A 72,089-nucleotide genomic window follows, 5' to 3' on the forward strand; every position below is an offset into this window, starting at 1 on the left:
TTTTTATTGAAAAGAATTTTTTATGAGGAAGGGAAATTATATCTCATTTAGGTCAGGCTGCCCTGACCTCAACTTACTACTGGCTGGCCTTGAACTCTTTATCCTCCTGTATTGGTCTCCCAAGCTCTAGAATTACAAGATGTACTTGTAATCTTGCTTTTCAGGGTCAGGGTATCACCACGCAGCTTAGTAGCCTTGAGTTTGCAGGACTTCACGTCTCAGTCTGTCGAGTTCTGGAATGCAGGAGTGCTCAACTTTATCTTTTAAAAATACGCCTCTTGTGGGAAATGACTGGTAATTCATTCACGTGGAACTCTTTGCCCCTTTGTGAGGGTGTTCTGTTGGTTAAGAACTGCTTGTTTGATTGTCAGAGTCAGCCCCGCCCGAGTCTCTTACAGGAAGTTCCCTACAGCCTTCTTTGGAAGGAGGAGAAGGAGCTTCAGTGGCTCAACTTTATTTCAACCCCGTGTCTCAGGCTGAAATTCCCCATATTAGTCATCCCCCAGGGCTTTCTGGGAACTAGAGTTTTAACCGGATAAAGGGTGTTATTATCTCCTTGAGACTGGACAGTAGCCTATTCACACATTAACATTATGTTCCTTGATTAAATGGGATTGATTGTTTTCTTCAAAGCAGAGAGAGAACGTGGAGAGAATGGCACAACAGACTGGGCCACAGGACGCAGAACTCCGGGTCTGTGTCACTACGGAAATTTTATGGAGGTCCCTGTGCAGTGAGGAAGAAGTCTCAAGACAAAGTTTCTTTTCCAGGAAGAATGGAGAAAAGGAAATGGGAATATTACCAAACTAAATTTAAACCCCCCCCCCCAAGTCTAGAGTTTCCAGTCTGGCAGTATCTGCGCTACATGGTATCAATGCAGAAACATGGTTGCTCTTCAGACAATTAGCTATTACTTTGGCTGTTTCAAACATCACAATTTACACCTAAAAATGAAAGTGCTTATTTGTTCCCCTCTCCCTAGTTTTGAAGGGTTAAGAATGAGAACTAAGTTGGCTGGCTATAGAAATGCAATCCTGGCTATTCAGGAAGCAACTGCAGGAGGGTGTCACATCAAGGCTTGTCTGGGCAACACAGTGAGACCTTAGGTATCTTAGCTGAGGTTTCTACTGCTGTGAAGAAACACCATGATCACAGCGACTCTTATAAAGGCAAACATTTAATTGGGCGCGGCTGGCTTAAAGTTCAGAGCTTCAATCCATTATTATCGTGATGGGACATGGCTAAAAGTTGGAGTAGTTGAGAGTTCTACGTCTTGCAGATGACAGGAAGTGATCTGTCTCACTGGGTGTGGCTTGAGCATCTATGAACTCTCAGAGCCAATCTCCACAGTGACACACTTCCTCCAGCGAGACCACACCTACTCCAATAAGACCACACCTCTCAATAGTGCCACTCCCTTTGCAGGGCACTAGGTCAAAATTTTAAAAAAAGTATAAAAAGGCCAGGAGGGAAAATTTTGTAGCTTAGGGGTAACTCATCTATTTAGCATGCAGGAGTCCTTGGGTTCTGTCCAGTCCTGGGAGAAAAGAAAAGGGATAAAGCTGCAGACATGGCTTCAGTTAGCAGCATAACTGATCTCACAGAGTACCTGGGCTGGGTCCCCTGTATCCACGTGGAGGCTCACAAACACCTGCAACTCCAGTTTTAGGGGATTGTATGCCTTTTGACCTTCTCAGGCACAGGGATGAAGTTTCCCTACAACAAAGGACTGAAGTTGGATCTGACTTAGGCAGCTGTAAAACAAGGAAACTCCTGGAAAACCCGAGAGGAAAAACCGATACCGCATCTAAAAGCAGAGGAGGTGAGAATGGATGGGTCGGGAGCCGGAAGAGAATTGCAGGCAGAGAAACTACGTTCACAGTCCTGCAGGAGCCTGGAGGAAGGGCCCGAGTCTGCAATGAAGGTCCGATCATCATGTGGAGCGAGCAGGTGGTTCTTATTCACCTTCCTTGCTGCTGTCTCTTCCCTGGTAGCAGAGGGAAAATGCTGAACCAGGAGACCCAACACCCCTGTGAGTCCATGGCAGAGAATATGAACTCATGATCCCACCTGAGTTAGCTCTGCTTTGCTTTTTCCCTCACCTAACTTACCGAGTTATCATTAAGAGAATTTTTTTTTAAAGACAAGCCCAGAGCACTATTTTAGAAAATACTGAAAGCAAACCAAAAGGATGCGGTATGCAGATAGTTTTGTCTGAATGTCAAGGCTTGGCAGTTAGGAAGACACCTATAAACGATGATAATCTGTGCATTGTTATTTAATTGTGATGTTTAGTTTTTGTTGGGAGCACATTATGTTGTGATAGGGGAAGACAGTGCAGAGAGTCCTCTTTGCGTTCTTGCTGAGGCCATTTCAGGTTTAACTAGAATTTGATCTTTTTGATGGAGAATCCCATGGAAAATTACCCAACTCTATAGTCTAGGAACCCGAGGTCAAGGTGCCCTGCTAACTTACCTTCCTTTCTGTTAAAGTGCTTGCTTGTCCAGTCCTCCCCCTGAAGCTTTTGATTAAGACAACAGGATTTGACTGGGTGGTGGTAGCACACGCCTTTAATCCCAGCACTTGGTAGACAGAGGCAGGTGGATCTCTGTGAGTCTGAGACCAGCGTGGTCTACAAGAGCTAGATCCAGGACAGGCTCTAAAACTACAGGGAAACCCCATCTCACTGGGCAGAGGGGGGAGACAACAGGATGTGATTTTTGCCTTTGAAAGCCTGTTGTTCTAAATGCTCATGGCTACACTTAGGTCTCTGAAAACTTGAATGTAGTCCCAAATGACTGGAATAAAGACTTTCAGTTGGCTACAAACTGTGTCTGTGTAATTGGTCATCTTCCGTCGGGCTGCCCATAACAATATCAGATATCATTCTAAACATTTATACTCATTATGCAAATGAGAAAGCCAAGAGCCAAAATCGAGGATGCCCAGCTAGCAGAAGTGAAAGGGGAGAGCTGATGATGGCAATCTGGCTCCTGAGGCACAAGACATTGCTTGCTCAATAGCTAGCGGACTGGTAAATTTCTTCTTATCTCATTAATGCCCCTGATATTTCCTTATGGGGCACTGAAAAAGACCACCATAAAAATACACGACAGAGCCACTGAATCAGCAGGTGAGAGCGAAACTCACAGAACTGCGTAAAAGCAACACACGTGGAAACTCGTTTCTTTGACAAAAAGTGCTGACGAGAATATGGAATTTGAGGCTATGAATGTGGAACATGGAAGATACGTGACAATCTCCATGTAACTCTAGACTCTTGAAACAGGTAGTATGAAAATCGTGAAGGTGCCTTGGAGCAGGGATTAGAGTCAACCCTGGATCACTAAACTAGTTCCAGCAAGGAAAAAAAAAAAAAAAGAGCACTTTCAACTAAACCTCAGCTACTCATGTTTGCATTAAGTGATTGTCGTTTTCTTGGCATATGTCTCTCCTTTCATCGCTGAACTGCATGAGGGATTGTTTCAGATCTGCCTCCCAGTCGTTGAGGTTCAAAAAAAAATTCCAGCATTTCTTTGCATGAAGGACTTTGAGACATCAAAAGTTTTGTTCCTATATGCTAAGATCTAAAGAAGTGGAGTTCTAGGTCATTATTCATCATTCCAGTCTCTCCTTTACTTTTATTTATTATTACTTATTTTTTTTGTGAGAAAGGGTCTCACATGGCCTCTGTTGGCCTCAAACTTAACATGTAGCTGATGGCTTTGAACTTCTGACTCCCTACCAAACTGTTTTCATGGTGTTGGGGTCCAGCCCGAGCCTGGCGCCTGCCAGGCAAACATTCTGCCAACAGAGCTACATCTTCCGTCTTTCATATCTACCTCTAGCTTTCCTGATTAATCTTCCATTTCCCTCTACCAGCAGATTAAAAAGCTCTTATTTCAAGCTTTGCATGTGCCAATTTATATATATATATTCTGTATATATATATATACATATATATATATTCTGTATACTTTATACCTGTCAACACTGCGAGGCTATGACAGAATACGTGTGTCTAACTCCAGATTTGGAGACCATGCTGGAAATCTGTACACCTCGTCTACGCCTCTAACCTCTGCAAAGGGAAAACAAGGCTGCACTGTAGTCTACAGACAAGAGAAGATAATCAGCTCCTTTAAGATCACAAAGCTGTAGAGGCAGAACCAGAATTTGAAGCCAGTCTGACTCCAGAGTGTGTGTTCTAGCCTTCATCCTCCCTTAGGGAAGGTGCTGAGGTCCTCACAGACAAGCACTGGAGGAACCAGGGGTGTTAAACACAGTGTTGTTCCTTTGAAGGGAGGGCTATGTAACCTGTTTTCTGCCCAGAAGGCAGGGAGGGGATGTGGTTAACAGCCTAGTGACCTTTGGCTATCTTTGTGTCTGTGAGCACGTAGGATCCTCTCTTATCATGAGCTTGTCAGTCTCTAGGACCATCTGAACTAACACCGGCTATGTACATTGTGTTAAACCAAACTGCCTTCTTTCCTCCTGCAGATCATTACTGTGCTGGCCATGGCAGTCCACCACCCACCCACCCCCGCCCCAAACTGTAATTTTCCTGGCCAGGTCTGTTGGTGAACACCTTTAATTCCAGCGCTCAGGAGACAGAGGCTGGCAGAAGTCTGTGAGTTCAAGGCCAGCCTTGCCTATGTAGTGAGTTCCAGGTCAGCAAGGGGTACACAGAGAAACCCTGTCTATTTTCAAACAAAAGTACTTTTCTGCTCTGTGTACAAAATTTGTGCAAAAATTTGTGGAGTACGGCAAAAGTGGTGTTTTTTTTTTTTTTTTTTTTTTTTTTTTTTTTTTTTTTTTTTTTGAGACTGTCTCACTACATAGTCTCAGCTGATCTGGAACTCATGGTGTGGATTTCCCCGGCCTCAAACTGCATCTGCATCTGGAATGTCGAGCATGAAGTCCTGCTTTGTCTCAACTGGCTTGCGGTGAGCTTCTTGAGATGTTTAAAGGCCTAGTTCAAGCTTTGCCTAGTAATGGTAGCCTACCCTTGCACTTAATGTTTCTTATAGTATCTGGAAAATTATCCAAACAACTTGGAAATCAGTGTTCAAGCAAAGGGACGTACCTTACCTGGCCAGTGTGATGGCTCTCTGGGTAAAAGTGCTGGCCCCAAAGTTTGCTGATCAGAGAACTACTATAGCAGAGCAAATAATTCCCTGACCTCTGCATGCATGTTCTGGGTCTGTGCATGTGTGCATGAGAACACGCACAATAAATGTAATGCAAACTTAAAATACTAAAGCTGCTAGTACAATCATGACTTAGTAGTGTTGATGTTACATGTGGCAGATTTGTATGGTTGGTATTAGAAAGAATGTATTATTTGGGTAAATGGAAGACTCAGAGATGTGTGAGTTTTTTCCTTTGGAAACACGATGTGTAACAGGAATAGAAAGAAAAGGGGACAAAGCAAGCCAACTCGCATAGCTGGTGGCCTCGGTGCTTAGCATTTCATATACACTTCTCCAGAGCGCCACATCCTCAGGGCAGGCGAATCTCATCTGCTGCCCTTGACCATGGAGGGAGGCCAGAAGGTTAAGGTCCATCCTGCTACAAGGGGGGGGGGATGTCAAATTTGTGTGTAGGCTTCTGCTCTCTTGCCATTTCCACCATGCTGTGTTCAGACTGTAAAGCTTTCTACAATGTCTTGTTTATTGAGCCAGTGAGGAAAGCCAGGAACCAAGTGTGTGGGGGAACAAGAGATCTTTTAGCCTGCAAATGTCAAGGGTGATCATACAGAGCTGTGTTCTCATCTTCCATCCAGTCGGCTTTTATGAACAATGAAGGGAACACAGCACTTCTAGTGAATCAAAGAATGAGAAAATGTGTCTACATGCAGTCACAGAAGTTTACCTTTTCCTTGGAACCAATCCAGCATAGGATGACAAGAACATGAATCTACTAAAACATAGACTGTATTAGCTCATCTGTTCTTGCCAGACACAATGAGGTTTTATACCTAACGTGGTTTAAGGATCACCCTGAACTCTCTCATCAGAGGGCAAAGACTTGTGATAAAAGGCATTTCTAAGAAATAATTCACTTTTATGTGTGGTTCAAAGTATTCCAGAGACACTTTTTAAAAAATATACTTTCACAGTTGTCCCAGTAGTAATAAATCTGAAATGGTACAAAAAAAAAAAACCAAAACAAATAAAAAACTGACTTAGCTTATTGAAGGCAGCAGTATTTATGAAGTGTCTGTTTGAATGTAGAACTGCTGGGTACCACACACAGAGAGCAAAGTGAACTCAAACTGGTTCATAGCTTTTAGAAATCCTCGAGGGACTCCTTTTGTGAGCTCCCAGGCAATGCAAAGCTATTTGGGATGAGCTATATCCTGGACACAAAGAGATCATTTGAGCTGGCCAGCTTAATTTCTTCACAGAGCAAGGAGAACTGGAAAAAAAAGAGCAGATTTGTTTCTTAATTCTTTGCACAACCAACCTACATTTAATCCTTAGGCACCTTCCCAATCAACCTATCCTGCACATTTTCCAACCTATGCAGAAATAAATATCTAATACGCTCCAGAGTTGGCAACACTCGGAAATGGTTATAAACCTTATCCAAAAATTCTGATTAACATGTGTATTAAAACAAAATCAGTGTTTTGTCTTTTTGTTGAGACGGCTGCCTCACATGGTTTCTTGCTCATATTCTAATTCCTTCAGTTTGATATCCACTTCTTTTTATATTCATTTTGTTCAGTTCTTTTGTTGCTGAAAATGTTCTCGGCCTCGTCCAACGCCGTACTGTGCCAGGAATGTGTTTTGCTTTACGTACATCTTTTTGCATTTTCTCTGCTTTCCCAGGAATTTGCTGTAACAGTCAGCTTTCATTTGGAGCCCGACACACAGGAAGGCAAACGCTCATGGTGTTGGGTCAGACTGTTCCATGATGTGAAGAAAAGGCTCACTGCCACACCTTTCCACGCGCATGTCCAGCAGTGTCTGCACAAAGATGAGAAACTTATTTGGCGAACAAGGCTACAGCAGAGCCGGAGGAGAGAGAGGAATGACACACGGTCTGTGAGGCCCCTCTGCCTGCACAGTTACACTCATTTTTACTCTCTAGTCTACTTTGGGCTTTTGAAAGTTCAGATGCAAGAAACCCTTACTTATGTGGACTGCCATGTTTTGCCCTTGGAACTCCCGGAGTTTAGGTATAACTTCGATGTTTGTGCTCTACACGACCCACCCTGTTACCTCAACTCCCACTTTTTATCGTTCTCTAGAGGGTTGCAGACTTTAAAGTTCTTGCTGCTCCCAACACCTAGAAGACAGTTTGGATTTTCCTACCTTAGCGAACTTATTAAGGAAATCCCTCAATACCCTGAAGCTTTTCCTCCTTGGTTCTACAATCAATATATCCAAACCTTCCTCCAACAAAATAACCAAATGCCCCTCAGAGATATGTTCATAGAAGCAGAAAGGCACACAGGGAATTTGGGACCCTCTGTTTTGGTGACTCAAAAGCATGAATGTTCTCCATCTTTAGATTCTTAAGGTTATTCCTATTTGGAAATGTGGGGATTTCACAAATAGGAGCGTGCAGCCAAGACACAAAAACCACAATATACAGGCATAGCTACCTGTTGCCAAGGTGACTGTCACATTGCAGCTACCTTCTAGGTAGCTCCAGAGGTTACAAACACCCCACATCAGTCTCGCAACTGGAATAAGCATTGGAATCCCTATGTTCCTAACGGGGTAACTCAGGATTTAAACACACAGAACACTGAGTAATCAGAATAATGAAATAATAACAAAGATAGGGCCACCATGACCTTGAAGCCCATGCCTGTATCCCACTCTTCATGGCAGACATAGAGCCTCTGAGGAATTAGAGAGAGGAGAACGCATGACTTAACAGAGTTCTGTTGAAAGCTAAGTCTGGCAGGGCTTTCAGTCCTGGGAAAGAAATAGGCCATGATAAGTTTGGTGATTAGTATCTCAGGTTCAAAGGGGCAGTCCCAGGTATACCAGTTGTCTTAGTATTTCTATTAAAGGGACCTTCTTCACCACGCCCTCGCTCTAAGTGTCCCTTTTGAGATATAAACTATGTGTATCAAATTACGGACAAAGATAAGACCCCGAGAAAAGGCAGTGGCCACGTGACCAGAAAAGGGCATTGTTGTAGGAGAAATTCTGGTGTGGTACAATGACTGGTTGTTTTCAGTCCAAGTCTCTGGGTGACAAAATCCCAATAACGAAGGAAAAGAAAGGGGAAAAAATCTAGGAGATTTTGGGCTCTGGCATGTTGACAGGAAATGTTGTGAGCGGCTTATTGAAAATAAGGGGCTGGAGATGGAGTTGCTCATGTGGAAGTGATTACTGAAATCATGAAAGCAAGTGACACTGGCAAGGGACAGAACGCGAAGACGGCAGAGAAGCCCGGAGCACATGGGAAGGACCCACAGGAAAATGAAGTTAGAGGCGGTTCTGTCAACTGCTTCCCTGCCAGTCAGACGGCATTACCATCGGCCTAGGCGGGATGCTGAGTACCTATGCCAGCTTCACAGCCTATGTCCTGCTTAGTGTTTCCGTCACGTTTATTCTTGGTGGAAGTGAAAGGCTGAAGCACCCGTAGACTGAGTTCAGAGACAGCCGGGCCCACACAGTAAGACACAGACACAGCATACCTCAGCTATAGTTCTCTGAGAGTAGGTAAGGTGTTTGGTGCCTACTGAGAAAGGTATGTCTCCAGTTACGACTGCCACAATGAATTCAGGCAGCTATGGGAATCTGCAGGTGCAGCCTTTACTACTCTTCAAGACAAGTTTTTTTTTTTTTTTTTTGATTGACAGCATCTTTCAAATATATTGTGTTTGGCATGGTCACCAAGGAGAGCTTCTTCTGTGTGTGGATGCACATGTGTGGGGTTCACTGAGACCCCAGGTGACATTCCTTGGGAACCACCGTATTACTTTTCTACAGCTGTGATATGGCAAATTCCAGAGTATTTTGGGACATTCGATCCCAGAGGGGTAAGACTTGATCATTACTGCAGAGAAGCAGGAATGGCTGAGAGCTAACACATCTAATCCCAAGCAGAAAGTCAAAAGTTTGCATTAGACATGGCTCTGGTTTCTAAACTCAGTTTGTCTCTAGTGACATACTTCCTCAAAGCCGCAGCTCCGCAACCTCCCAAACAGTGCCTTCAACTGGGAACTAAGTGTTCAAATGCCTGAGACTATGGACGGCATCTTAATCCAAACTACCGGATCTGTGCACCCATGTGTGCGTGGGCCCGTGTACCGTGGCACACACGTGGAGGTCAGAGCACAACTTTCCAGAGTTGGTTTAGTGTCACATGGGTCCCTGGGATCCAGCTCAGATCATCGGTATCACCAGGCCAATGAGACAGGGTTTCCACTTAAACCTGTGGCTCTCTGATTAGGCTAGATTGGGAGGCCAGTGAGCTCCAGGAATTCACTTGTCTCTGCTTTTCAGCACTGGAACAAAACCCCCTACATTTACAAGGGTGCTTGTACAGTAAGTCTTTAACTGATGAGCTCCTTCCGAAGCCCCTGGAAAGCTTGTCCTTTGATGCTAAGCATACCCAGTAGCAAGCTATGGGGAGACACGATTGTTTTGAGATGGGACTGCAATATTCAGTGTGGTTAGAACGCATGAGCCTATGCAGATGCTGAACAGCTCTTTTCCAGAAAGGTTTTATAGCCAAATGATTCATCAGTGACGTGTTTAGCGGACATGGCAGAGTTATCCATACTGTATGCTCTCTGAATTTCTACAGCCTAATTTTAGAAGCTTGGGTCTTGAATAGCTGCCCTCATTTCAAGATCTTTCCTCACATATGGTGGTTCCATGACTGCAACGGACCTGAAAATTCCTGCAGTAGTGACATAGCTGTTGCAATGCTCAAACAAGACGTAACTTATGCTGGTGGTGGTGCTGGTGTAAATAAACTTACTGTGCTGTCAACGGCGGAAAAATAAAGCATATGAAGAGTCAGGGTATGGGGGTGTGCCTACAGTACCTGGGACGTGGTGATGACCTAGCCAACATACTTCTTCTTAAAACAAATGAACAAGCAAAACAAAAACTAACCAATACCCCATGTGCCCAATGGAATTATGCACAGTAACCATCTGATAATATACAACCAGAGTATTGGTTTATGACTTCATTATATTTTAATATTCAAAGTGGACTTCTAGCCAGGAGTTGTTGGTGCACGCCTTTAATCCAAGCACTCTGGCAGTTCAAGGCCAGGCTGGTCTACAGAGTTCCAGGACAGCCAGGGATACCAGAGAATCCCTGTCCCAAAAGACTTCTAAGGCAGGCACAGAGGCTGACAGATGACACAGGCCCACAAACACAAGCTCTCAGGAGGTGGGAGGAAGTAGGCTCAGATTTTCAGTCTTCTGCACACACCCAGTCTCAAGGTCAGTCTACAATGAAACAGCTGAGCGACACCAACAGCAGCCCTACACGTTTGCATCATTGTCCCTCCAGCTCTGCTGACCAATGGTTCTCGGAACGCTTCAACAGGAAACAGCACTGGATTTGCACCTTTACTGACGCTGCCACTCGAGCTCCTTTACAGCTCCACAAGGCCTTAAATACATTGTCACTGCTTTTTATATGAAAAGATCTCAGAAAGCAAAACAATTTATTGGGAGAGTCTCTATTTACAGAATTAAAGACTGAATAATGCATTCAAATGGTGAAATAAAGTATTTGCTGACCATGAAAGAAGCCCTGATCTAATTCCCAGCACCACAAAATGAGAGTAAACTACAAATTCACCTGCATGCTATTTTCATTTAATTAAACACAGCAGGCTGTGAAGATGACCCACTGGGTCAAATGGGGAAAAAAAAAAAAACCCTTTAGAATGTGGCTTGATGTCCTCCTCCCCTGAAAAAAGGGGCCCCAAACAAAAACCAGAACCAGTGTTTAACAATCTATAAAGGTGTACGGAGAGTTCAGTCTTTGCAACAGGTGGTCTTACATCAACTGGACTGTTCACTACATGCTTGAGAGCTGTGTTTTGATGGCTGGAGACGGCTCAGAGGCTGAACAGCTCTTGCAGAAGACCCAGATTCAAGTTTCCAGTGTCCACACGGCAGCTCACAACCTTCTGTAACTCAAGGTCCAGGGGATCTGATGCCCTCTTCAGTATGTGGTAAACTCACACCAGCACACATAGAGAAATAATGTTTAACAAAAACTCAGCCTGCCTCCTGTAAAACGGATCCCATCAAGGACAGGTGGAGTCCTTATAAACCACTGTTAGGAATAAAAGGGCACAATTTTAGAAAACACCATGAAATCCTCTTTAAATGTTTAAAGTGCGAACCACACGTTGCTGTGTTCATACAAAGATCTGTGCATGACTGTTCAGATGGTGACCTGTAAAGGCCTTAACCAGAAACAATCCCAGCCAACAGGTGCAATTTCCAGAAACATTCTATTACTACCTGCAATTTCTAATTATGACCAGTGAAAGCAAATAAATAAAAAACATGATTCCAATAAATTATAAAAATGTGAACTAACCTAAAGTGTTACTTTCCTGGGGGTATAGTATCAAGGTGCTAATTTAGGAAAGGGTTTCAAAAGCGCATGAACAATCTTGGGAAGATAGACATGTATCATATACAGACTGTACCCTTGTAAACACATCACTAGCTGTTACATAGCAGATGTTTACTGCCCCGATTTGACCTTGATAAAGCTGTTAAAGGTTGAGTAAAGATAGCTGAAAACTAACTTAGTTCCACTACAGCAATTTATAGGAATTCCCACAAATCACAGGACTCTTTGAGACTTGATTTACTTTATTTTTTTAAATATTTATTTATTTATTTATTTATTATGTATACAATATTCTGTCTGTGTGTATGCCAGCAGACCAGAAGAGGGCACCAGACCCCATTACAGATGGTTGTGAGCCACCATGTGGTTGCCGGGAATTGAACTCAGGACCTTTGGAATAGCAGGCAATGTTTTTAACCTCTGAGCCATCTCTCCAGCCCCTTGATTTACTTTATACTTAGGTGTTTACTTACACATTTTTTGTTTGTTTTTGAGACAATCTTACAATGTTGCTTTGGCTGGCCTTGTGCTGGGACTCTGCTTCCCAAGTGCTGGGATCAAAGATGTGCACTATCCAATCTGATCTAATAATTTACAATTTAAGCTTACAGTTTGAAAACAAAGTTTTACCTGAAATGGAGGCCCACATCTCTATGCAAACCCAATGTAAAACTACTACTTTCCAGAGAAGGATCTTTGAACTTCTGTAGGTAATGTGCAGACTGTCATTCACTTCCGCATTCAGATGAGACATAAAGACCGTGCAAGAATGGACCTGTCAGCTGCCTGCCTAGGTCTGCGGTCAACACCTGAACCACCACTGGCTCACTCTAGTTTGTTTCCAAGCCTTTACTGTTTGCCTCAGGACAAGTTCAGTCAGTTTTGCATTTTGTCTTTTCCTAAGTAAAAAAAAAAAAAAAGAAGGGGGGTAGGAGAGGAGGAAGAAGAAGAGGAGGAGGAACAGGAGGAGGACAGGGGAGGGGAGGGAAGGAAAGAAGGAAGAGGATCGACAACCTTTTAAAAATTGTTGATGCCATGCAGTTCTGTTCAGGGAACATGAGGGATGGTACTTCACATTGTGTATTTAAGAATCTTAGCCAGGCGGTGGTGATGCAGGTCTTTAATCCTAGCACTACAGAAGCAGTAGACAGATCTCTGAGTTCAAGTCCAGCCTGGTCCAGAGTGAGCTCCAGGACAACCAGAGATGCACAGAGAAACCCTGTCTTGAAGCCCAGCCCCTAAGCTATTTATGTGTATGAGTGTTGTCTGTCTGTCTGTCTGTGTACCGCAGATATATATGCATACCACAGGCACACCTAACACCCACAGAAGTCACAAGTTAGATCCCCTGGAGCTGGAGTTGTGAACCACCACATGGGTGCTGGGAATCAAACCTGGATCCTCCACAGACAATAAATGCTCTCAACAACAAAATCACTTCTCCAGCCCTAGGAAACATTTTTAATTAAATCTGACTTGCATTTTTCTCCGTACAGTAGCATGCTACATATGGACGCAGAGGCCTATGAAGATGAGCATTATTAAACTTCTGTCCCTGCGAATGCCCCTTGTGAGGCCCTGGCTTGCCTGTTGTCACCCTATGACTCAGCTGTGCTAATACCGCTATTATTTGACTTTTACAGATGCCTATAGTCAGAAACTACCCAGTAATAGAACTGTTAACCATTCCTTCCAGTTGTCACTAATTCTGAGGTAATTACATTTGTCAAAATATGGACTGAGAAGGCTGTATGTAGGAATATATATATAGACATAGGCATGCATTAACATTAATAAAAAAAAGAAGCCATGACTTTAAAGAGAGTGGGGAGGGTTGTATGGGGCGGTTCACAGGGCAGTGTAGTTGTCAGGAGCTGTCTATGGCCTCCTATGACATCCAAGTGGTCCCGAGGCTGCAATGATTTTTAAAACACCGTCCTCTCGCTCAGCCTCCCGGTGTCCTGGGTGTGAGCCACCATGCCCGGCTGCATCAGACACTGATGCTTTGTCCTTTCAGTCAGACAATTATTGGGGGGGGGGGAGCACACACGCACACACAAAACATTGGATCAGCTCAAATTAGACTACAGTTGTTTCAATTTTACATCATGAAACACGTCAAAGCCACCAAACGATTACTTTGCTTCCCAGTAGGTGGCTGGCGGTAGGTCTCTAGTACAAACAAGCTAATGAACCAAAAGCATACATAACTATTTGGTGTGGGAGGTCCTTCTGTGTATGTGTTGCCTTCACTGGCTAATGAATAAAGACTCTGCCTTGTCCTGAGATACAGCAGAGTAGACCTAGGCAGGGAAAACTAAACTGAATTCTGGGAGAAGAAAGGTGGAGTCAGTGAGACACCATGTGGCTGCCAGAGGGGAAAGAAGCAAGCTGATAGCTGGAACATTACAGGCAGGCCATGAACCTCATGGTAAAATATAAAAAACAGAAATGGGGTTAACCAAAGACGTAAGAGCTAGCTAGCAATACGCTTAAGTGACTAATCAAGCAGTGATTTAATTAATACAGTTTCTGAGAGATTATTTCGTGGTCTGGGTGGCTGAGAAGAAACAAGTGGCCTCCTGCTACAAGTATTACACTATTTTCCAGTAAAGTGAGTTAGGAAACCAACCAACCCCCAGCTTTCCCTCTATTGAGGGTAAGCAGTGCAAGACATGGAGGACCCACAGGTCTTGGCGCATCGGGCCAGCAGTGGTGCAGGGTGTGTAACTAACACGCCTGCCTCCACACATCCACCTGCTTTCTGGTTAGATGGTGAAATCGCAAAGCTACAGATATTCCCCTTTCCCTGGCTATCAGCAGTGTGAAGATTCGAAGGTGAACACTCCTAAAACCATCTAAAGCTACTGCATATGATTACATAATATGCTTGCAGCCTGGCAGGTCTCAGTTACTGAAATACCCTAACTATATATTCTGGCTACATTTCTGTACATGATGTAAGGCGGTTCTGAAAACACATTAGAAGTCAGAATGGTGACTACATAGTTTCCTATGACATAGAAGTACAATTTAGGATCCACACGGAATGAAACACAGCTGCACAGGTTTAGATACAGGTCATCAAGAAAGCCTCACACATAAAGTCAACAGAGGGCACCTGGGACAGAAGAGGGCAGATTATTATTGTGATTACTATATTATTAATATTGTGTCTTTAATATTTACAGGTACTTAGCTTAAATATGTTTCAATGAGTGAATTTGAAAAAATACAATTAAAAATTAAACCTGTGAATCTGTGGCTTTGTTACTATCATACTGAAAAACCACCCAGTGGATGTCTTAAAAGATATATTGACAATTATACAATTTTTAGTAGTTCATGTATGGTGGGCTTTGATTATGAGAAGCCATTAAAATTGAGACTATTCTGGATGACTCATGGGGTCACACTGTGGGCTCACTGAACACAGAATAAATAAGGTCTCATGAAATCACCTATGTGAGAACAGAGCTCACTTAACAGAGCGTATGGAAATAAGTACAAACTTTTTTTCTACTTTTTCTCGTAGAAAGCTTGTATTTACATGCCTGATTTTCTAAACCCCAGATTTCTTAAAACGAATAAAGTTACCCGCTGAATTAGAATACAAGAACGTGTTAATAGTAGGAATTATGTAAGAGAAACTTGGAATAACAACTATTTAAAATGAAGTCTGAAAAAACACACAAGTTCCAGATGAACCGAATTAATATAGAGTGACTGCACTGTGAACAATACAGAAAAGACACGAGGTTTTTAGACGATTTTGTCATTAAGTAACTCACGAAGTAAGCTGGGTGTGGTGGCACGCACCTTTAATCACAGCACTGCAGAGGCAGAAGATCTCTGAGTTCGAGGCCAGTCTGGTCTACAGAGTTAGTTCCAAGACAGCTAAAGACACACAGAGAAGCCCTGTCTAGAAAAACAAAAACAAAACAAAATTCACTAAGCAACTTTTCCACAAAAAGACTGGAAGAAATACTTTGTAGATATAAAGTATAAAACAATATTTTTATACAAAAAGTAGACAGGAAATAAACTTGGTTCATTATATTCTATATTAGAAGATGTTAATTATGATAAATAAGAGCTAGAAAACAAATTTTTTTTATAAACTTTGAGGTTATCATTTAACAATGTATACAGTCTTTCTTTTTCTTAAGTTAGATTTTGAAAGCATTTCTGGAAAACAGGTTTTTAAAAAACCATTTAGAACTGGGGTCTTCTGCACAGGATAAGAAAGTACTCTTACAGTGAGCTACATCCTAGTCCCACATTCAATATTAAAATTTACAGATAAATGAAAAACTGAAACCCAGAAACTTAAGGTATAATTTCTCTGAGGCCGGAAAGAGGTTAGGGCTTAGGTCACCTGATATTTTAACATTATTACCTTATATACTTAAAAAATCATTCTAAAAATCCACATTTGGAAATCACCCCACGAAACACAGTACCACGGCAATGAACTGTCGGTATCTAGTGCTAAATATGCGCAAAAAACATTTCAAATGTGCTATTACTCTAAATTTTCAATAGCCAAGACCCTCAGCCCCAAGTTTTCTGTTTGTTTACCTTCTTCTTTCTGTAATACTGATTTCAACGAAGTATTTGTTTAACTGTAATAACCGTTTAATTAGGTATGTGATCCAACAATTCCGGAATTAAAGTAACAGCATGTAAGTCTTTTTGGAAATGGACAATAGTAACAACTGCCAACACTGTCAGTAATCCATGGTAACATACCATGTGCCAAGAAAATCCATTAAGTCTTTGCCTCTGTGACACCTACAACCAATATCATCAATATTTAATAAAAATACCAAGCTAGGAATGTTAAATACTTCATAGAAAAGCTTACAAACAAAACAAAACGCCCAGTTGGATTTGGATGTACGATGGTTTTTATTTACAACTTTATTGGCAAAAAGGGGAGAACTTTAAACAGCTTTAGAACAGGGCATTGTGGCTGACCCTGTCAGGTTGAACAAGTCCCATCTCAGCGTCCATCTAACTGTCCAGATGTGCAACACTGACCCTGCACATGCAGCTTCCTTTATCAAGTATAGCGCTCACCTTTCAGGCAGTCTTTAAAACATATAAATACAAAGGAAAGGAAACCACTCATTAAAAACTGCATCAAACGGAAAGTATGTTAAGTATGACTTTGTTGTTCCTGGAAATAACACATGCCCAGTGAAACCAAAAGCTGGAGAAGCAGTTACACTTCCTACGGGAGAGGACAGTGACAACAACAACCATCTTCTGTAACGACCATTTTCAATTTATCATCAACTACTCTGAACTTACTAGGAGATGTAGTCAAAGTCAGAAGAGAAGACGCAGGGAGAGTATTCCTTTGTGGAGGGCAGTATCCCTCCAGAATCATCACGGGAAATAAACATCCTGTTGATTCTAGGTGGCAAAACAATTAACGTAGTCAATTTTGATTACGGCTGATCATGTTGAGCTGACCTAATTTTCTTCCTTGCCTTGTTTGGTGTCATTCTTCCAGATCAAGTGTGTTTAATTCTTCTTCTAGTTCGTCCAGATCTTCCCCAGTGAACAGATTCTCATCCACGGGAACAGCATCGATGGATCCATTCTCTTGTCCCCCCATTCCGCTGTCCTCGTCCAAGTCACTTCTCTCGCCATTTTCAGCCTGGCCTCCAGAAGCTTCACTTAATTTGTTCTCTGAAAACAAAACAAAACAAAATCGAAATCAGTATGACCTAGAAACAAGACAGCATTACAGCAGCAGCCAAGAGCACAGACCTTTCTTCCTTTCCCAGGAAATCCTTCCCTGAGATTCCTTCAGCAAGGAGAGGTCTTCCCTTTCTGAGCTCAATTACCTGTCCACTAGGAAATCCCATCTGTGTTCCTCATGTGACTCAGCGATTTGGTTCCGGAGCAGTCCATCCTCATCTATTTTGTTAGGACTAAAGGCCACAGAACAACTCCAGCAAAGTGCCTGTGGGGCTCTGAGACCGGGGCTGGCGTGGGTCTGGTCTCCAGCACCACATCTAAAGCTCCCAGTGCGTATGTAGCTCTAGCACACAGCTGTGTGCAATGAGACCACAAATGCCGACGCTGCCTCTTGTCCAATGACAACACTTATATAATGACAAGTTTTCCGAGCCTTGCTTAAACATTTCTGATCATAAGGTCATGGAGCCCTGAACTCCAGATAATGTTACCAAATCCCCACTCCACTCGATACCCACCTCAGAGCTTGCAAGGGTAAACCACTTGTTTTAAGTTACAACTTGTATACTTTCATAATAAAAATCAGGTGTATTGTCTTTCCTGTTCCAGCCTCTGCCTTCATTAACATTCCCGTGCTTCTCTCTCACAGCATTCCCAGTCTTCAAGCCCCTTCCTCATGGTACAAGGACATGCGCCCCAACCTTTCCGTCCACACGGGCCCCAGAAGGCCTCCCTCCACTCCCACACTGCATCATCACACACACTTCCAGGGTTTGTTTCTTTCTCCTCCTCCACTAGGGCCTTTCTGCTTGACACAATGTATGTTCCTATTTCTCACACCCTAAAAGCCCCTCCCTGTAACCACGCTGCTTCTGTCATCTTCCCTGTTTTCCACACTGCCTTGGTAAAACAGGTACCTTATTCCAGTATCCCTTTGCCTAGCTGCAACTAATAAAATACCTGTGATTCTAGTCACCCCGCCCCCAAACACAAGCCTCTTATTTTTTCACTCAAGTTGTGTGTTTTTGGTAAGCACTTCTGTCTTTGCCTGTCCCGTAACTCTGGCGTGTACAGTATGTTCTGATTGTTACTGTATACATCCTGACTAGCTGAGCTCAATCATCCTGACACTAGTGCACATTACTTTCAGCCTGTTTTTGTCTGCAAATAGTTACACAGAATTTTAGAAAATACCATTAAAAAGCTACATCTTCCAATTTGTTTTTGATTTTCTTTTAAGGGTTTAGCCCACGGTTTCAATACCCACTAAGCCATTCTTTTCTACAGCTCTCCCTACATTTTTATTTAGCCAAATGTTCCCATTTCCAGTTCAGAGCATGAACGCATCTGCATCTGCCCAGGCCGGTTTCCTGGCTTCTCTGGAGCCCTGAAAAGGCAGCATACTCACCATCTCTGTCTGAAGCGTACGTGCTGAATCTTTCCAGACTGGCTACAGTGATACCCGTCTCTTCCACATCCCTCGGGATGTACAGGCTCACGTCTATGTCATTCACACCCACTGAGTCATCAACCTTTAACAACACAGAGGAGGCAAAGTCACTACAAATGAGTTTCCTCAACTCAGTTTTACTCTTGACACATTATCTTCAGGAAACAAAATTACTAATACTAAGAAAAAGACAAAGGATACTGCTTGAAAACTCAATTTCTTCCCCCTTAAACTTTTAGAAGAAAAAAAAGTAGTCACTGTTTCTCAAGTTTTCTTCTCTGGAATCATGGTTTGAGAATGACGTTCTTCCAACCTGGGATTCCATAACAACAACACAGGACGGGCAGAACTGCTGAGAACTGCCAGTGCTGCCTGCTCTTTACCTTTATCTCCTGCCCTCGCCCCTTGACTATTTGGGCAGAACAAATTTTAAATAAAAAAAAATATTTTAAAGGGACAGAAATAGCTTTAAAAAAATCTATTGTAAACAGCACTTAACTGTAGGCACCAAGCATTGTACTAAGTTCTTTTTTATTTTGTTTTTTTCAAGACAGGGTTTTTCTGTGTAGCCCTGGCTGGCCTCAAACTCCAGAGATCTGCCTGCCTCTGAGGTCAAACGTGTTCGTCACCACCACTCAGCATGTACTAAGTTCTATAAAGAAGGCAACCCTAAAGATAAACACCGATGAACTCACTCATTCTCAGAAGCAGCCTGGGTTAGGAATTACTTACCTGTACTGAGGCTAAGAGTAGAGGTCTAGAGGAGTTTCTTATGGATGGGAATAGGACTGAACTCCAGAGTCTGACATGGGTGCCCTTAGCCATGCTTCCGTTTTCCCCACCACTTCCCCCAGAAAGATCAACACGCGAGGTCAAAGCCTGGTCTCACCTCATCGCCACCGGCTCCCTGGATGTAGCGGGTATCATCTGCCTCCTCGTCATCATCATTAACCAGCTCAGGACGAAACTCAAACACCTCACGACCACTGATCTACAAAGGCACACAAACGGATCACCTCATGGGAAATGCCACCATTAATATGAGACATACTACGTAGACTTAAGAAAGACAGAACCATGCATTTTAACAACTATGAGACAGAAGAATGAAGGACCATTGGTCTGAGTCTGGGACATACCACGAGCGCTTTCCCTGCTTTGAAGTCAGCTTTCCGTCTCTCCATATCTTGTTCAAGTTTATCAATCTTTTCTTGTCTTTTCCTTTTCTTCCACGCAAGGAAAGATTCTAGAGTGATTTTGGTAACATTTGGACCTAAGGCAGAACGCTGCAAAGCAAAGAGATTTAAAGTCACTTACAGTTGTTTTAACAGCATTTTTCTTTCAAGGCAGGTAATTCTTTCCCTATGAATGCTCTAAAACATAAAACAGACTAAGCGATGTTACTTTTTGCATGGTAATAGGCTAAACAAGTACCCAGAGACACACACACAAAGCTTAACACTTTGACGTAAACTTGAGCAGAAAAGTTTGCTGTGAAATAGGTTTTAAAAACATCATAATAAATTCAAGCTTCATTTGTGTTTTTTCAGATGAGAGATAAAACCAAAAGACAAAATCTGCACTTCTCACGGTAATAAGTTAATAAATGGGTATAAAAAAATAAGTTATCCGCTATACATTCAGTGCAGAAAACTCTATATACCACACACTGGTCTCCACAAAGAAGAGGCGGCAGGACACCCATCAGGCATGAAGAGCTAGGAAGTGGTGGAACGGGGGTAAACAGTCGTAATCCTGCTTTACCACGCGCACTCCAGTACTCTATCTATGTGACAGACGGCACAGCCACTTGAGCGCAGACAGTCTTGGTCACTTACACGCACACTGAAGCAAACAATGCTAAATCTAGTGTCCCCAACGCTCTCAATGCCCTCTAACTGCTGAGCTAGAACAACCAGGATGCTCTTCACACACTACCTGTCCTCTAACTGGAAAAACATACCCAGAACCCAGAGGGACGGTTTCACAAGTATGCTAAAAAAGAAAACAGAGCACCAAGAAGAGACCCTAAGCTACATCAATATGAGGCATAAATAAGCATTTAAAATAACCCCATGGTATGAAAACAGTAGTGACTCATACTTAAAAAACAAAGCACCCTACACATTCCTATAATTAAAGTATGTTTAGCTAATGTAAACGGTAAAATTTACATTTAAGATACTCAAGAGTAATTTAAGTACAGAAACTTTAGGAAAAGGGCATAATATTGTTTTTCCTTTCTTAACATGCTATTGCCCCCAAGTGGTAAATATTAGAACTTACAAAAATAATTAAAAGTAGCTTTTAAGAGAAAAGATACTTGTTACCTCTCTTTCAATTAGATCTTCTAATGAAATCTCATCTTCTTTCTCCTCTTTCTTTTTGTCTTTCTTCAACACAAACCCAGGAGGAAGTGCATGACGATACATGCAGTTGTCGCCACCTCCAGGACACACCCAGAACCAGCCATACTTGTTGTTTTCAATAGCTTCAAGGAAATGTCTGCACACCTAGAGAGACAGTATGATTCAGAAGTGGTGGTACAGTGTAAATCTACCTCACTTTGACTTGCTTAAGTATACAGAACAAGTAACAATATTTGTATCCTAAGACTAACTTATGTACAAAGCACACTTTTACATAAAAATATTTGAAAATGTTTCTAATAAAAAATCAGGCCTGGTGGTTTACTCCTTTAAAATTCCAACCCTCAGGAAGCCAAGGCAAGAACTGTTTAAGAGTACAAGGCCAGCCTCGGCTGCAGGGTGAGACCCTGTCCCCCAAAACAAGCCAGGAGCTAGAGAGATGCTCAGTAGTTAATGTCAGGCAGCTTAAAACTGCCTGTAAGTCTGGCTCCAGAGGATCTAACGCTTCTGGCTTCTATAGGCACTTGTAGTCAATGTGCACGTACCACACGCAGACACTACTGCTACACATATTGATTAAAACCAAACCATGTAGTATTAACGGCAAAATCTAGAGCCTCTACTCTGCTGTTTCCCAGTTAGCCTTTGTAATATAATCCTCCAAAGCCTAATTTTTAAATCAGCCCCAAAATCCAGCCCAAGGTCTAACTCCTAGCACTACAAGGCACAATAAGGAAAAAACAAAACAAAACCCAAACCCTATGCAATAATGACACAAACCCATCGGGATTAGGTAATTAAACAGGCAACTCTGTACGTGAGTCATAAGGGTACAAGGCTCAAAGGAACACAACAGTGACCCTCGATCGCAGAGGGCACAGAGTGCAACTGCGCTAAAGCATCAGGCAACAACCTCCACAAATAAAATCAGCAGTATCCGTCTTCCCAAGAAGGCAAGGAGTGCATATGAAGCAAACTCCTGCGTCCTCTAGCAGGGCAGATTCTTACTGGGCATGTACCCAGGATACAGACACATGCATGTGCGGAGAGAAGCTGAGGAGGTACCTGAATTTTTAAAGGCAGACTTCCCAGAACTAGAGTCACTACCTTATTTGGAATTCACAAGCAAAAGTATTTTTGACCTAGTAATTGAAATCAACCAATTAATTATAAGGGTTGGCTTAACAAGCCTACTTCTTCCACTACTCACAAGACACGATTCTTAGCTAAGTATGTATTGTATTACTCCTGTGTTTTGAGATAGTCTATTTATTTAGCCTGGTCCCATATGGAATGTACAATCTACCTATTGGGATTATAGGTATATGCTACCATGTTCAACTATGCTAACCCATAGTTAAGGAAGCAAAATCACGCCAGAAAATTGCATTTAGGAAACTTTATAAGTTATTCAGCTTTTAGATCAATTTTGCTAAAACAATTAATTTAATTAAAAAGTGAAATTTGTAAATTCCAAAAAATAAAGTTTATGTTGGTGAAATGTAATTTTCTAATACTCTACAATCCAGTAGAAAACATCAATACCTTGCCATAAAATTCTCCCTAATAATAAATGCCACAGCAACTCAATTCAAGAAAAGGACATACTATTTGAGTTTTTGGTTTTTTCTTTTCCGCCTCACCATGCTTCTTGTTTACTACTTCTTCCAGCTTTTTCTCATCCCAATTATCCATAGTATCTAAATAAAAAGACACAACAAGCAATTTTTATCTCCTGCTTTACTATATAGGTAGGCCTCTAAGCAGACAGTACACAACACTGAAATATTCATAATGTAACAATTTTCTCTGAAGCAGCAAAGACAGCATGCATACACAATATTGCAAATTATCCACCTACGCTCCCTAAGTAGTTTAGATAAATGAGACCTTAGCACAGGAAAGAAGACAGCCAAATCCAAATTAAACCACTATATTCTAAGCACCATTTACTTACTCTGTGCAAACCCCCAACTGTGCTTTACAAACATACTAGTCAATACTGTATTAATATGTTACTAAGTAGTAAAAAACAAAAAAGGGGACTTTTCAACTTTAAGAGAAAGTTAAATACCTTTTTCAAGTTCTTCATCTCTGGCATCAATGTAAACACTTCGTTTTTCACACTTTCTCTCCAAAGTGAGGTCATGAGAGAACTTACATTTATCTCCTTTAGTACACTGCCCTTGTTTGAAGAATGCACACACCACAGATTTGGGATCTGCACCTGTATCCAACAGGAAGGACATCTATTATTACAGGCAGGTAACCCATTTTCGGGATCCCGTTACTACTGCAGAGTGTTGGCCGTTCCTTCTTTGTGTCCCCCATCTCCCAATCATTCTTATAGGCTGCTCGATGGTAGCTCGTATCTGGGATTATTCCTGTCTAACTTACTAATTTCTATTTACTAATGTAAGAGAAAGTATCACTTAGAGGTCTTTGGTTAGATATTTCTTTAAAGTTCTTTACATAGCATTTTAGCTATTTGTTTTTCTTTTATAAACAAAATAAGTGGCAGAAGTGAAGACCAAACATAGAGGTTATTCTAGTTGCTTGGCTATGGAGTCAGTAAGACAGGAGTAAAGAAAAACACAAACGGAAGACTACTGCCCCAAATATGCATGCGACTTACAATTTATAAAACCACAGCTTTGTCTTGGCTCCCAAAGACCACCCCCACTGGGCTGGAGAGATGGCTCAGAGGTTAAGAGCATTGACTGCTCTTCCAGAAGTTCTGAGTTCAATCCCCAGCAACCACATGGTGGCTCACCACCATCTATAATGAGATCTGGTGCCGTCTTCTGGTGTTCAATACATGCAGGGTGCATACATTATATATAAAAATCATAAAACAAACATCACCTCCATTAAAACACAAAGAACAGAACTTCAGAAAACTAGCACATTGTTTTCATTTTCTTAAGACAAAGTCTTGCTGTTTAGCTTTGGCTGGCAGTGAACTCATAAAGATCTGCCTACCACTTCCTCCTATGCCCTAGGAGTAAAAGTATGTATTACCATGTCAGGCACAAATCACATAAAAAACAGAGAAATTGTGTGAGTGCTGGCCTGCATGCATGCGTGTGTACCTGAGGTGGCCAGGGTGCTGGGAACTGAGACCAGGTCCTTTCTAAGAGCAAGAAAAGTCACTCCAGTTCCGCACAAATCAAGTTTGCAACACGAACTGTATTTGGTAAAAACAGTACCTCTGACACCAAATTTTACCTTTGCTTATCTTCTGTGCGGCAACTACAGGCTTGAACAGCTCGTTCAGCTCCTGCAGCTCTTTCTTCTTGTCATCCTTCTTCAGCTTCTTCTCAGCTTCGCTTTGTGCCACCTGCATTCCCAGGTTAAAAATGTAAATCTGATTGCTTATACAACTCTTTCCACTATACAGTAATTACTGCCTAACAAAGACATTTGTATATTTATATTATTCACCCTTTACATTAAGTGGCTTACATATTAGATATTGTGGTTAAACTATTAAAATTGATAAGCTCTGTAACAAATTCCTTTTTGTACTATAATTAGGCACCACACATAATTAAAATGCCATTCAAAGCTAATGAGTTCATGGAAACAAACAAATATTAAACACTTAACCCTGGCATTTAACAAATACTTTTCAACTGAAATATATTTCTTTTCAGTGAAAACAACTTAAACTCTAGAAATACGAGCACATTTTGACATGAGATGAAAATAGCCCGACATGTTCAGTGGTGCAATAATGGTCAGTAACCACCACAAACTAGAGTGGTGGGGATAACAGAAGACACAATGCACTCATAGTTCTAGTACAAGCTTTACATACCTAATATGATCAGTGTATTCATTTAAAACATTTATACCTCAGCCCCTATATTAGAAGATACAAGATGCTTATTTAAGGAATACAGACATACAACTATAATGCAATATACACAGAACTCTGAAAACAAAGAATGTTGATATGCTTAGAAATTAGACTGAGCTGGTAACTTTTAGGAGTGCTGTCAACAAGAAAGGAATGTAAAAGAAACCTACCACTGAAAACACCACGGACAAGTTTGGATCTCATCAGTAGGCGAGAGACTGGAACTTGGTAGTTTAAAGTAACCAGATCAGGTTCCATTTTACAAAGACAGGGTAGAGACTTTGAGGACAGAGTAGCAAGGCACAAAGAAAGCAAAGAATCTCCTGCAATTGTAGACAGGAAGGCACTAGGGATTTGAATAGGCATAAGTAAAAGAGGAGAAGAAAAGCGTTTTAGGAAGCAGAACTAGGGACGAGGAGAAAGAGGAGCCTGGGATTAGCATGTGCACTAAGTGCTGCTGAAAAAGACAGGGAATACAGGAGGAACAGGTTTGAGGGCAGGAGGTGGAGATGAGCTCAGGTTTGGACACAGGAGCTGAAATGCTTACAGAGCATCTGGGCGGAGCTGTTTAAAGGCAGCTGCACTGGACACGGTACCAACTCCACTGCAACTAGACAGGGCCTAGTCTGAGATAACACATAACCTAGTCTGTTAAAGAGACTCAAGAAACAGCAGCAAGAAAAATAAATCAGTAAGAAGAAAATGTGTTCAAAAAGGAAAAACAAAACAAACCTTGAAGAGTGAACCAATGCTACAATTAGGTCATTCCAAGTTCTGACTTCAACTACATAGTAGAAGTGTTTAAACAACAACAACGAAATCATTCTGCTTTCCTTTATATCACAGTACACTGTGCTGGCTAGGCTCATCTCCTATGTAGCATCTAGAAAAATATACTGGAGGCCATAAACCACTGGGACAGAGTAGCAAAGGTCACTTAGTACTTATGAGGCTGAGGCAAGAGAGAGCAAGCAAATGTTACATCAATGTGGTTGTCTTTCTAGTCCACAAACACCTGGCCTATGAGGTTCAAATTTAAAATGCTTGGGCTCCCTTTTACAGAGCTGCCAAATGAAGCTCGGCAGTGGCAGTCAGTCAGTCCCTACTTACTGTCTTCTGCTCTCTCTGCAGGCTCACAGTCCCGTCTGTGCATGTACAGGAGAAGCTGTATCCCTAGCACCCCCTCAGGCTCCTGGGTAAACTGGCAGCATAGCAGCCCCCTGGACATGGAACGAGGAAGGGCCCTCACAGGCCCTGGCAGCTGTTTAGGGGAGTTGTGGTGCACACCCCCTGGGAGAGATGTCTGGGAAATAACTAAGAGCAGAGTCATCTTCCACAGCACACAACCCAGGGTAGGACCTCAGGTCTGGGTCTACAAATAGCATTGCTGCTCAGCTTCAAAGTAATATGTGGTAATTAGGTACTCTATATTCAATGCTAGACCAGTTAAAATATCATACTGAATGCAGTGACATACTTAAGAAGCTCATGAATTTTATAACATTGCTAGGTCTATTAAATCAGAAACAACACTCAAATGACTAGGAAGATGTCAAAGGAAGAGGAAATGTACTGGACGGGAGTTAAAGTTCTTTAACAAACAGGAGAACCCTACAAGGGACAAGTGCCCTTCCACTGCAAAATAAAAACTGATATATGTGAACAACTTAAAGTCATGTAATGAAAAAGATCCAGCCCAAGTCTACCTGTGTCCAAGGCTCAGCATACAGCTATCCTTTGGTAACTCTGGGCAGTGAGTCTAGGCCTCTTCCAAATGCCCCAAATCTGTGGTAGCTCAAGTCCCTTGAGTATTACTGATAAGATAATGATACTGATAATACAATGTAGGCTATCTAAATCATCTCACTGTATTGCTTAGGAACAATACCTGAGTACCTTCTCAGTACAAACATGACCCTCTTATTAGATCTAAAGACACGGCAATGATGTACCTTTTCTTTAAAAAAGAAAACAGACATATTTTGAACTTTAGCTGTTTCAGCCTGAAGACACTCTTACTGAACAAAGTAAAGCCAGCGCCTTGAAAGAACACTATCGTCTGACTCTAGAGTAAAACTGTGCTGTGAGGGGAAAGAGACAATGATTCGGAGACAGCATGGAGAGAAATGGGTTCTAGGCAAAGATTAGTAATCTAACAGATATTATGCTGATATTCTCAGACTAAAAAAAAAACTATAGTTAAAAACATAGTTGAGAATTTCTCTTCTATGTCCAAAGAGTGTTACCAAGAATTAAGGAAAAGATATTTAAAAAATAAAGACCATATTTATAAAACCTTAAAGGATGAAAGGTCTAAAGAATTCAAAGAAAAAGAGGCTAAAGTTTCTGAACAAGTTATCAATTCTTATATGAGAACAAATATCTCAGAAGCAGCAAGAACAAAAAGGAGACATCATAGCTAACATATACGTCTAGGTCACTCACCATAATAAAAACCAACGTGATAATGACCTAGCCAACAAATAGTAGAACAGAAGAGAGAATCCAGAAAGAGACCCTAATGTATCAGTAGTTACATTCCAGTTCAGTGGTGATATGATGCAGGATCAAGTAGCTATTCAACTTTAAAGACAATCTTACAAATACATAAAATATAGGACAAAGTATAGACTGCAAAAAGGAAGCAACCAGAAAACAAATAAATAAAACAAAATCTAAGAAACTAAGAAAATTGTGCAAAACAACCCAGCAGAAATTGAGATAAAATTACAGTACAGCAAGAGAGATGAGACAAATTATCTGCAATGTTAAAAGTATTTTACAAATTTGTACGAAAGGCAGGGTGGTGGCACACACCTTTAATCCCAGCACTCAGGAGGCAGAGGCAGGCAGATCTCTGTGACCTCGAGGCCAACCTGGTCTACAGAATGAATTTCAGGACAGAACTCACAGCTACAGAGAAACCCTGTCTGGAAAAATCAAAAAGAGAAAGGCAGACAGCATTTGAGTAGTTGGCCAGGACAGGGGAGTCACAGAGTAAAATGACAAGTACACGAGGAGACCCACTCTACCCAAGGAACACAATGAAATGTCACCTAAAGCTTATTATTGGGGAAACACTAAGAAACCTTAGCATCTAGTACACAGAGGAGATGAGAGAGGGAACTGTTACTCCACAGAATCTGCTCAGGGTCAGAGAGATGGCTCAGTGAGTAAAGGCATTTGCGGCCAATCCTGAAGAACTCACTTCAGTTACTGGAATCTACACCGTGAAGACAGAGAACCAACTCTCCTTGCAAACTGCGCTCTGACCCACAGACAAGCATCGTGGCATGTGCACTCACATACACAAAATAAAATAAATAAAATTCTGAGATAGATGGTATATTCTATTACGCCTATCAGAAAAACACAACAATTTAATTACTTACCTGACGTGGATTCTGCTGACCAAACTTCACCTGGTGAGTGACAGCCTTAATGAACTTCTGTTGCTTTGCTCCTTTCTTATTCTTCAGACCAAAAGTTTTGTCCTAAATGGGAAAGAACAGAAATATTTTGGTAAATTACTATCTTTTCAATGATAGATGCACTATTTATTGATAGGCAAAACAAATCTTTTTTAAAAATAAGATTTATTTTTTATTTTAGTACACATTGTTTTGCCTGCATGCAAGTCTATGTGCCTGCCACATGTGTACAGTACCTGTGGAAGCCAGAACAGGGTGCTGGGAAGTCAACCTGGGTCATCTGGAAGCACATCCAGTGCTCGTCACATGCTAAACCATCCCTCCAGCCCCAGGAAATAGATTCTTTATGCCACAAAAAATACATAAAATATCACAGCACCAGGCAAAGGCAATGCATCACTATGACCAAAAGCAACTGGGGGGTGGGGTGGGGTGGGGAGGAACTGATGTCCAGGCCACGGAGGACTGCTGCCTACTGGGCTATTCCACACTCAGGATCACCAGCTTACAGGGTGGCACTGCCCACAGAGAGTTAGGCCCTTCCACATCAATTACCAATCAAGGAAACGAGGTCAATCTTGGGAGTGCACTTCCTCATTGAGGTCTTCCCTAACAAGTAGCCAGCACAATGAATATGAGCGTGTGCCACTCACAACATCAGCTAGGACCATCGCAATTTAATGCCAACTGACAACTGTCACCGCCACCGTTCGGCTGACTGTGCTGTCTTCTTCCTCAAGATGTTTCAGATCATCAGGTCTTTGGGACCTGTGGAGGAGTTATACTGAAAAAAGTCATCCCACAAACAAGCTGAGGGAAATGCTGTGAAGAAAGTATTCTTAAGATTCTTTCGCAGTGCTGGTAGAACCCAAAGCAATGAGCATATAAATCACAAGGTATCTTAGCATCCCCTTTAGTTGAGGTGATATACACAGCACTTTCAAAACTCAACGTATCTCAGGATGCACGTTTGTACCCCTTGAAAACTGCTATCTGCCACACTTTAAATGTGACTTTATTTGGAAACAAGTCTTTGTGGATATAATCTCCCAATGAGGTTACACCGAGAGAAGGCAATGTGAAGACAGCAGAGATGAACACAAACACAAGTTAAGGAAAACCAAGGATTGCTAGATGACATCAGACACCAGGAAGAAGCCAAGGAGAACCCCCCCTCCGGTTGCCTTCAGAAAGGGGTCATGAACATGTTGATTGTGGATTTCAGACTTCTTTATCCAGAATGGTGGAAAGAAAAACAAGCAGTCTAGTAACAGTTTTGGGTAATTTGTTACAGCAGCCCAAAGAAACTAAAACAGTGGGATTGGCACCAACAGGGAAGGCTGGCACTACCATCTGAACTGTTTCACTTATGTAATGTCATTTTCCTGCAGGATCGGCTAGGAGAGAGACAAGCCTGACTACAGGGCAGAAGGGAACAGTGGGAGACAGTTATTGCACAGATCGTTCTCAGGACCATTCCTTTTGTTCTCTTGGGAGGTGGGGAAGACAGGGCTTACTGTGTAGCCCAGGATAGCCTTGACTAATCTTGCCTCACCTTGTACCACACACTACCACACCCGGCTTCAGCCTTACATTTTAACCGATTTCCCCAAAGCCTCTATGCACGTGCAGTGTTTGAGAAGAGTGCCTCCTATCCTCTAAGGAACACACACCTGTCTGTTGTGGTAGCCCCTCCTGAGTCAGGGTAGGCATTACCTGGTAGCTACTCTAACATCAGCCTCTCACTTTCCTATGTAGTGTCTCCTAGAGCCGAGCCTTCCAGAACCCTTCTTCACAACAGAGAGCGCCCAGTCCTGCCTGTGTTCTACAGAAGTCACCAACCCATCCATGAGCTGCCAACCTTCACATGTGGATGCTCAACATTATAGATGGCTCCAACCTCAAAACAGAATTCCTTCTCATTCTCTTACTTATGAGGGGTTTCACAGAATGCAAAAAAAGTATTCTGAATTATCTGAAAAGCTTTAAATCTGAAATAACAAACACTATTGAATGAACTATCTGAAACCCTATAACATAACACAATCTTTCTAGTACCTCAAACTCAATACAGTCTTTCAATATTTCAACAGTAAGAACTCAAAGGTGTTTTGATTCTAAAAGGTTACTTCTCACTGGTAAATACTGCTTTATTCATTACCATGTATTTAAACTTTGCTTTACCTTTACTTACCTAAATGTCTGCTTGTGTTTTAATATCCCAGCACAGTATTACAAAACTCTACACACATACTCCATAGCTTATGTATATGAAAAAGGAAAACATAAGCTGAAATTGCTCTTTATCAAGCTTTTAATAAATGGCATCCTCTGTTTTTGTAAAAAGCTTAATATTCTAGCCAATTCCAGGGTATGATGGTCAAGGGTCCTGTGACAGATGGGGGATTAATTTAGGTATGAACCAAGTATGAAACACCCTACCTTCTTTGTACAGTACGAGCTATCATGAGTGAAAGGAGAATATAGGACCAACAATATTTAAAATGCTTTGCTCTACATGCAAGTACAGAGAAGCAATAAACCATGAATAAATAAAATTGGATAGTAAACCATATACTGACATAGAAATATTTAAGCAAGAAAAAAAACCAGGCAGCTTGAGAACAGCAGACTTCCAATAGCAGTTCCTAGGAGAGGTATGTAATTCCAGACCTGAAAAGAAACACAAAAACAAAACACAGACAGACAAACCCCAGCAAGCTTCCAGGTTTAACTACACTGCTTTAGTACTTAATTAACCAGTTTAATGAATACTTAATTTATTTCCAGAGAAGAAAATTGTTTTCTATATATAATCTTCCTGAATACAGACAGAATCTCTCTCTCTCTCTCTCTCTCTCTCTCTCTCTCTCTCTCTCTCTCTCTCTCTCTCTCTCCTAAATCTTCTTCACAGTCCTACGATGTCTTCCTACAGCCATAGAAGCTCTGACATGTTCCCAAGCTGTTTAAGAATATAACCTAGAGTCAAACTGGGCTGGGTAACTGTGTCATAGGAAAGTGAGTCTAACCTTAGGTATGAATTAAAGATTTGCTAACACTGAGGCACTGCAGAAAGTACCTGACAGCAAGGACTTGGGGAGCCTGACCTTCTGGGTTTAAATCCTGGCTTCCTGCTTGCCAGTTCAGTATACCTTGGGCAAGTTATTTAACCTTTGTGCCTGTTATCTCAACTGTATGAGTGCTAACACTTATCTGAAACAAATAAAGGTGCTATGTATCACTTATCCCTCCTTCAAAATACTGAAAAAACTGTGTCTAGCTCAATACTTGTCAACTATAAAATGACATATTTAAATTAAAAAGTATCTGATCTAAGTTCTTGCTCCTCCCACCATCAAAACCTACATTTTCCAGAGTCCTGGTTAAGTCATAGATAAGATGGTTTACCAAAAGCACCCCCTACACACACACACACACACACACACACACACACACACAGCCTAGGCTGGCATAAAACTGGGTATGTAGCTGAGGATGACCTTGAACTTCCCATCTACTTGCTTCTATCTCCAGAGTGCTAGAATTACAGAAACACACCACAATGCCCAATGTGTGGTGACAGAGTAACCCAGGGCTTCACGTGTGCTAGGCAGGCACTCTACCTGAGCGACAGCCCCCATTACAAAAAGCCTTCTGAAGAGTATATTCTGAATAATACTGGTACACCTTAAAAGTAGGGTGGTTTACGACCCAAGCTATGTCAATAAAGCCTTTCCTTGGGCTCTGGACAAACTCTTACCCAAGAGTTGACATGGATTTGGGAGCGGGAAAGTACTAGGTAGGAAAAGGTTTCAGTGACTCCCATAAAGCTAGGAAAACACCGCAAGTTTAAGGTTTCAAACATCAGTTACAAGGAAAGAAGGAAGGGTATGTTTCCGTGGGTGAATAGAGAAGCAGAATGCAGAGGAGTCAGAAAAGAGGCGGCGTGGAGAGGACTGCTTCGGAGCCTCCACCCTCCTCATTCCAGATCTGACCGACAACGCTGACCTTTCCTCTTCTGAGCCTTAAGCAGGTCCTGCTCCCTTCACAGGCCAGCTCCTGCTCCTTAAAGGAAGCCAGAGAGTCAACGCTGACAGTGTGCCAAGGTAAGTGGGTTCTGGGATCTACTATCTGGGACCCTAGGGTAGACAGAGGCTGACATTGTATTAACTTGGTGGTTTTGTCTCCAAATACACAACCTAATGGATTTTGTTGTCTATTTATAAATGGACACTTTACAACAGATTAATTGCCAGCAATCAACAGCTTCTACACCCTCCTTTCAAACCTTGGTCCTCTCTGCAGAGATCTCCATGGTAAATATTCTGCAGTGCTCCCGTGCCCAGGGGAACATACATTCCTTATCTGTTTGCCCTAAACCCAAGGACACTGCCAACCCAAACCAATGATTATACTTAGTCTTTTGTTCTGTTCTTTTTTAAAGATGTATTTTCATGCGCCTATGTGTTGTCTATGTGAAGACACCAGATCCTTCACAACTGGAGTTACAGACAGTTGTGAGCTACCATGTGGGTGCTGGGAACCGAACCTGGATCCTCTGCAAGAGAGGCCAGAGCTCTTAATCGCTGAGCCATCTCTCCAGCCCCCCCTTTCTTTTATTTATTTATTTTTTTTAATATTTATTTATTATGTATACAATATTCTGTCTGTGTGTAAGCGTGAAGGCCAGAAGAGGGCACCAGACCTCTTTTCAGATGGTTGTGAGCCACCATGTGGTTGCTGGGAATTGAACTCAGGACCTTTGGAAGAGCAGGCAATGCTCTTAACCACTGAGCCATCTCTCCAGCCCCTCTTTTATTCTTTAAAACAGGGTTTTATATTATAGCCAACGCTGTCCTCAAACTTGAAATCCTTGTGCCTTAGTCAGGATTCTGGCTCTGCCTGGTTTATGATCAGACAGTTTGATGCTCAAAGTTGATCTCAAAGTATCATTTTGGCTCTAAGAAAACAAATGTTATATACTGCCTGGGGACCACATGTGAACGGAGAATAAACTTGAACCACAGTGTGATGCAGCCATTTCAAGACGACACATACTCACACAAGTGACCTCGTGATCCCCAGACAGTTTAAAGGAGGAAGAGGGGAAAATGCAGACAATTTTCTTTTCTTACAAAAATCAATAGAGAGCGGCTTTACATGAAATTTGACTAAGGAGCCAAAATATACGCGGCACTACCACTGAAGTCATCAAGACATGCTAGGGTCCTAGAGAAGTTCAAACAGATCAGATCAGGCTTAATTCCATTTCTCTATCAGCATACTTTCAATCAGGTAAACGGGGGAGTTTTTTTTGATGTCTTCACTAATGGAAACTAAGGTGGATTTCTCTTTACTTCAAAAACAAAAATATAACCACCAAACAGACAGACTCTTCTCTACTAGGACTGCAGACAGTGGCAACCCTGCAGTGTGTGATGTTTGGGCACAACACCCGGAAAAGCCGGTTACAAGACGAGGCCAAAATAGATGAATGAATTTTAGGGGAAATAGAACACTATAAATAACTTTGACTTTTTTGCTTTTTGTTTTTCAAACAGTGTTTCTCTGTATAGCCCTGGCTGTTCTGGAACTCACTCTGAGGACCGGGCTGTCTTCCCACTCAGAGAGCCCACTCAGAGATCGGCACCACCACTTTAAAGAAATAGCTTAGCCTTATTAATTAAAAGTGGTTAAAGCTCTATATTCTCTGAAGTGTATCTAACTTTTACTGTCTTGTGGTCTCTATTTTGTTGGTTCAACTGCAGAATGCTCTCTTGGAATGCCCTTTGTTGGCACAGCACTAAACTGCCATTGGATTTTTGGTTCCCAAATCCTGTGAAGATGAAAATTATTTTGCTTTCCTTTCTTTTCCATCTTTCTTTTCTCTTTTCACTGAGACAGGGTTTCTGTGCAGCCCCAGCTGTCTTGGAACTCCTCTGTAGATCAGGCTGGCCTTGAACTCACAGAGATCTGCCTGCCCCTGCCTCCAGAGTGATTCAAGGCCTGCCCCCCCACCGGGCAGCAATTATTCTGCTTTCAAATATTTTGGTTATGACAGTCTTACAACGGAGTTACCACAGCCAGGATTATTATTGTCTTCACAACAATTTTATTTAAAGTCAGCCAACTTTAACTATGTGCAATGGCAATTGTACAATTGGACTTGGAGAAGGGAACTCTGGGGAGTCTCACTGCTATCTTCCACGGCTGTAACAATCAAATGTTGAAAAACAAAAATAAGCAAACATCGCATTCCAAAGCATTCATTCTGGTATTCTAGTAAATACAAACCTATACAGGGCTACCTTTTATTCAGATGTTATGCTGTAAAACGGTCACTGCTTTTCCCAACTACACCCCGAACCTATGAGGTACCATTTGTTTTTAAGGACGAGGAGGATTAGTAGGAAAGATCTCACAAAGAGATGCACGTCGTTTTCCGAATGTCAGACATAGCTAATCATCTTAAGAAAACTCACGTATATAATCGCTGTAAACCTACTGAGGAACATATATGAACTTCAATCCCTTGCATCGCCCACTGAAGGCCTACACGTTTAATACACTCAAAGTCGCTGTGTGTGTGTAGATAAACTGGGAGCACCGTCATCAACACAGGCAGTGACACAGCCTACACAGGTAATTCGGAACCGGAATTAAATACTCTGGACAAGACTGCTGGGTTACCCTGTGCTTGACCCTAAAGTTTCCAGATGGACCAAAAGGGGGGGGGGGGAGTCAATTCTGTTGGCGCTTGAAAACGAACAGCGCTACGTCTCAGTGTGTGATAAAGGAAATACAAACGCCAGCGGCGTGAGGCCTGTGGGAAGGGGCCGTCCAGAAGGACGATCAGCCCTGCCCCTTCAGGCACAGCCCCGGGAACGGCTGCAACCCGGGAGCAAGGGAGGCCGGGCCGGGGTCAGCGGGCGGCCGAGGGGCGCGGGCGGGGACGCGGCGGGCGCGGGCGGGGACGGGGCCGGCGAGCGCCCCCCGGGGCCGGGGCCCACCGGGCTGGACGCCGACACGTGGCCCCGGGAGCGGCGCTCGGCAGCGGGGCTCGCCCCAGCCCCGCGCGAGGAGAGAGAGGGGGGAAGGGTACGCACCTCGATGATCTTCTCCTTCTTCTTCTGCTCCGCCTTCTTGCTGCCCCCGGCCTGAGCCTGTTTCTTGGGGGGCATCGCGGAGGAGGCGGGGGCGCCGAGCCGAATGCGGCGCGGATGGCGACCGTCGGGGCGTCCGGCAGCGCGGCGGGAGCAGGAAGACCCGGCCGCCGCCGCAGCGCACAGAAAGCGACGCGCTCATTCGCCGCCCGGATGCGGCCTTTGCGACAGGACAGCGCCGCGCGGCATTGTGGGGCGGGAGCAGAGGCGCCCCCCCTCCCCGGAAGTGCGGCTGCGCGTGCGCTCCGGCCGCGCGGGGCCTAGAGGGGGCGTGGACGGGACGTGGGAACGGGCAGGGGCGACCGCGCGGTCCGTGGGGCTGGAGTCGCCGTGCGTCCGTGCACCCCTGCTGGTCCTAGATATCCCTGTGGTCCTGGCCTGGGCGCTCAGGAAGCGGTTGCATCCATTCTGAACTGCAGGGGCAGGGCTGGAGTGCAGCACCTTCAGTATCAATCAACATGAAGGAAGAATTTCCTTTGCACGTCGCAGACGTGGTCTTCTACACCATGGAGCCTTCCACCTCCTTTGAAATCCTGTAGTAATTTTAGGTTCTAGGGGAAGGCCTTCACGATTCCCGAAAGCCCCCAGATATTTACGTTACAATTCATAACCATAGCAAAATTACAGTTCTGAAGTAGCAGTGAAGATGATTTTATAGTTGAGGTGAACAGAACGTAAGAATTGTCACAGCTTTGGGAAGGTTGAGAACCACTCTGCCTCAGAAGAAGCCAAACCCGGAGGTGGTGCTGTGCAATTCAGCTGGCAGAGTGTTGTCTAGCATGCCCAAGGCTTTGGGATTAATCTCCAGTACCACACAAACCAGGCGTGGTGGTACACACCTGTAATCCCAGCATTTGGGAGGTGGAGACAAAGGAATCAGAAATGGAGGTCATCTTTGACTCCAGTGTGTTCAGGGTCAGCCTGGGCTACGTGATACCTTACCCTTCTTCTATGGCTTCCATATTGTTTAAGTACCACATCTGTAGTACTCTGTTATGGAAACTCTAGCAAAGTAATAATCTGATAAGGGAGAGAACAATAGTATAGATACTGCTTAGATATTGTTGTTATGGTGAGCAGAGGCTATTTTACTCAATTGCTTTCTTTTTTTTTTTTTTTTTTTTTTGGTAAAAGTATGACTACTATAACCAACCTTTTAAATTGCTTACTCATGAGTTGAGATAGTACCTAGTAGGAAATGTTTTTATTTATTTAATGCTCCCAAATACTCTGCCATTCAGGCCGTCTCCTTTAAGACATTTTCTCTCCAAAATAAACTATGACAAAAAGCTTGCTTCAGCAGAGCGTGTAAAATCTCCTCTAACTTGTCAGCTTGAGTTTCCATACTGTAACCCTTCACTGCAACCTATACTGACACAAAATTTTCTTAAGTGGGTGACTTATCTGTTTCTATTTGAAATACTTCTTGCTACCATTATAATAGCTATTATGGCGTTTGCCAAGAAATCGAGCTGTACCGTTCCCAAAATACTTTTTTGCTTCACTGAAGCTTAAACCATTCTTCACGATCCCCATCAATCATGCCATTTCCCTAGTAATAGCTTTCTGATGGTTTCCCCTGGCCTCTTGAGTTCAATGCAAGGAGTCTGCAGTTTCCCTAGCACAGTCGTGAATGGTTTTTCGCTTCTGCCACTTCAGCTGATGTTCCCCACCTGAGGCCGACTTGTCCTATCCCCTCCTTCACATCCCCCCCCAGTACTGTCTCGTGCCTTAGAGCTTTTCGGGGTCTTACATATATGACGCCCCCCCAAAAGAAAGAAGTGTTTCTATTCCATCTAATACCATAACGAGAAGCTTATATTCTTCAGCCTCCACATCCAGCCAGTTCATAGCTGTCCCTGTCAGTTCTGGATGCAGTTGGCGGCCTTGCACAAGAGGTTTATTGGGACCCGCAGTCCCCTCCTCATCAGTGTGATTCAGATGTCTCCTTTCCAGTTCCTAATCTTATTCCAGGACTGCATCCTTTGCTTGGACTCTTAGGAGGGGCTCTTACTTTATCTTGTTATGGTTTCTCCCCAGGTCTTACTCTCACAGTAAGTGCTGTGATATGAGTTAGATGGTGCTACTCTATTCCTTAAATGTTTCTTCCTAACTATATAGGAATGGCCTCACCACCGATTTTTATTTTACCAATAAACTTCAGATTTTTATAATACATTGATGATCATTCTGTAGTTACAGTAGTGTCAATTTTTTTCTCTAACAGGCATCAACATTTTTCATAAAGTTACTGTCTTAGAAGCTAAATCTAAACCCTATAAGGATTTTCATCCTTTCCTGTGGTTTATGAATGGCTTAGGGTTAGTTGATTATGTCTTCTTATTTTTTCCACAAAACTGTGCATATTTTCTTAAATGAAATGGATTAATAGATGCGAGTCATTGGTAAGACAGAAAAGTTCATATGGAAGATCACATGAGGAAGACAGCAAGTTAGATCCTGGTAAATAAAATCTCTATGTCTTCATCTCTCACTAATAGTACCTACTGCACCTTGTCTATAAGAGCTCAATAACTGTGTGTGTGTGTGTGTGTGTGTGTGTGTGTGTGTGTGGTGTGCGTGGTGTATGTGTGTGGTATGTATGAGTGTGTGTCTGCCTGCAGTGACCGGCAGAGGACTATACACCCCCTGGCTAGAGCTTTAGGTGGCTGTGATACTCAGTGTATGACAAGTGTTGTGGGACACAGGAAGGGACGTGACTTTTCACCCAGGGACATTAGCTTTTCCAAAAAGGGCCTTTGCAAACCATGGAAATGAGCGTTTTCTAAGCAGAGTGGAGAGTATTGGGTCTTCAGGCAGAGGAAATAGCATGTGCACACGTATGTCTGTGTAAAAGTACGTGGGATTTTCAGGTAATGACTGTGGTTTGCTAAAGAAATCTTGAGGCAGTGATAGGAGATGCAGCTGAAACCCATTAGGATAGATGTTTTATTTAAAGCCTTATATATGACCTTAAAGAGCTTGGGCTTTAAAATGAAGTTATTAGTGAGCCACTCAAGGCTTTCATAGAGATATATGAGCTCAGATCCACATTTTAACCAAGATAAATCTGACAAAAGATAAATCAGAATGGCGAGAGACCAGGCAGTGAAATCAATTTCTATGTTACTGTTGGGGAGCAGATGAATGGCGGCCTGCACAGATAGTGATGATTGAGATAAGGGCACATATAAATAATAGCAGCATAAATCCACATCAGAGTCTCTGAGAGGTAAGGAGGACAGGGAGGAACAGAGAACGAGGTTGTGTTTGGATGACAGGACTGAAGATTTAGAGCAAGGAGTGCAATGGAGACCTGAGGAGAAGAACACAAAAGATTAGTTTTGGAGAGGCTTCGATGGCTTTTTGGGTTAGGGCTATATTAGATGTGTGATGATACGCAGTTGAAAATTGAAATATGGGCTCACAGAGAGAGGCTAGAGTAAAGATAAAGATTCTTCTATTATGTAGGTGTCAACAGAACTGGGGTAGTTAACGTCACTCAGGGTAGGGGACTGGTTGAGGTGAGATGAGAGAGCCCAGGCAGGACTCCTGAGCAACAACACTCTGTAAGGATAGGATACGCAATGATGTTGGGAGCACGAAGATCCTCGCACCCACTGATCTCCTGGGAACCAGGAATGTTAAGCATCCAGGATTGTCCTTTCAAAGAGAAGGACACACAAACTGTTTTTACAGAAGGCTGGGAATTAGAGGTGCTCACCTTTGATATTTATTGGGCCAGGCCTTATCAAGTTCCTACAACCAGGACTGGAGATAGCTTATAGTCTAAATGACCCTTACATAGTCTATATAACCAGAGGCTCCCCCAAGCTCCCACAACCAGGACTGGAGATGGTTAATACCCGAAATGACCACTATTCTACCTGATGGAGACTAGGCCAGAACCTTCCTTAGGTCCTTAAGCTAGTACAGGTAGACTATCTCTCAAACCCATCTTCTTGGAAGAAACGACATGTACAGTGAGCTATATTTTGATGTAATGACTGTTTCCTTCTGCAGTTGTACACCGGGGATTGTGTTATACCAGGAAACTTTTTCCCCAAGTTATACTGTGATTATCAAACATGCTGACAGTAAACGGTCTGGCATCAGGCTGTCTAGGAGTTTGATCCAGCCGGGCAGACTAAAACTGAGCCTAGTTTTTATTCTTACCTTTTTGGGATCGTTTGCCTGTCCGCTGTGACCCCTGCAGGGACCCCCTCAGAAGGACGCATAGAGAGCCTAACTCCCTTTCTCCTGAGTACTGGGCTGATTCATTGGTTTACATCCAACAAATGAGTAAAGCAGACTGGCAGGAACAGAACCAGCCCCCCCAATATTACAGCCTAGGACAGTAGCTCTCGATCTCCCCAAGGCTGCGGCACTTTAATACAGTTCCTCGTGCTGTGGGGACCCAAACCATTAAATTATTTTTGTTTGTTCTTACTTCATAACTGTAATTTTGCTACTGTAAAGATCGAAATCGCTACCCTGTGAAAGGGTCGTCTGACCTCCGAAGGGCTCCTGACCCACAGGTTGAGAACTGCAGGCGTAGGATGTAAACTACCTCTTTCTCCCCCTCTGTCTTCCTACCTCACATCTCCCTCTCTCCCTTTACGTCTTTTTCTTCCTTTGTTTGATTAGGAGGAGCAGAGTGTCTAGGCCGCCAACTTATAAACTCACTTCCTACTCAGTGTTTCCCTGACTTATCTTCACACCATCTCTCCCTTGTGTCCTGTTCAGCCAGTATCTAGGGTCAGGGTGCTGAGGTGGCTCAGTGGACAAAGGTGCTTCACGGAGCCTGGTGACCTGAGCCTCAGGCCGGGGAACCTGAACACTTGGAAGGAGAGCCTGACTCCCACAAGGTGTCCTCTGGTCTCTACACGCACAGGTGACTGAGATGAATAAGGGGAATAAAAATGTGTATTTATTAACTCTTACATGTTTTCTGTGTAAAGGATTATCCATCTGTTTGCTTGTTTATTTTAGCATGATTATTAAAAACCCAGAGACAGATATTGGGGTTCAACCTGAAGGTCAGAAAAACGCTGGTCACCAACTCTTTTTTTTTTCCCCCAAGACAGGGTTTCTCTCTAGTTTTGGAGTCTGTCTGGGAACCAGACTGGGCTTGAACTCAAAGAGATCCCTCTGCCTCTGCCTTCCTTGTGCTCCAGCCACTGGCTCTTACCTCTACCCCAGTCTGAAATGGCAGTCCTGCCTCCAGGGATTCTCAGAATGAGACTGCCTAAGATTTGTCTCCTCCTGTCTTAGATCCCTCTCTAGTGCTGGAATTAAAGGCCCGCACCACTACTGCCTGGCTTCTATGGCAAACTAGTGTGTCTATTGGGAATAAAGGTGTGTGTCACCACTGCCTGGTCTGTAAGGCTGACTAGTGTGGCCATTTTACTCTCTGATCTTCAAATGAAATATCACTACAATTTATTTATTTTCCCATTTATCTATTTAGCTTTTTCAAGACAGGGTTTCTCTGTGTATCTCTGGCTGTCCTGGAACCAGCTCTGTAGACCAGACTAACCTCAAACTCACAGAGATAAGCTTGCCTCTGCTTCCCAAGTACTGGGATTAAAGGCGTGCACCACCACTGCCTGGCTCTTTTTCTTTCTTTCTCTTCCAGAGAATATGTTCCCTAACATTTTCATCAGTGGAAGAAAGTCTTCATTGCTTCAGTGAAGCCTACAGGAAGATGAAGGAAGAAGAAGGCGGGTTTGGCGTTGAACACTGTGTGAAGGCCAGGGCCTAACTCTGTGCAGCTTCTTGGCTCCCATTTATTACTGAAGATTAATGGCCTATTAAGCCAGTTTATCATCGGGCTTCCCTTCAAATTGTTTTCTAACTGCAATAAATTTGCAAGTGAATTGTAAAAAGAGTTGGGGTGTATTTAATTCAAATGTCAAACGTGAGACTCGAAAATGGATACAGCAAATGATATTCTTCAATAACCGCTTATCTTTCCCACTCCGAGGCAAAGGTAGCACGCACAGATATGAAAACCCTTCACGGCAAAGAAGATAAATGCAAAACGCATTTTACAGCATCAATCAGATTATTTCCTATAGAAATGAAACAGAGCCTTCAAACTCAGTAAAGCAAGGAAAGTTTCCCTAACATTTTTGTGAGAATATAATGTATAATTCACATATCGGTGTCATGTGTCAAGGCTGAATACCAGCACACACTTTTGACAGTTACATAGAAAAAAATTAAACTCCTGTAATCTGAAAAGCAGCTCTAGTGAGCATGTTATGAGAGCCTTTCTTGGATTGTTCCAACCATTCTATAGTTGCTTGAATGTTTCTCCTTATAGGAGCTTACAAAACGCTTGGTTTTGAAGGTACACTTGTATCACAGAAACTTGTGAAAATCTTTGTTGTTCAAGAACAGAACTGCAGCTTACATTCATGTGCAGAGCCATTTGTTGGAAGAGGCAAGGGCCACTTCTTGCTTCTAAGCTAAGGTGTTTAAGTCACCAAGTAACACAGATCTCACTGGTCATTGGGTTTAATTTTACCAGGTATTTTTGGAGTTTCTTCCTGGGAGTGTGCTTTTATCTGTGCAAGTGAAGCTTTTACTTTTATGTATTTATACATAATTTAAGAGAGAATCTTTTCATAATAAATTGCAACATTATTGGCCCTTTACATGTGTTAATGTTTACGTGAACAGTTGCAGCGATGGGGGTAATGTTACAGGTACCTCAACAAGTTAAAGCATTGACATCTACTGATATTTGTTATGATTTGGATATTCGTGCCACTTCAAAATTCATCAGGAATAAAAATGCTGGCTCTTGTCAGGCACTCCACCTGCTCCTCCCAGCCTCCAGCACAGGTGGAGACATTTCTGTTGTTTATATGATGCTATAATGACCTTAGTTATGGACCTCCAATGGGTTAGGTACCACTGTTGAACACTGATAGAAACATTTTCCTCTAGAGAACAGCAGACATTGACAGAGCAGTGGACACTATTATATAATAATGGGCTTCGCTGATATTTTCATACCTGCATATAATGTATGATGATCACTTTGCTCCTCATTCTTTCGTTCCCCTCTCCCCCATATTGACTCCCTTCCTCTGCCAGCTACTCCCACCTCTACTTTCATGTCTGGTTTTACGATATAACAGGTTTAATTAGAGTTGCTGACAGGAATGTGAATGAGGGGTTATTTACCAGAGAATGGGCAACTTGTCTGTTGTTATATCACGGAAGAAACCCGCGCCCCCGTGGATGGCCCTATATCCAGTATATATGAACACACCGCAAGCACAAAGTGCACTTAGTGGGCTTTTAAAAAATAGCATGACGTCGGGAGAGAAAAGTACTGGGGATCAGGGAATGAGTCGGAGGGGGAAAATGGGGTGGTTAGATTTGATAAAAACTCATTGTAAGCATGTATGAAATTCTAAAACAAAAATATGAAACATTAAGCCACGTCCCCCAAAAACTCAGTTAAGAATTGATAGTCTTGAGGCAGAATTTGTCCTCCTGTAGAAAACATGTATGTTTCCTTATTGTCTTTTATTTCTAAAATTACCCATCTGCTTTTGCTGTTGTATTAAAATGTAAAGACTAACAAAATTCCACCAAGAATCAATAGGACTTTTTAAATTAATGTTTATAATCATAAACATTAATTCATATAGTCTCCTCACCTTTTAATTTCCTGATTATAGACATTGTAGTGACTTTCCATATGCATCTTATCTACCGTTTTCCTCTTATTTTTTTAAATATGTTTAGAAACAATAACAATTTTTAACATGGACAATTTTTTTTTTATATTGGAAAAAGACTTCCACCAGTCTGGAAGGATAATTTTTACATCAAAGCAGTCATGTTATTCTTGGACGTGAAATTGTAAGAGAAGTTACATGAATTAAGTGTCTTACTAAGGGGCACATGTAGGGTATTTACGATGCCTTTCTCTCGATAGCGCTCCCGAGGTTCTTTTGTTCCTCACAAAAAGGCAAACATACAAGTTTAATCGGTAGGAGTGGGCTTGGTTCCCAGCCAAGAGTTGACTTAGGGCTGGGTGACTGTACTGATTTGGCTTTATGAATCTGAGGCAGGATTGCATCTAAGGTTGGGATGCACTTTAGTTTAAAAAGAATGCTTCCTAGGGTGTTCACGAATAAACACCATGACCAAAGGAACTTAGGGAGAAAAGGGTTGATTCAGCTCACACTTCCACAGCCCTGTTCATCGTTGAAGGAAGTCGGGATAGGAGCTCAAACAGGCGTGATCCTGGAGGCTGGAGCAGACGCAGAAGTGAGGGAGGGGTTTTGCTTATTGGCTTGCTCCCTATAACTAGCTCAACCTGCTTCATTATAGAACCCAGGACCACGAGACCAAGGGTGGAACCACCCACAATGGATTGGGCACTCCCTCATCAGCCATTAATTAAGAAAATGCCCTACAGCTGGATCTTATGGAGGTATCTTAACTGAGCCTCCCTCCTTTCAGGTAACTATAGCTTGTGTCAAGTTGTCATAAGACTAGCCAGCACAGTGACCACCTGTGTTACAACCACACATGAATGTCAATAAGAGACATTTAGGAGTAACTCAAATCCAGTTTCAGGGAGGTAGTTAAGCAAAAACAATGGAGGGGTTTTCTGCTTTTTTTTTTTTTTTTGTATACTTATGTACATCTAATCCTGTGCACGTGGAAACTTTGTGAGCAGACAAACCTGTAGCTTTCCTCTGCGGATGGCGAAATTAGTGGAGGTAACTCACAAAAATGTCCTGGTTTCCTTACTCTGCAACTTACTCTTGACCTCAGGACTGAGGGTGTAGCTCAGTCATGGTGAGCCTACCCTGCAGACACAAGGTCTTTGAGTTCAGCACGCCCCATATAGCTCTGTTTAGACATTTAGAGTGAGCAGACTTTAGGTCCATTGAGGCTTTAAGAACTTTAGTCGGGATGAGGAATAAGCTGCAACCCAGCTCTTGGTTCCGAACGGCTGTGCTTGGGCAATTGTAATTACAGCTCTACTGAGAGGCTTAACGTTCAGTGTTCTATAATTGCCTTGGGCTTCTTTGCTTCCATTGCCCATGTTCTAAAAAGCACATGTTATAATAAAGTAACAGGGACGTATTACTGTCAAAGTGTTTGCTTTTATTGAGGAGTTTGACTTCTTAGGATGAATATGTGTTAGATGAACAAGGAAAATCAAATTTCAGTGAATGTTAGTAACGTTCTAATACAAAAGGTAAAGTTAAACCAAAAGGCATGTCGTTTGTTTGTGCTCTGTAAGAAATTACCCAAATAACTCTTACAGTTAGAAAGAACACGAGTTGTTCACTAGGGGTGGGTCGGCACCCAGCCATGGCTCGGCTGGGTCATGCCCAGCTCTCACAGCAAAGGAAGCTACTGCGCAGAGCTGCAGCCATGAGAAACTCACTCCCTTCTCAAGTCACTGGTGATTGGCAGGATTTGGTGTCTTAGAGATGAAGGATTGATATCAGTTCCTCTTTGCCGTGTGCCTATAGTTCTATTATTGCAGGATAGTTCTATTATTGCGTCTTTGGGTCCATGGACGAGCGCTGGCATATTGGGTGTCTTTTAAAGTTTATTTGCTGGAGTCTGGCCCCGTCTAATATAGTTTTTTTTTTTTTTGATGAACTCGAGTCAATTTATTAGAGACCTTAATTGTATCTGTCAAATTCCTTCACTCTTCCTATGTAATATAACTCAAGTGAAGTAAATGATATTTACTCACAGGTTCTTTGAATACATAGGGCAGAATTCATGCAAAGACAACGTTTTACTTAGGGTCATTTAAAAAACCTGGGCCAGCAAAGTGTGTGTAGGGGAGCTCGCTGTAAACCTGTCGGCTTGGGTTCAGTCTCGGGGCCCACGTGGTGGAAGGAGCGAACCTGACTTAAGTTGTCCTCTGACCTCCACACATGGCCCCCCAACTAAATACAATGAAACGTTTAAAAAAAATCGGCTTGCCATGTGGTTATTAAAGTATGAATGTTTTTCCTGTCTTCAGAAACGAGCTCAGAAGTGTTATGAAATTTCAGCCTTGGATGTTTTCGCAGGATCATTCTACAGAGATGTAAACTAAAGCAAGCCATGAATGTGAGTCTTAGAGGAAACCGGAATCTTCAGTTTCAGTTACTATGGGGAAAAATACAGAAACAGAATTCATGTACCTTAACAGTTATATCCTTAGTAACACCGTCTCGACACACAGTCAGTACGGCTCAGGACCACTGGGATAGTATGCACTTTTGTGATAACTTTGAATGGCATAGCCCCATCATCTAGGGCAGCTGCATTTCCCGTGTCTGGAGGCGGGAGGTCGCCGCTGGGCCGCACGCTGCGGCCTTGTCTCCTCAACGATATTTACCAGGTGTTGCAATGAGGTGACGGCTATCAGCCAGCAGCTCCAACACTTGTCTTCTCTCCCGGTGACAAGAGCTACCTACGATCTTCTTTCTCTTCACTCACCGTTTACTTTTAAATACGTTGTGTGCATCGGCAATGCTCATTTCTTTCGCTTGCATAATTAAAAAGTCCAGCATTATGGATTTTCCTGCTTCAGGAAGTTCAGACTCCGCTGTGTGTTTCGCACGCTTCAGTGTTATGCTTTGTACACATTTCGCTGTAGATGCTTCGCCTGCTGAGAGAGTAGACAGTTTCCGCTCATGCGCAACCTCAACACTGAGCCATGCAATCACAATTATTTTAAAGTTGGAGCATTTCAGATACCCAGGGAGTTTCATAACCCCAGAAGCAATTAGATGGCGTTTTTGTTACTTCCTCAAGTGATCTAATAGAACACATTAAAAATAGAAACCCATAGTTCTTCAAAGTGATAAACTTTTCCTTTGCAAAACTGCAGGGCTATAATTGCCAACAGAGGTCTGGACCGGTGTCACAGTGCCCCCCAGTGGCGAGAATGTAGCGCTTGCGCTTAGCCACATTTTACCCCCATTTGGAAAAGCAGAATTCAGGATTTTCTTCTGGTGTTGGCATGATTTTAGAGGATTCCTTTCTAAGTGAGAGAGAAACTGCTTTTGTTTTAATAGTTTGTAGATTTACTCTTTGTATTATCTTGCTTTAAATATATTATAGGAAAAGTATATACGTGTTTCCTATGTGTGTGTATATATCCTGTGTGTGTGTGTGTGTGTATACATACAGAGACTAAGATTTCTCAAGTATTTTCATTAATTTGCACACACATACAGAGACTAAGATTTCTCAAGTATTTTTATTAATTTCTAAACATGAAAATATGTGTAGGTAAAAACTGATGAATCAGAATAGAAATATGTTTCTACCACTAACTTCATAAAATGAGTGCAGTTTAGGACTTGGGCTTCACTCCAATGATTTATCTCTTTGTCATATTAGTTGTTTTTAAACTTCATTTGTGTGTGTGTGTGGTGTGTGTGTGTGTGTGAGAGAGAGAGAGAGAGAGAGAGAGAGAGAGAGAGAGTCAGATGAATTTCCAGGTGGTTGTGACTCTCAACTCTGATGTTGCTGCTGGGATCCAAACTCAGGTCCCCTGGAAGAAGTGAGTCCTCTCAATTGCTGAGCCACCTCTCCATCTGTCTTACTAGTTTTAACTCCATGATGTATTTAGGGTCAAGGTAAATCTAATTTTAGTGAGGACCCATAATTATTTCTCAAGCATTAGTATTGTCAACCAAAGTCAGAATGGCTGCATTAGCCCCGGAAGCTCAGCCTCTGTGCCCGGGGAAGGAAGCACCAGCAGCTCTGCCGTAGCTGGGGGAGGAGGATGAGAAGCACGGGGTGGGGGTAGGTGCAAATATTGCCAATTAAAATCAGGGCAATACATTAATTTAGACTTTCAGTTTCCAGAATTCTTTAAAAATAGTTTTTTTTCAATTCTCTCATATATTACATCCTGACCAAAGTTTTCCTTCCCTCCCCTCCTCCCCAACCGACAACTTCCCCACTCTCCCCATATCCCTTTTCCTTCAGAAAAGAGCAGGTCTCCCAGAGATATCAACTGAACACAGCATAACAAGTTTCAGCAAAACTAGACACAAGCCCTCATATCAACCTAGCTCAGACCCGAATGGCTCCGTGACTGTCCTTTCAGTCTCTCTGGGTCCTAGGAGTTTCCAGAATGCTTTTTCAATGGTTTGTAAGACAAATTTCTGGTGAAGTAATTAACTCCAGTAATATATCTTTGCTTTTCACTTTTTATTTACCACTTCTATTTTGTAAGGAAGTTTTGGCCGTAAACGGTAACCTGATTTGTTTGTTCTTTTTGAGAGCAAAATGCTTAGACAGACCAAGAGATGGCAGTAAACGCCTTTTGTAAAGTAAAAGTTCAGTTGATAGCATATCACAGTAATTCTCCTATAGAGGCTTCTTTATTTTAATAATAGCCCTGAACCAATCACTGAAAGAAAAAACAATGTGGTAAAATTCTAAATGTGGCTATTTTGGCCTAAGGATGCTAAAGAGCGTACTGGGAGTGTTTTGCAAGGTAAACCGGAGTAGATGTTTTTTTCCCTCGTCGCCAGCCTAGCGGGTTATAGCAGATTATTAACTCAGAATTGACTGTTAAACAGGACAACCAAAGAATAAATACAAGATTAGTTAATATTTTGCTTGTAAAAAAATGAAATCTCTAAGATACTAATAGCACAATTTAGAGAGCATGCCAAAACCGATAGCTGAGGTTTCTCTGAATATCATGACTTTTTTTTTTCTTTTGGCCCGTTTAGACTCATAATTTAAATTAACCTATAGAGAATTCTTCACAATTCAAGGAAAGAATGCTAAATTTTGTCAAAACTTTTTTTTCTGCATTGCCTTTAGGGGCTATTTAATCCGCGTCTGTGCTTGTCTGTATAATGTTAAACCGTCTTGTCATGGAGTGTTAAAAGATAAGGGAAGTCGTTAAGGAAAGCTCTCCTGCCTCGTTTTGAAGTGTTTATCAGGACGACAGTTACGCACTGAAGGGTTGGCCATTGGCCTGTGACACTATCCGCCGGTGGTGAACACTTTGTGGCGGGACCCTGTGGGAATAAGTGAGTTCATTGAAGGAGATCTTAGAAGAGGAAATGGGGACCCAGGCCCCGCCCTCTCTCGCTTCCAGTATCCTAGTAACCGGGAGTTGGGCAGCTTGGCTTCCTCTTTGGACCCCAGGCACAAGGTGATGGGGACAAGTGAGCAAGGGCAGAAAGCTCTAAAAGAGTGAAGTTAAATAAAGAAAAAGAGTTCGCACCCGAGTCGTTTATCTCAGGTGTTTTCTTTTGGCACAGCAAAAGAAATTTGACTAAAGGAGTCACGTGATACATTATAGCACGCAGGAAGCTTGGCTTCCTTTGATAACTAAAATTCAAACACAAAAATTGTTCCCTTAGCATGTCGGCTTTGCGATGTTGTAGCAACTGTAGCAAACACAGCCTCTATTCCCCAGGCATCTGGTCAGAGTTCCGGCCAGGACTCATCAGGTGTGAGCTTGAGCTTCCGGTCTTCCGAGTTCGGATATGTCCTCTCCCTCCTGAAGTTCTGCGGGTTCTGGAATGATTAAGTTCTCATGGTGTCAGACTGAGGTCCTCTTCCCCTCACTAACAGTCAGTCAGGGACTGTTCCTTCTGCACCACGAGTCAACCAAAGAGACTCACTCTCCTTTCAGTTGAGTCCTTCCCACTATTTGAATTTATTTTTTATTTTTGCCCGAAAAAGTGCAGCTCCTTTAAAGGCCTACAGATTTGGACAAACCGGCTATGGGGACCCCACGGACATGCTCCTCTAGGGCTGATCATTCGGGAGCACTAATTATATCTACACAAAGCTTTTACATTAGCACCTAGGTTAGTGTTTGCCGCAATGACTCTGGTGAACGTGCCCAGACAGGCAGGGACAGCAACCCTTGAAATTCTCTTTATCACATTTGACTCTATTTATTGTGTGTAAACATCACATTACTTAGAAAACATAGGGGCTTTATTTATTTATTTATTTAAACAGGGGTTGTTTAACAATTGGAGGTTTTTATTAAGGAGCTTGCCTTACTGTTGCTTAAGTAAATTTATCCTTACATGCAATTTATTGAAGAAAAGGCTAGTAAGGTGAGCATCCAAATTGCCTAGGCTCCCACAAAGCCAATACGTGCAGTAGGATCAGAAACCCATTGCCATTGTTCTTGAAGTCTCAGTAGTCCTCATTGTCCGCTATGTTCAGCGAGACCAGTTTTATCCTAGACTTTTTCAGACCCAGGCCAGCTGGCCTTGGTGAGTGGTGGTCCTTGAACTTCCCACAGGGCAGGGAACCCTGATTGCTCTTTGGGCTGACGAAGGAGGGGGACTTGATTGGGGGAGGGGGAGGGAAATGGGAGGCAGTGGTGGGTATGAGTGGTGGGTAATAAATAAACAAATAAATAAAAAAAAGAAAAGGCTACTCACAAAGAAAGTTCTCTGGAACAAAAGAAGTAATGTAAATGAGAGAACTGAGACTTTGAGACTTAAGAGTTATAGATAAGAAAGTGCTTTATTTGTTTATGTATCATGTAGTCAGTGTTTGTATAATCTGCAGGCCAGGAGAGGGCACCAAATCCCATTATAGATGGCTGAGAGCCACCATGTGGTTGTTGGGACTTGAACTCAGGTCCTCTGGAAGAGCAGCCAGTGCTCTTAACCTCTAAGCCATCTCTCCAGCCCAAGAATTTTTGACTCTTAGGATTTCTCTTTATAACTTTCTTTTTTTCCCTTTTATTTTTGTTGTTGTTAATTTTTTTGAGACAAGGTTTCTCAAAAGTACAGCCATGGTTATCCTGGAACTGACTCTGTAGACCAGGCTGGCATTGAACGTACAGAGATCCGCCTGCTTCTGCCTCCCGAGTGCTGGGATTAAAGGTGTGTGCCACCCTTCCTGGCTCTCAAGAAAGTTTTAATAGCTTTTTTTTTTTTGGCATCACCTCAGATTTGGGAATTCATATTAAAAAACAAACAAACAAAAACCCACCCAAAACCATGAAAAAAGTTCCTGTACTTTTTATTTTGTTTTGTTTTGCTGTGTCATCCACGCTAGCCTCGGACACATGACTTTTCTGCTTCTTCCTGCAAGGTGCCAGGTGACCAGATGGGGTGATGTCACCACATTAAGTCTCAGTACTTCTATTCTTAAGCAAGATTCGGGGAAAACTTGTTCCAGAGCAATAACTTGTCCAGGGCTTCAGTTTCTTAGAGACATGGCTACAGCTCATTTTTTTTTTCTAGACATTAAAGTCTAGTTCCCTTCACACTGCTTTTCCGTCTGATCTCCTACTGTGGGTCGGGATGAGGGTAAAGCTGAAATACCTTGTTCCAAAGATTACTGTAAGGCCAGGCAGAAGAGCTGCCAGTGGTCTCAGTGACCTGCAGGCATGGCTGTATTTTAACTGGAGAATTCCTGAACCGAGATTCAGTGTCGTCCGTCCCCAGTGTGGTTAGGTTTTGCTAGTGAATGAATGGATATTCTAACCTGGTTTATTTAATGCTTATTCAGGCATTTCAGGGGTTTGTGCTCAGCCGGTAGAGCTGCTAGGGACTGCTGAATCTATATATACACATACATACATACATACGCACATACATACATACATACATACATACAGACAGACACACACACATACACACACACACTTAGCAGAACAAAACCATTGGCCGAAACAACTTTATTCATCAACCAACAAAACCATCAACATCAACCATCCACAAAAGTGACACATATACAGAAGGACATCCCCCCTCTCTCCCTCTCTCCCTCTCTCTCTCTCTCTCTCTCTCTCTCTCTCTCTCTCTCTCTCTCTCTCTCTCTCTCTCTCTCTCTCTCTCACACACACACACACACACACACACACACACACACACACACACACACTGCCATCCACTAGTCTATTCTGGCTTTATTCTTGTGGTAGTGACAGAGTTCCAGAAGACAGTGGACAGGCTCACAGAATCCATAAAGCTCATGCTCCAAAGGGGCCTCGTGCTAGTTGCAAGGCTGCAGGGCTGTGAAGACATGCTTTGCTGCTAGACTGAGAAGCGCTGGAATACTGCACTGCGAAAGGAATGCATGACAGCCCCGGAGGAATCAGGCGGTTAGCTTCTCCTTTTCCCTTCTTCTAATTAGCCTGTCACAAGCGCCATAACTTATAAGGACTATATTTTTGGTTTTCTCAAGACTGGCTTTTGGGCCAGTGAGAGGGCTCAGCAGATATAAGGGCTTGCTGCCAAGTCTGTTGACTTGTGTTTGATCCCTGAAACTCACAGGGTAGAAGGAGAGAATGGATTCTTGTAGCTTCTCCTTTGACCCTGACATGCACGCTGTGGTAGAGCCCCATGGCAATGAGCACCCCCATAAAAACACATGTAACATATTTAAAGGGGCTGACTTTGGTCTCATTGACACAGATTTGTGTTTGATGCTCTCTCAGGACTCAGTGATCTTGAGTGGCAGTTTCCGTTTTTGTCTTGGAACTATTTATTGTGTTTTGAGAAACAGGTATTGAACGCTGGAGAACTTTTAAGATGGGAATTTTACTGGTTGAAGATGGAGACACAGACACACGGTGAGATCCAGAGAACAGTCAAAAACCGTCAGACGCTCCCACCAGCAATCTGTTTAACAAAGGCAACTGAGATTCAATCATTTGTACTTTTCGTTTCTGAATAGTTTCCTCTTTACCTTTAAATATCAGGTCATGCTTCCTAAATATTATTAGAAGAATAATATTGAAAATAACGTCAACAAAGTATTTTATAGTAACACTTTTGTTACCTACCATTTGTTAATTAGATTAATAAAATCATTCATTTGATCCTTATAAAACTGTACGGGAGATTTTTTTTTTACTTTATTTCCCAATGAAAAAGCATCTGAGATGAAGGACATCTGAGATGTTAAATCATATTCCTGAAATCATACAAGTAATAATATCAGAACGGGAGCCAAAAGCCTATGAAGCTAACCTTCAAGTTATTTTGGTCATACCGCTCCTCATCACAGTCCTCTGCACAGCTACAAGAAATCAAATTTTGCACAAGCAGGTTTTCTGATCGGTTCCTGCCACATCGTGCTCACGATTTCATCTCTCAAAAGGTCAAGGAAGACTAAAGGGAATTGCAGTTCTGTGGTTAATTCCAAGTAAGAAAGAGTTGATTGATGATGGGGAACTGACATTCAGCTTGAGGGAAATGTCTGGAGGTTGCTAAACATATTAAATAGATACAGATTTTAGAAAATTCCCCAAAACTTCTGAAAAAAAAAAAGAGGCCTGAAGTTAAGGTTGGAGATGCAGATGGGGCTGTGGCTGAGGGTGAGTAGATGGTGAACACAAAGGCACAGTGGAATCCAATGAAAATGGATGTGGGGACAGCGGAAGGAACCAGCACCAAGAAAATGTCAGAGTTTGTATCAGAGGACAGGGAAGAAATTACTATGGAGTCCTGTGGGCTTGCAGACACCTGGCCGAGAGACACACATTACAATGTGCTTGTTTTCAGGATTGCTGTTACAAATAATTAAAAATGCTCTTAAAACCTATTATGAGACAAGAAAAAAGAAGGATAAGAATGAAGTAAGGAAAGGTCTATTGTTTTGAGACGTTATTGTAATGCTAACAGATGTTGGGAAAGATCCCAGGAGCTTGATGCATATTGTGCTCCCATTTTGGCAAATAATAAGGATTTATTCATTCAAATTGCAAGAGAAATATAATCGAGAGAATGGAATCCTAACACTGGTGAAAAGGAACGAAAGGATCGTTGCTTCGATGGACTCATGTCCTTGCACTGTCTACACTGCTTTTGCTTAACAACGTAAGACCTTGAATGTGTGACCAAAGAGTCTCAGGAAACTTTAGAAGAATGCTAAGTTTAGTGGGGGAGAGGGAGTCTTATTTTTTATTAGAAATGACTAGCACACACAGTTTTGATTTCTCAGAGAAAAAGCAAATGCTAGAAATTGCAGGGAGAAACTTGTCCTGAACGAAAGGTTGGGGTCCTGTTAACCAAGTCACAAAGAGAGGTTATCAGAGACAAGATATCCTCCGGCCTGATTAGCCTTTCTTTCCTCTACCCCTCCAGCTCTTGCAAAAGGAAGCTGCCTGATGCACTGGACATGGTTTGCTATATGAAAGGATCTGGATAAAGCTGAGCTGTCTCTCTAATCGTGAGAACAACAGAGATAGTAACAGAGGGTTTTGTATAAATACGGGACAGCAATGTCCGTCCTTAAGGCTAGCAGTTTCAGCTTGATCTGATCACATATCCCAATCCTGGAGATTTTTATTTTATTTTTTAAAATTTTAAGGCTAGGAAGTGTTTAACAACCATTTAACGATATTTCTGTTTTTGTTTCATGTAGATTTATTTATTTTAAAGTTTCACTATCTACACATCAACTGTTAATCAAGTCTGGTGGAGGCATTTTCTCAATTGAGGTTCCTTCTTCCCAGATGACTCTAGTTTGTGTCAAGTTGACCAAAAGCTCATGGGAAAAGAGGGCAGCATCATTTGGTTGATTCATAAAACAATACTTTGACAGAAGAGTAAAGGCTGGCCTAGAGGGTGTGGAGACCGGAGACAGATAGACTGTACTGGTTCTGAGCTCATGGACTCTATGGTTAGTGACTTGGCGCCAAGTACATTTAGCCTCCCGCACCATCTTGCTGGACCTGGATCCTTCTTTATAAGGCATATTTTGCAACTAGAAATACAAAGCCTAAAACAAACCTGTAAATAAAAGTTACACAATACTTTGATAGGAATAAAGGGTATGGCATTGTAGACTATGAAGTACTGATAATTAGGTGTACTGTTTTATAGAATTTATAAGGCATAAAATATTTCTAAAAGATTGCTAGAAATTATTTTCAGGAAATACATTTGGAATTTTTATTTAATGGGCAATCTACTCTTAAACACTACAACTGACAGGTATCTGCATTTCTTTCTTAGACATCCCTATGGTCCTGTGGGTGAGGTTAGATTCCTTCATCACAGCGCTTGTACTGTTAGTTTGAAATACCCGTTTGTGTGTCTGTTATCAAACCCTTCTGCAGCTGACCCTCACCAGCTGCCACTACACTTTGAGACATTCCAGAAGAGTGCCTTTCAAACATTTTAATTTCAAACATTAACTGAAATGTGTATCACTCCTTTATATGTGCCTAAATTTCATGACATGATGTTTATATTTGGTATATGCAATGCACTCTGATATTTTCTATTTCATCCCATGATTCTGCTCCTTCTCTTCCTTTATAAACACCGATGCAACCAATGAAATTGGTATAATACATCTCTAATTGTTCTCGAGCTGTGGTCTGAAAAATGTATTGCTGGAGTGTGTAGTTCTCATGCAGAGAACCTAGTTTGTTGTGATAAACCTGTGGAGATCTTTAGAAAAGATTGCAGAGGGTGGGGGGTACACGCCTTTAGTCCCAGCACTCGGGAGGCAGAGGCAGGCGGGTCTCTGTGAGTTTGAATACAATCTGGTCTACAGAGCGAGGCCCATGACAGGCTCCAAAGTTACATAAAGAAATCCTGTATTGAAAAAAAAAAAGAAAAAGAAAAGGAAAAGAAAGGAGCGCAGTGTAAATGCTAATTTTTGGGAAAGTGCTGTAACTGTTATGCCCGGCAAAGGATTTTCTAAATTCCTGTTTTGAAGAAATAGTGTACGCCATGAGCCATGTCCTAGGTAAAAAAATAAAAGGCTGTAAAACCTTATTATACTGCATTACTGTAATCCTACTAATGCCAGCGTGACTTAGCCATGTGCAGCCGGGAGTAACATACTGACAAATTCTCAATTAACACAAGTGCCTGGTGGGCAGTGCTGGCATATTAAAAGCTTTATTGCTTTCAGTACAGAAGCACCACAGCAGCTAAATGTCTGGACTATACAGGGAGCAGAAACTTTCATTGCATAGTACTACATGGGGGAAAGTTTTATCTGCAGCATGAATACCCAGATCTAAACTACTATTTGAAAATAAAGAAATTCATTTTTTTGTATAAATAACTGTCATAGGGTGTCTATTGCTGCAAAGAGACACTATGACCATAGCAATTGGGGACTGGCTTACAGTTCAGAGATTTAGCCCATTGTCATGGTGGGGAGCACGGTGGCATGCTGGCAGACGCAGTATTGGAGAATCAGCTGAGAGTTCTACATCAGATCCGAAGACAACATGAAGAGAGAATGACACTGGAACTGGCTTGAACATCTGGAACCTCAAAGCCCACCTCCAGTGACACACTTCCTCCAACAAGGCCACACCCACTCCAAGAAGGCCACACCCACTCCAAGAAGGCCACACCCACTCCAAGAAGGCCACACCCACTCCAAGAAGGCCACACCTACTCCAACAAGGCCACACCTACTCCAACAAGGCCACACACACACTCCACACCTTCTCCCAGTCCCACTCCCTGTGAGCCTATGTGGGCCATTTTTATTCAAACCACCACAATAACAAAGTCTTTAGAAAGCACCGATGGGCTGGAGAGATGGCTCAGTGGTAGAGAACACTAATTGATCCTTCAGAGGATCCTGGATCAATTTCCAGTATCTACGTGGAATCTCATTGCCATCTGTAACTTCAGTCTAGAGGATCAGACACCTTTTTTCTGGCCTCTGTGTGCACGAGGCATTCACTTGGCACATAGACATAAATGTAAGCAAAGCACGCATACACATAAAAAATAACGGAAAATTAAAAATACAAAACCAGACTGTGGTAATTTGGATGTAATTGACCCCCATAAGCTCATAGGGAGTGACACTATTAAGAGGTGTGACTTTGTTGGGGTAGGTATGGCCTTGTTGGAGGAAGTGTGTCACTGTGGAGGTGGGCATTGAGGTCATATATATGCTCAAACCACACCCAGGGTCTCATTTCACTTCCTGCTGTCTATGGATCACTATGTAGGACTCTCAGCTCCTTCTCCAGCACCATGTCTGCCTGCACACCAGCATGTCCTGCCATGATAATAACGGGCTAAACCCTGAACTGTAAGTCACCCCAGTGAAATGCTTTTCTCTATAAGAGTTGCCATGGTCATGTCTCTTCAAAATAGAAACCCTAAGACACAGACCAGAAAACAAAACAGAACAAAACATGGATTATTTTCAGATATTTAATAAATCTGAAAGTCACGAGGCAGTTTATTTATAGTGTTCTGATTAAATTGGATAAACGTAATACACATATGAGTTTTTATACAATTCATAATATAGACATGAGCATCTGTGTATTTTCTAGTAGGGTTCCCTGCTGTCTTCTGGAGCAGTGATTCTTCGGCAGTCAGCCTGCTTCAGGAAAGCCTTGTCTAACTTGCTCCCAGAGAGCACTTTTCACTTCAGTTGCTAATAATCTCATTACTGTGGAATTCAGAAGATAATTTGAGAGCCCATGTTTCTCAACAAATCTGTTCTACTTGACACTGTTGTCAGTTTCTAAATGTTCTTTTGAGTTCTTCAGGACGGCCTGTTGACTGTGGTTGCCAGGTCCTACTGGCGTTTCTCGGCTTCCTCTCCAGCTTCTCTCTATCTGTACCGTCAGTGTTTATATCTACTCTCATTTTAAATATTATTTCCTACAAATCTCAGTGAGCTTCAACTTTACTGCCCCCAGATAACTTTCAAATCCGTGTCACCAGCTCAAAGTTCTCCTGAATGCAGACCCACAATTCTGTCAAACTATTTCCTGAGTATAACAATTATCTAGGTGTGCTAGCATCTCATCAAGCTTTATGTATCTGAAAAAGAATAATTTCTCTCTCCAATAGGAAGAAATCTTTTTCCTTGTGTGTGTGTGTGTGTGTGTGTGTGGTACATGTGTGTCTATGTGCATGTGTTGTGTGTGAGGTGTGATGATCTTCATTCTGTTCTAGGGATTTTTTTTTAAATTTTCGTCTTGATTTCTTCATCAATCCATTGATCATTCAACAGTGTGCTGTTCAGCCTTCATGAATCTATTTATATTCTGTATTTTCTCTTGTTGATTTCTAGTTTTATTCCATTGAAATCAGATAGAATTCAAGAATTATCAACTTGGTTTTTAAAGATTGTTGTCTGACAACTCACACATGCTTGCAATGTATTTTGACCACAGGTATCTCTCCATTACCTTCTCTTGTCCCCCGCCTGCTGAATTACTTCATACAAGATAAAACCTCTTTAGTCTTCATGGTTGTTTTCTTTTGTGACCCACTGAATTTAATTAGGGTTGCTTGTATGAGCATGGGTATGGACCTATTTATTAGGGATGGGCAATTTACCAGTGGTTACATCCCTGAAGAGAATTACACCTCCTCTCCCAGCAATCATTATCTACAAATAGGTAGGGGTGGCATGGGGCCTCACGATCGCCTCCCTCATCCACGTACAGTATCGTACAGGCCTTGCATGTGTAACTACAGATGCCGTGTCTGGAAGACGGCTTTCCGCCTGCACTTCTCCCCGTCGTCGGGCTCTTATATTCCATTCTGCCTCTTCTTCCACTGTTTTCCTTGACCTTCGGAAGGGCATCTGTAGACGTCGTGTTTCGAGATGAGCACCCAGTACTCACTTATTCTCGGCATTTTCACCAGGTGTGAGTCTCAGCAGCCATCACCACCCACTGTGTAACAAGGCTTCTCTGAGCAAGGCTGAGAGTGTTACTTCTGTATAGGTACAGACACAAACATTTAGAAGGAATCTTACAGGCACAGTATGTCCATTCGGTAAAGCAGCAGCAATAGCTTCCCCCCTAAGGTATAAGACCTCACAAGCTGTGGGCTTTTGACCAGTTTTGCAGTAGCAGACATGAATTCCCGTTAGTGGAGGGGACCCAGTCAGAAAGTGGTCGGCTACCTTTTGTATCATCTTAACTTGAGATATCTTTGTTCAATGACTGGATTGTGGATGAGAATGGGGTATTGGAACCACCCGCTGTTGCATTGACGTCAGCCTGTGTCTTTATACCCAGTAGTCTGCTTTGTGAAACTGGATATGCCAATATGGTGCATACATGTTTAGAACTGTTGGCAGGTTGTCCGTAGTCAATGTCATGTGACCTTCTTTATGAGCTCAGTTTTGGTTTGATACCTGTTTTGTCTTATGTAAGAGTAAATTCATCTGCTTGGAATATATTTTTCCACTCTTTTATTCCATGGCTATGTCTGTATTTGCTGTTGAAATTTATTTCCTGTAGACAGCAAATAGATGGGTCCTACTTTTGAGTTTAAACTATTAGTCTGTGTCTTTTGATTGTGAATTAGAGATTGGCTTTATGTATAGGTTCATGATCTTTCTCAAATTACTTTTAGAATTTTGTGTGACACATTTAAAATCGAGTCTTTTTTTTCTTGCACGAGTGTCTAGATGTTCTGATACATTTGTGGAGGTGACTTTCTTTTTAACATTGATTTATTTTGGGATCTTTCTAAAAGCTACTTTACTGATGTATTTGACTCTCCTTAAGCCAACACTACAGTAACCTTTCTTAAGATGACTTTTTGCTACTCTGGGGCCCTCTGTCTTCTCATGGATTTTGTGATGAGCTTTTCAGTGTCTACCATAAGAAGTTAGTTGCTAGGCTCTGTTTGGGCTGCATTTTTTTGCGCAGTGGTTGGCAAGGGGCTGCCTCATGCGAGGGCAGACAGTTGGGTACTTATTTCCTCAGTTCCTTTACTTCCTGGATTAGAGTTCTTTTCTATCCCACCTGCATTCCTCTGGTTCTGTAGTTGTTTAAAGGAGGGTAGTAATTCAGTGCCAGTTATGGCTGGAAGCCATGGTCCCACACAGAAATGTAGCCTTTCCTGTACATAACATGCAAGAATCTAATATGGGAAATGTGATTATTTGTCCATCTGATGATGTACAGAACTATATATCAGAAAGATGAGGTGTAATACTATAAAAAAAACAGCAAGTGCTATATAAAGTAGAAGCTTAAAAGATCAGGTGAAGTTTTGATTAGATGAATATTGAAAGCATTATAAGGATTTTGTTTCTTGTTTGCTGGTCATTTATGTAAGTCAATCAATCGGTTCACCTCTTTTGATTTTCTGAATTGATTAATGGTACATAATTTCTGTTTTTTTTAGATAATGCTGGAAGCGAGTATGATATTTTGACTAAGAGTACATTTCGAGTTTATTTTCCATAGATACTCTTTTTTTCTTGTGTGTATTTACCGACACTGACAACAGGCCATTAATTAATTAATTCACACGTTGGGATATTTAGTGAATGTGCCAGCTGGATCACAGTTTGTACTTTACTTGTGTAAACATGGGGAGACATCTATCACTCTGAGTAGACATTCACTCTGCTATTTGAACCTATGAAACTGACATCCTCCAGACATCATTTCAAATTTTGTTATTTGAAATAAAGGGTAGAGGAGACTGGGGTCTTCTCCCAACTTAAATATTTATGACCTCATTTTTCAGTGTATGATATATTTAGTGGACATAGACATACACACAGTTTATAAACAGAAACACAGATGTTGTGAGCTATCAAACATTAAGTTTGTTAAGGGGACAAGTCAATCGACTTGGTTTACAGTGTGGTTCAAAGGTATTGCTTGATTGTTCTTAAAGATACCATAATCCAGCTTACTAAGGGGATGCAGAAGCTTTGACATGTTAGGTAACTATACAACTGTAACATCTAGGTAACTATGTAAATGTACGCTACAACTGCTTATCCAATTTCTAGGCAAACTATAAAATTTAAAGGCCAGAAAATACCGTGGTACCTAATTCATAAGAATGACAAAAGTTGGTAGAATAGTGTTCACTAGAGGTTAGGAGGAATTTGGGGTAATAGATGTCAATATGTAATCACAGTAGATAGTGGTGAGTTATAATTTTCGATAGTACATCAAGGTGAGTATAGTTCACAACTTGTTACATATTTTTATGAAGAGACTAAAAGTGGGAGTTTGAAAAGCACCATGAAAAGCAGCAATGCTAACTACTCTGATTGCGTCTTTGTACACATGAATCCTCTGGATCTTGCTACTGTACCCTGTAAGACCCTGCAGCCACTGAGTGAAAGAATGGTTATGATCCTAACAGTCATTTTATTATTCATATAGCTTTGATGAACAAATATGAACAAATAGGGGATCGACCTGGGTGTCAATGTTAATGTCTTCACCATCTTCCTTTCTGACCGAACTCCCATGCACTATCAGACAGCATCAATAGGTCTTCTCACATTATGTTCATATACTTCCTTCCTGTAGTCCAGAATTCTAACTAGGGAATATCAAGTGGGGTGGAAATGAAGAATGGGTTTAGAAGATGATTGGAAAACACAACAAATAGGTCCCTGATATATAAGCAGGTCCTCGTGACCTGTAAGTTCCTTCAGTTTATTGTAAGGAATGAGAAAAGATAGGATGGAACATCCAGACTTTAATTAATTGATTTAAGAAACATCGAGTTCCTTCTATGTCTCATTTAGCATGCCAACACTCTGAGGATGAGTGATGGCTAAGACAAGACTCCTTTCCCTTGGAAGGTCACAGTCTGATAGAGGAGGTAAAAACAAACCCGATCAAGTATAACACAATGCAATACATTATGCTTTAATACTTTACCACTGACATATTTAATGTACTGAGGGAAGACAGATGAACGAACACTTAATTATTCTGAGGACAGCGTCTGTGAAGACTCCAGAGATTGTAACATTTGTCCTTTACACTTAAAAAATGATCTTTCTGGGGGAAAGAAATGTGGTAAACAGTTTGTGTGGAAGAACGGAGTGCAGACATTGCAGAATGGAAAGGGGGAAGCAGTTTGGAAAGGAGTAGTCAGGATGACCCTAAACAGCTGTTGTGATGAGGTTGCCATGGATTCTGTTTGGATTTTACCTTTCAGGCTGCTGGCAATCATTAGAGATTTCTAAAAGGAATTAGCAAAAACAAATTCATAATTTCATAGGCGATTCCAGCGGTGGCTGGACTGGAGATGGTTGTTCAGACGTGTGGGTGAGGTGATGGAAGCGGAGGTGATGGAGCCGACGGGAAGACAACCGAAAGCATGAGCATCTCTCATTGCAGGGAGACCTCTCAACTTAGTGGCTTCGGAAGACAGAAGACTGTTTTCCATACACTTCTCATGGCAGAAACAAAACGGCAGCCTCGTAGTTGCTCTGGCTTTGATTTTTGGTTGTAAGATTGTATTGAAATCTCAGCTAGCTCTGCAGTTGTCTGACAGGAGGCTATGGCTTAGAGTCATTGCTAAGATGGCTCACTCACGTGAGAGAGAAGCTGGTGCTGGAAACGGGTAGGAGGCTTCAGTTATTCATCCCAAAGCACTTCCTTTTTTAATTAAAAGCTATTTTTAATTGTTTTTATTGTGCTATATATTTTTCTTCACTCCCCTTCCATCCTCTCCCCTCCCCTTCTACCCTCTCCCACGCATGGTCCCCATGCTCCCAATTTACTCAGGAGATCATGTCTTTTTTCTACTTCCCATGTAGATTAGATCTTAGGGTCCTCATTGTTGTCTAGGTTCTCTAGGATTGTGAATTGTAGGCTGGTTTTCTTTGCTTTATGCCTAAAAGTCACTTATGAGTGATTGCATATGATATTTGTCTTCTGGGACTGGGTTAACTCACTCAAAATGATGTTTTCTAAATCCATCCATTTGCCCACAAATTTCAAGATGTCATTATTTTTTTCTGCTGTGTAGTACTCTATTGTGTAAATGTAGCACGTTTTCCTTATCCATTCTTTGGTCGAGGAACATTTAGTTTGTTTCCAGGTCCAAGAATTTCCTTTAAGGCTACATGGCTACTTGAGTTCTTCCCAGTTCATGGCTACCCACTCCCTCTATGAAAGAGAGTGAAGACTCTTGTGAGTTCAGCGGAAGTCACATCTGGACTTTCTCCAGTCTTTTGTTGGTATTATTTAGTGCCATCCATTCTGGCAGGATTTCATAGAGGGATGGACTCCAGGTTTAAGGTTCACTAATAAAATACCCAGCAAGATTGTCTACAGGCTTATCTTGGGGAGGCATTTTCAATTCTGGCTCCCTCTTTTCAGATAATTCTTGCCTGTGTTAAGTTGAGATAAAAGCTAGTTAGCACAATACATCTACAACACAATTTCTACACCTAAGATTCAAGGAACACCCCAGAAAAGTGTGTAAAATATTATAATGGCCAGAGGATCGGTACATCTATTATGAGATAATCTCTTCTATATAAGGCAGGGAGCTGCACCCTTGCATTGAATACCAGTTTCCTTGGAGACAAAAACATTCCATCCTGCGAGGGAGCTCCTTAAGAAGGGAGGTAAACACCACCACCACCACCAAGAACTCTCTGAATATGACTAGATTCACCAAGCCTCTCCCTACCAGAGGAAGCAGAACCCAGCTGCAAGGAAGACTCTCACACCAGCTGAGCTGCTATGAAGACCGAGACAAGAGGAGCTGCCTGGAAGAGATTTAGACCAACGGAGGCACTTGGAAAGGACACTCTCCAAGCCCCGGAGCTGCCTGCAGGCTGTGCAGTGTGGTCCAGTTTCACAGCTGGGTGAGCCGTCTCCCAGGCTAGGGTAGACCTTGGGGGTGCAACTGCCTTTGCATTATTTCTGTTTTTGTAAGTAACCCTTATAAAACTCATTGGTCCACTGTACTCTGCCTGTACAGCAGTTCTGTACGCGAGCCGGGAACTAGGCTGGAGATTTGAAAACACAAAGACACACAGAGACAGAGGCATGGGGACACGGTCATCCTTGAAACAAGAATGCCCCCTTTATTGTGTTCCAGGGCAGCTTATATAGGGATCCTTAACTGACAGCCACGTCCCAGCAAAACCCACCAGAAACCACTCCCCTGCCATCAGGAACTCCGGAGGGTCTCGTGCTCAGAGCAGCTGCAAACACAGGAAAACAGGTTGCTTTGCTCAGAGCAGCTGCAAGCATAACAAGTGTTTACAGGAAACTCAGAGCCGGGGGTCCACAGCCCTCAACAGTCCACCAAGTTGGACTTTGGTGGTTTCTGTATATTGGATTGTTGTGGGTTCCCTATCTGGCATGAGGAAACGAGTGTGAGGAAAAGTTTTATCACACAACACCATGAAATATTAGCAATATGGCCACCTAAACAGGACCTGTACAATGATAAAAGTTGTCGATGCCCAGCATGGAAGTGGGAAATCTCACAAGGCCACATTGCTAGATCTCACAAGATCACATTGTTGTGATGAAGAGCTACAAGCAAGTAATGACTCCTGAAAAAGGGAAGACCGGATTTCTGCAGAGAGGAGCCCCAATCTAGGTAAGCCAGTTCCAGTGGTTGTCTCTAAACACAGAAACATATGAGCAGCTCTCAACAAGATGTTTTTATATGTACTTCTCTCTCTCTCTCTCTCTCTCTCTCTCTCTCTCTCTCTCTCTCTCTGTGTATTATAAGAATAATAATTGAAAAGGTTATAAAGCTGAAGGTGGTGGGTAGGGAAGGAGCTGGAGGGGAGAGATTGTCGGGTAGAAATGATATAAATACAAGACTTAACCAAGACGTTCCTCAAAAGAAATAATAAAGCAAACATTAAACAAATGAACAGACTTTTAGACATATTGAAATATAAGTTATCCAGATGCTTTCAGGCACAATTGCAGCGATCCCTGGATCATTTTCCGAGCTGGCAATGTATCGCAGTTATTTTTTAGAGCCAGCTATCTTTAATTGATTTGAGGGTTATTCCTGTGTCTGATATTCGGATGAGGATGACTAATACCATTTGTCCAGGATAACATCCACTGAGAACTCCCGATGGCAGAGTGTTCTGTGAAGCCAAACGTCGCTCTTGGTTGTTTCCTACCAGAAAGCATGATTGTATTTTCATCAGTAAAATTACTTCACATGTTTGATTAAGTTTGTTTTGCTTTATATTAATGGAGTTGAAAAATGGACTTTGTTGGGAAAATTATTTCACCGTTCTATAGAGAAATTACCAAGGAAAGCAGTGTTTGTGGAGACTGTTTTGGCCAGTGAACCTTCATATGCGTGTGTGTGTGTGTGTGTGTGTGTGTGTGTGTATGCCTTTCCAATGAACACAAAGCCAGTCAAACATTCTAATATTCATGAGGATCATTGTTTACGGCGTTGTAAAGAGATGATGAAGACAGACAGAAAACTGCTGAGTTCCAGTCCTCAATTTTGTATTTCCTAACATATGCGTATTTGTGTCTGTCTTTCCAGTCAACACAAAGCCACAGTGAGCATTCCAATAGTCCATGAAGAACATTGTTTATGGTAGTGTAAAGATATCAGGTGACGACAGGGAACCATTGTGGAACATTACTTTAACCATGTAAAGATGTGTGGCATTTGTTTATGCTGCATTTGTTTAACTATGTAAAGATGTGTTGCTTTGCCTGCCTAAGGTACCTGATTGATCTAATAAAAAGCTGACTGGCCAGAAGCTAGACAATAGAGGGATAGGTTGGGACAATGGGCAGAGAGGATAATAGGAGGAGGAATTTAGGGAGAAAACAAAAGAGGAGAAAGAGAGGGAGACACTGGGGCCAGCCAACCAGGTAGTTGCCAGACACCCAGGACATACAGAATGAAAGAAAGGTAAGAAGCCCCGAGGCAACGGAAGATGAAGAGAAACAGGTTAAAGTAAGTTCTAAGAGCTAGTGGGGGCAAGCATAAGACAATGCCGAGCCTTTGTAACTTGAGGTCATGATTTGGGAGCCCAGAAGAAAGCCTCTTTTAGGGAAAGACTGAGTTCCAGTGCTCATTTCGTATTGCCTAACACTATTGTGAGTACCTTACTTAATGTCTTTATTTCTGCCATATCCTTTAATCTTGAGGTTAGTAAAATCTACTTTATAATCTCCTTGTGAGAATGTGTGAACTAGCATATTCTAGCCTCAATTCTAGAAATATTAGTGCTCAGTAAATATTCATTTCTATTTCTCAAACTTCTTTATTTTTGCCCCTTAGTCCCAAGTATATTGCACATTGGGTAAATCTATGAAAATAGATTTCAATAAGAAAATGCTTTTGTGTAATTGTGTGCTGAGTTATCTTAGCTGCATAACATAATTGCATCAGTGGACATAGTTTGCCTAGGATCAAACTAGAGTTTAATGCATGACATCTTGAACAATTTTGCCATAAGGATGTCTTGTAGGTTATGGGTAGCTAATTATCTTATCGGATCATTATGTATCATACATAGGCATTGAAATGGCTGGCCTCAAAACTGTCATCCTTATGCTCCTCGCTTCTGAGGGCTGAGGTTGCAGGTGTGCACCCCGCTCAGGACCTGTAGACGAAAATACCATAGCAAGATGTTTATGTTTTATTTTTAAGTGGAAAAAATAAGATACTGTATGCAAAATGGCCCACTTTTAGAAATATTTTAGACTGTATCTGTAAAAAGATATGCGTGTATCTGTAAAGGATGCATGCATAGGACAAAGACCAAAAAGATATCTGATAAACTATTACTGGCTAAAATCAATTTCTTTAGGGGAAATTCTCATGACAAACAGAAGACAGAGTGACAATATTAAACACCTTCCAACCTGTCCTGTTTGTCAGTGCCCTCCCTTCAGTTACATTGTCTGAGCAGCTCCTGGAAATGATTGCTTCTGTTTCTGGCTGTGTGAGGCAGACATTAAAACCAGCATCCATTCAAAAATAACAGCTTTTGTAAAAAGTTACAAGTGGAATGTGGAAACTGCCTACGCAAGAGTCAGTCACAGTCAGACAGATGGCCAGGACTGGGGGTTCCTCCATTGTTTGCACAAGCCAGAGAAGCAGCAGCAGAGACAACACACCTCATTATACCCAAACAGAGAAGAGGGAAAATCAATTCTGACCTAAAAAGAGAAAAATGATCTTTCTTGTTTAGCTTCAAAATGAGCCTGATTGCTAGAACCCCAACAAATAGCATTATTTTCAAAATGGCCAACTTTCCCAAACACCTTTACTCTTTTACACCAGGAATTTTAGAAGCCTTTGAAATCAGTGGTTTAAATACGAAGTTCCCTGGAAGTTCAAAGAACTATTCCTGGCAGCTTTGGGTATTGTACATTCAACACTAGGCCAGGTTTTCTTAATTTTCCCCTTCTTTTCTCTGACTTACCAGTGATCTGGGCATGGAATGTTCTGATCCCTTTTTATAAGTACCGTTATACATTTAATGAAAATGGAATCTTCTATATCCAGTTGAACCTAAAATTCAGATTTTGTTCATTTAATTGCAAAATCAACATATATTCCCTCTAATCTGACCACAGATTTATAGTTAAGATTTACCTGAGGATAAAAAACCAGAATTGTAGGCGGTACTGGTAAAATGATTTGGGGCCTGCACACAGCCCTGCAGGACTCACAGGGCGTCTTCCCAATCTTATTTTATTGTATTTACTTTTCTTATTTTCATCTCATGGCTGCTTTCAAATGAGTAAGAAGGAAATGGAGTCTCACTAACAGAACGAAGGGCATTCCTATGGCAAAGCCCTGCAAAGGAGAGTCCCCTATTTAAACAACTGTGGTTTGGGATTAGGTTGGGAGAGCAAAGTTGGGAAGTGCTAACACACTATCAGATCAGCAGAGTTAGGAAGCAGTGGGTTCTAGGGTGGGTTTAGAAACGCTTCATCTATGTTGATACTTTCAGAACACTGGGGAGAAGGCATGACAGGTTCCGCATTTTGTTACTTTTGTAAAAAAAAAATTGCCCAGAGATGTGTGTGTGTGTGTGTGTGTGTGTGTGTGTGTGTATGTGTATCCATGTGTCCGTGTGTCCTGTGTGCAGGTCTCAGGAATCATTTCTGGCTTCAAACATCCTAGCATCACACGGACACATCTGCACATCTAACTGTATTGTTTTCTTTCTTCCTGCACTACTTCTGATTTTCTTATCTCATTAGAAACAACTTATACATATAAACAGAAAGGATTCCTCCCCCGTTTCATCAAAAGCCACATGTCAAAGAATTTTCTATTTTCTTTCTTTCCTTCCTTCCTTTCTTTCTTTCTTTCTTTCTTTCTTTCTTTCTTTCTTTCTTTCTTTCTTTCCTTTTTTCTTGAAGCAGTCACTGGGGTGCAAAGACTAGCATAATTCTGGTCCACAGAAAAGTAAATGTTCAAGACCAGAAGTTTTGATGCTAAATTACATGCTGTGGGTCTCAGAAGAAGGACTTTGATAGCATTTAGGGCCATCAACCTTGCTTGTACATTAATCTTACCTATGCAGATGCAAAAAGTCCTGGTCCCTTTGAATTGCACAAGACTAATAAAATCAAACTCTCAGAGGTAGGGCCCCTAGATTGTTTAACTCTTTCAGGTGATGATGCTATAAATAAGTACCACAGGCTAGATACGCAGTGATAGATTCCAGGTGACTTTATACTTGACTTTGATATCATGGCGTGAAAGCCCAGGGAATGATATAACAGGAAGAAGCAAAGGACTCTAAGACAGGTTTAGTTAACTCCAAAGCTGTTCCGTGTGGCAGAAGAAAGAACGAGAGTGGAATGTTCCCCCGCAGAAGTGTGGATGGAGAGCTAATCACTGGAGACTTTCTTTACTTACTGGATATAGGAAAGCCATTGCCTGTGGAAAATTGGACAGAAGAAAGAGAAAATGAGTTTTAAGGGGAGAAGAAGACAGAAGAATACAGAGAAGAATACCATTTTTTCCCCTTAACTTTCCAGAGGTGCTGTCTCTATAAACCCTTTCACCTCAGCTTTCCCTTAAACGAGGCCAGCAGTGGTTCCATTTCCCCCCAGCATCTTGTGTCAGTCTCTTGTTAAGGCCATTGATAGCTGTGCAGATGCTGAAGTGTATTGTCTGGTATCCATCCTCATGTGGCCTGACTCCATCATCATTCCTGGGCCATCAGTACCTGTGTCTCACACAGTTGCATCCTTTGCCTCCAGATCTGATTTCTTTCTGCACCCAACCTCACCTTCTACTTCCTATCTGTTGATCCATAGACACTATAACCAAAAGCAAGTTGGGAGAGGAAAGGGTGATGTACGGGTTATAGTCCATCACTCAGGAAAGTCATGGTGGGACTTCAAGGTAGGAACCAGGTAGGGTGACATACGGGTTATTGTCCCTCAGTCAGGAAAGTCATGGTGGGACATCAAGGTAGGAACCAGGAGACAGGAACTGAAGCAGAGGCTATTGAGGAAAGCTGCTTACTCACTTGATCTCCATGGCTTGCTCACCTTGCTTTCTTTTACAACCCAGGATCACGTACCTTCCCACATCCATCATTTATCAAGAGACTTTCTTACAGACATTCCCACACACCAATCTGATGGAGACAGTTCCTCAATTGAGATTCCCTTTCCCGGTGACTCTATGTGGTGTGATTTGGACACAACACTGGGGCCACACTCATCTGTACGCAGGCTCTCTGCCCTCCTGGCTTTTGTTTCCTCTTTAGTTTTTCCGATGTCCTTGTCTCTCTAGTTTTGCTCATCTTATCCAGTCCTAGGCTCTTGCTTCTGTTAACACCATCTCTAATGAACCTCTCCAGCCTGCTTTAAAAGTTTGAGGTGCACTTAACAAACTTACAACTGAACTTGGGGTTCAAATAGCTGATTTATACTTCAAGTAGGAATTATTGTTCTACACCCACTTCTTTCTTACCTTAGCAGGAATCATGACTTTTATGATGATCTGTAGGGTTTGGGGACTTTGCTTTGTCTAGCTTATTGGACTGCACTCTGATTTTGTCACTCTTCCTTGACTCCCTCTCGTTGCTGTCTGTTGACCTCCGTGCCTTTGCATCTGCTTTTTCTATGTCTTGGAATGTCCTTCCTCACATATTTGTGTGATTTACTTCCTTTTTTCAAAATCTAGATCCTGGAACAAATATCAGCTCAGGAAAGCTTTTTTGAGATGAATGTGATGATACATACCTACTGTTTCAGTACTGAGGAGGCTAAAATAGAAAGATCACAAGTTTGAGGTCAGCCTGGGGCTACATAGTAAGGCTTGGACTTATAACGAAACTAAAAGACAAAAATTGGGACAAAAGTCTTTCTTCTTCCTAAAAAAAAGCCCACCCTCCCATCTGAAAATGGTAGATGCCTGGCACCAAGTTATTAGTTTTTTATTTCCTGCTTTTTTCCCCCCTTAAGCTTGGGATATGTGTATTGTTCTCAGCTTTGTTATGACATGGGAACAGTCATAACATAGTAATCCATAGTAAATCCATAACATAGTGATCCATAGTAAAGAACACTGTTGACTATTTGTTGATTGAGAGATAGAAGGAGTAAGTCAATTATTAAACTTTTCTAAGGTGAGAATCATATTTTTTGCCAGGTGGTTCTTGATTGTTAGGAAACTTTTTAACTAGGAGAAAATAGTTGCTTTTGCTCTTTTTTTTTCCCTATAGGAAGACTTTTAAGTATTGTGGCAAATCTTATTCTAAAACTTAATCTTGTATTTGAAGTCAAAAAGAAACATTAACTTCACCACTGTGTGTTATTAGAATTTGCTATTTTTAACACCCTCCAGTTCTCCTCCCCCTCACTTTTCTACCACCCCTTCATCCTACTAACACATAAGCTAGAGGAGAGGGAGTCAGAACAATTAGTTATCCCCTGGAGACACATGCCACGTGCAACAGCAGTGAATAGAACTCGCATGGAACACGGGATGGGCTGTAGCTGATCTGAGAAAATGGCAAAGCAAATGCTTGATATGTTTAAAAATTTTCTTCACATTATGATGTCATTTCTAAAACACTATTCATAATAAAATTTCAAATTTGCAGTCTTATTTTTTGATGACATCTTCTGAAACACAACCTACTAATTTCTAAAACGGTAAGGAGAAACTGTCATGGCATGTACCATGCAAATGATCAAACATCATGAGCCTGTTTCTCTTTAACTAAGGGCTCCGGCATCAAAAGCATTTGAGAAACAGATATTTTTTCTTTCTTCGATAAGAGGAATGATAGATGATCCACAAACACAAAAATAAGGAAAGCTTAGACTAAGGTAAGTTTAGAATATGGTAAAAATATTTACAACAGAAATCCAGCAACTTTTTGTTGGTGTACATCTCTATAGTTTTTATTTTTAGGGAGAACATACCTTTATTTCCAAATAAACAACGGACATAGAAAACAGTAAGATAGGATTGACTTTATTTATCAGTTTGTCTGGGAAGTGTTAGAGAAGCCAGACTCATATACAGCATCTAACCCAAGGGGGAAAAATCACCCTGTTGCCTATTTCATTGACTCATATACTAATAAATCGTCAATGTAGGCTGGATTTCATTGATGTGGCTTAGCAACAATTCTTCAGTGACTTTCTTATGATCTTGTTAATGTGTGTATTTTCTCAAGGGTAGTTTGAGAAACAAATTAGAACTATTATGAATCCTGGAATTACAAGGGAAAAATCCCAAATAGATTATTTCTATATTATAAATAGTTCTGTGCATAACAACAAAGTAGATGAAGTTTATAATAATATCTAGGCTAGGGCTTTGGGGGTTTTTAGGTGCAGTAATTCACGAGTCTTGTAACCTTGGGCTGGGGACGTATTTGTAACTCGCTCCGTTTCTAGTAATTCATATTATGCTGGAAAGACTCCCCGTTCACACTTTCAAGGTTTCGTAGACATAATAGCTTCTGTTGTATTTGTGACTCTGGCGATAACTCTGAATATTAAACCTGCAATTCTGGTGATATTTACACTGGACCGTGCACTCTCAGCTCTATAGAGAATAGCAGTAGCATGCTTTCAAATTCACGTCCTTTAATTTAGCAGTTGATATCCATCTTAAAAAAATCTAATCTTAATAAAACCTTAATTTCTATGCAAAGTTCCATGCTTTCTAGTGGGGGAAATTAATGTATAGCAAAATACCATTTATTTTAGACCACAACAAAGTAATCAAAGAACTTAAAAACCTTAGAACTTCTATATTAAAATAAATGTCATTTTCAAGAGGGCTAGGAGTTTGCATACTTATCTCAATGACCCTTCTATTGTTTGAAGTATTGTGGCCTCATTTATTACACTACATTTAATCTCTTTTATGATGGGTAAAAGCATATATACATCAATTGTAAGTACAGTATTATGTAGCAGATGTTTATAATTGGTTCATCTTAAAAGATTGAAACATTGCATGTTTTAAACTGTGTAAGAGAGCTCTTTAGAAAACAAAGCGCATAGGAAGTCTCCACATCATAATTATCTCTGTATATATTTAATGTAGAGAGTTGACTTAGGCAATTTTAGAGACTGTCTTAATACGTTTCTAGTGTCGTGACAAAACTCCATGACCAAGGTCACTTATGAAAGGAAGTGTTTAATTGGATTTACAGTTTCAGAGGGTTCGAGTCCATGATGGTGCACTTTAGGGCTGGCTCACCCACACCTCCACCAACAGGGTTGGCACTATTGTGCTGCTCAGGCTATGTGCAGGGTGTGCTCTCCCGAGAGATGCGGCTTGTGAGAGGCAGAGTCAGGCATTGAGGGGAGTGAGGA

At 41.9% G+C, this 72,089-nt stretch overlaps 2 protein-coding genes and 1 long non-coding RNA gene across 4 annotated transcripts in view; 2 read left to right on the top strand and 1 right to left on the bottom strand.

Annotated features, from left to right (window-relative positions):
* The first annotated feature begins 4,821 nt into the window (after positions 1-4,821).
* On the top strand, positions 4,822-11,447 carry LOC126487762 (uncharacterized). Of its 2 annotated transcripts, none has more exons than XM_050120758.1 (2): positions 4,822-4,946; positions 6,837-8,815. In XM_050120758.1, exons 1-2 carry the CDS (start codon positions 4,863-4,865, stop codon positions 7,527-7,529), a joined length of 777 nt encoding a protein of 258 aa, XP_049976715.1. In that variant the 5' UTR covers positions 4,822-4,862; the 3' UTR covers positions 7,530-8,815. The 2 variants fall into 2 exon arrangements, with proteins under 2 accessions (XP_049976715.1, XP_049976723.1); XM_050120766.1 differs by lacking the exon at positions 4,822-4,946 and adding an exon at positions 9,781-11,447 and having other exon boundaries at positions 5,853-7,186.
* Positions 11,448-15,634: 4,187 nt separating this feature from the next.
* Zc3h15 (zinc finger CCCH-type containing 15) lies at positions 15,635-35,748 on the bottom strand. The gene is made up of 10 exons (XM_050120752.1): positions 35,519-35,748; positions 28,374-28,475; positions 24,348-24,459; positions 23,194-23,346; positions 22,728-22,819; positions 21,081-21,263; positions 19,890-20,036; positions 19,640-19,741; positions 18,709-18,832; positions 15,635-17,288 (listed from the first exon to the last, which is right to left on the bottom strand). The coding sequence occupies exons 1-10, from the start codon at positions 35,591-35,593 to the stop codon at positions 17,098-17,100; spliced, it is 1,281 nt and encodes a 426-aa protein (XP_049976709.1). The 5' UTR covers positions 35,594-35,748; the 3' UTR covers positions 15,635-17,097.
* Positions 35,749-62,947: 27,199 nt separating this feature from the next.
* LOC126487788 (uncharacterized) overlaps positions 62,948-72,089 on the top strand; it is a 175,066-nt gene continuing 165,924 nt past the window's right edge. Inside the window, exon 1 of the long non-coding RNA XR_007588497.1 lies at positions 62,948-63,876. This is a non-coding gene — a long non-coding RNA (uncharacterized lncRNA). The remainder of the gene's footprint in view (positions 63,877-72,089) is intronic.

The sequence above is a fragment of the Alexandromys fortis genome, unplaced genomic scaffold (assembly GCF_014885135.2).
Source record: "Alexandromys fortis isolate MF-2015 unplaced genomic scaffold, M_Fortis_MF-2015_v1.1 scaffold_8_1_9099942, whole genome shotgun sequence".
NCBI lineage: Eukaryota > Metazoa > Chordata > Mammalia > Rodentia > Cricetidae > Alexandromys > Alexandromys fortis.

Coding starts and splice junctions, on each gene's coding strand:
- LOC126487762 (XM_050120758.1), top strand. CDS start 4,863: ATGGTGTGGATTTCCCCGGCCTCAAACTGCATCTGCATCTGGAATGTC. Junction 4,947..6,836: donor TTTGTCTCAACTGGCTTGCG/GTGAGCTTCTTG, acceptor CTGCTTTCCCAG/GAATTTGCTGTAACAGTCAG.
- Zc3h15 (XM_050120752.1), bottom strand. CDS start 35,593: ATGCCCCCCAAGAAACAGGCTCAGGCCGGGGGCAGCAAGAAGGCGGAG. Junction 20,037..21,080: donor AAGATCTAATTGAAAGAGAG/GTAACAAGTATC, acceptor TTTGCTTTGCAG/CGTTCTGCCTTAGGTCCAAA. Junction 17,289..18,708: donor GTACGCTTCAGACAGAGATG/GTGAGTATGCTG, acceptor TTTTGTTTTCAG/AGAACAAATTAAGTGAAGCT.